A 72,089-nucleotide genomic window follows, 5' to 3' on the forward strand; every position below is an offset into this window, starting at 1 on the left:
GTCAGCAACCTCAGCAGAACCAGCGACAGCAGCAGGGTAACAACAAAGGGTGCTTTCAGTGTGGAGCTGAAGGCCACTTCAAGAAGGATTGTCCCCAACTGAATCAGAACAACAACAACAATCAGGGGAATGGTAACAATGGGAACAACAACAACAATGGTGCTAGGGGACGAGTGTTCGTGATTGGTCAAGGTGAAGCAAGGAATGATCCCAACGTGGTGACGGGTAAGTTCCTTCTCGACGACTTTTATGTTACAGTCTTATTTGATTCGGGTGCCGATACTAGCTATGTGTCACTAGAAGTTAGTAAGATGCTTAAGCGTATTCCTACACCCCTGAGCGACAAGCACACCGTAGAGCTAGCTAATGGTAAGAGTTTGGAAGCCTCGCACGTAGTCAAGGGTTGCCAGCTTACTCTCGCTAACCAGACCTTCTCTATTGATCTTATTCCTATTGTCTTGGGTAGTTTCGACGTTGTCATTGGGATGGATTGGTTATCCCAACACCGAGCAGAGATTCTTTGCAACGAGAAGATCGTTCGTATTCCTGGTTTAGGTAGTGAACCTCTCATGATTCGTGGCGACAAGAGAAGTGCTGTTGAGAACATTATCTCTCTTCTTAAAGCCCAGAAATGCTTACGAAAGGGCCACACTGCGATTTTGGCTTTAGTTACTGATACCACAGAAAAGGGGAAGAAGTTAGAAGATTTTCCCGTTGTACGCGACTATCCTGAGGTATTCCCTGAGGAATTACCTGGTCTTCCGCCCCATCGCCAAGTCGAGTTTCAGATTGATTTAGCTCCTGGAGCCGCGCCTGTAGCCCGTGCACCTTATCGTTTAGCGCCATCAGAGTTGGAAGAACTCTCCACGCAACTACAAGAACTCTTGGATAAGGGTTTTATTCGTCCTAGCTCATCGCCTTGGGGAGCTCCAGTACTATTTGTGAAAAAGAAGGATGGTACCTTCAGAATGTGTATCGACTATCGCGAACTCAACAAGGTGACTGTGAAGAATCGTTATCCTCTACCGCGTATTGACGACTTGTTCGACCAGTTGCAGGGGTCGAGCTACTATTCGAAGATCGATTTGAGATCGGGATATCACCAGCTGAGAGTTCGGGAAGAGGATGTCTCTAAGACGGCTTTTAGGACTCGATATGGGCACTATGAGTTTTTGGTCATGCCGTTTGGGCTGACGAACGCACCGGCAGTTTTTATGGATTTGATGAATCGAGTGTGCAAACCGTACCTGGACAAGTTTGTTATAGTCTTCATCGACGACATCCTGATCTATTCTAAGAGTAAAGAAGAGCACGAACAGCATCTACGACTTATTTTGGAACTCCTTCGGAAGGAACAGCTTTACGCAAAGTTCTCGAAATGCGACTTCTGGCTTCGTGAAGTCCATTTCCTAGGGCATGTGGTGAACAAGGATGGGATTCACGTTGATCCATCCAAAGTGGAATCTATTAAGAACTGGCCTGCGCCTCGCACACCAAAGGAAATTCGCCAATTTTTGGGATTGGCAGGTTACTACAGGAGATTCATTAAGGATTTTTCTAAGATCGCGCAGCCTCTCACCTTACTAACGCAGAAAGGCGTTGTTTATCATTGGGGAAATGCACAAGAGTTAGCTTTTCAGCATCTAAAGGATAGACTTTGTAGTGCACCTATCCTTTCACTGCCAGAAGGCACAGACGATTTTGTGGTTTACTGTGATGCATCAATTCAAGGTCTTGGTTGTGTATTGATGCAACGAGATAAAGTCATAGCTTACGCCTCACGACAACTTAAAGTTCACGAGAAGAACTACACGACACATGATTTAGAGCTGGGAGCTGTTGTTTTCGCACTTAAACTATGGCGGCATTACCTGTACGGAACCAAGTGCGCCATCTACACCGACCACAGAAGTTTAGAACACATATTCAAGCAGAAGGAACTGAATATGCGGCAGCGACGATGGGTCGAGCTGCTGAATGACTACGAGTGCTCTATCAGGTATCACCCGGGCAAGGCCAACGTAGTGGCGGACGCCCTCAGTCGAAAGGACACTACGCCTAAGCGTGTAAGAGCTTTACAACTCACGATCCATTCTAGTCTACCTTCGCAAATACGAGCTGCTCAGATAGAAGCACTGAAACCAGAAAACATTAGAGCTGAAGCTCTACGCGGGTCAAGGCAACGCTTAGAACAGAAGGAAGACGGTGCTTATTATGTAACAGGACGCATTTGGGTCCCGCACTATGGCGATTTACGGGAACTTGTGATGGATGAAGCGCACAAATCTCGCTACTCGGTACACCCTGGTTCGGACAAGATGTACCACGATATTAAAACTACGTATTGGTGGCCTAGCATGAAGGCCCACATAGCAACTTACGTCAGCAAGTGTTTGACTTGTGCGCGAGTCAAGACGGAATATCAGAAACCTTCAGGCCTACTTCAGCAACCAGAGATACCACAATGGAAATGGGAGCAAATTTCCATGGATTTCGTTACTGGCCTACCTAGATCACAGCGCGGAAACGATACTATCTGGGTGATCGTGGATCGACTCACAAAATCCGCACACTTCTTAGCAATCAAGGAAACGGATAAGTTCTCCACTCTAGCGGAGATATACCTCAAGGAAGTTGTTTCGAGGCACGGGGTGCCCACTTCTATCATCTCTGATCGAGATGCACGTTTTACTTCGGAACTGTGGCAGGCAATGCACAAGTCTTTTGGCTCACGTCTTGATATGAGCACAGCGTATCACCCACAGACGGACGGGCAGTCCGAGCGAACTATTCAGACCTTAGAAGACATGCTTCGTGCTTGTGTAATCGACTTTGGCAACAGCTGGGAAAGGCATCTGCCACTCGTGGAATTTTCGTATAATAACAGCTACCACACCAGCATTAAAGCTGCTCCGTTTGAGGCATTGTACGGACGTAAATGCCGGTCACCCCTCTGTTGGGCAGAGGTGGGGGATAGTCAAATCACTGGTCCAGAACATGTGGTAGACACTACTGAGCGGATTGCTCAAATACGACAACGCATGGCGGCCGCTCGTGACCGTCAGAAGGCATACGCCGATAAGGGCAGGAAACCACTTGAGCTCCAGGTTGGGGAGCGGGTATTACTCAAAGTTTCACCCTGGAAGGGTGTGGTTCGTTTTGGTAAACGCGGCAAACTCAACCCACGGTACGTTGGACCTTTCGAAATTCTTGAGAAAATAGGCAAGGTGGCCTACAGACTGAAATTACCAGCAGAACTCGGTGCAGTTCACAACGTTTTCCATGTGTCGAATCTGAAGAAGTGTCTGTCAGATGAGACACACGTAGTTCCTCTGAAGGAACTTACGATCGACGAACAGTTGAAATTCGTCGAAGAACCTGTCGAGATCACGGACCGGGATGTTAAGGTCCTCAAGAGCACTAGAATACCTCTTGTTCGAGTTCGTTGGAACTCACGTCGCGGCCCAGAGTTTACCTGGGAGCGCGAAGATCGGATGAAACAAAAGTATCCCCAACTGTTTGAGAACAGTACAAACGCTACTGAGGCTGAAGCTACGGAATTTCGGGACGAAATTCCAGATCAACGGGGGGTGGATGTGACACCCCAGGATAACCGGGAAAACCATGCAACTTGACTAGCTTCCTCAGTGAGTGCCATCAAATTTCGGGACGAAATTTCTTTCAACTTGGGGATGATGTGACAACTCGAAATTTAGAACCTTTCGTTGTAACTTGCTTGTACGTTTTGTGACTAGTTAAAATGATAACGTGAATCTTTTTATGTGATAAGTGCTTTGTTACGCGTGTATTGTATATATATATATGTGTGTACGTGTTATATGTGAACCGAGAACCCGACACGAAACAACGGACCCGACTCGAGACCAAGAGGTCTCGAGTGAATAGTGACCGAATAGGCCTTTGGGCCGAGAACCTTGTGGCCGGTTGGGCCATTGGGCCGTGAACCCCCACTCGAAACCCACTAAGGGTGCACCATTTGGAACTTGACTATAAATACACCATCCTTAGTTAACTTTGCCATTTTGTTGAAACATTACACCCACACACTCTCCTACTTCTCTCTCTCACCTAAACTCTAGAACACAAACACACTCCACCATTCTTGGATCTTTGGACTTGGATCGGCTCACACACACACCCGGTTGGAAGCCTTTCACACACCCTCGAAACCCATAACCGGTTAGTGTTCTTAATGCTTTGTTAAATGTTAGTGTGTTTATGTTATGTTTGTAAGATGAGATTATGTGACAATATGTTAAGATGAGTTATACATAATGTTTTGAAAAGAAATCGGTTCATGAATGTTTCTTGTTATGAGTTGAACTATACATATTTGATGTTGAAAATGGGTTCATGGTATGACAAGAAGGGTGAATGATGATATTGGTTGCACTTGGATTAGATCCGAAAAGTTTGGGTGTTTATACTATGAAAATCGGCTAATGAATATGTTTGTCAAGTAGGATGCATGCTAGAAAAATTATATCTTGATAGTTGTTCATGATTTTGGGTGAATAAGTGGTTAATATGTCATGAACTTGTTGAATATATGTTTGAATATGTGAAGAACACTTTGAATGATAGTTAAGAATGTGAAAACCCTTGTGATTTTGATCCATCTTTGACTAGTAACCTGATTAGGAAATATGTTAGTGGAATTCTATTGGTTATTTCCGGATTTAGGGCCTGATTACATTGTACTATTTGGCTGACTACATCTGCATCAACACGTGAACTTGATAATGACAGCATACCGACTCGCAATCACCCAGTTGCGACTCGCAACCACAGCGTGATGACTCGAGACCACGCGGTTGCGACTCGCAACCATAACAGGACAAGCCGAAACCACAGGTTACGAGTCCGGTTGCGACTCGAGACCTTAGCATGATGAACCGAGACTACGGTTGCGACACCGGTTGCGACTCGCAACCACCTGAGATCAACACACACAGCATGACTCGAGACCATGCTTGCGAGTCCGGTTGCGACTCGAGACCACACTTTTTGGGCCTTAGTTAATGGGCCAGACTGATGGGCTTCTGTGTTAACTGCTTTTACGTGTTTGGGCCTAAGTAGTTGGGCTGAACCTATGAACCGTATGTGCTACTGTTGACTGTTAACTGTTACTGCTAAACGTGCTTGCCAAACGTGTTGAACATTTGTGCACTACTTGGTTCGAATCTGATTATATGTGATATCCGTGTTAGGACGTTATTGACTACTTGCGACTTGATTGACTTTCTGTGTTTGACTGCCGAGCAAACCAAGGTGAGTTCACACCCTTTACAAAGCATGGGATTCCCTGGGTTGGGAACGGGGTTAAGGAACGTGGTTCCTCGTCTACCTTGGGTAGGACGTCAGTGGTTCAGGAATGTGATTCCTCGTTCGGATGGACGGATAAACGTACTAGACTAAAACTCTATCACGAAGTCCCTCCTTTTTGTATCGACTAATCGCCGGGCCAATGGCGAGCGGGTCATTAGTTAGATAGCGCTATTTAGGTCTGACAAGCCTCACACCGTGCCGCAGAGGACGGGCGTGAACTAATGGATCTGTGGCACGTCAATGATGATAGACATTGATGTTTTCAGGGCACATAAACATGACTACAGTCAGCAATCGATACGGTAACGAGTCTAGTATACACATGGGGTAGCCCCCACGGCTGGAGAGCCAGATGATACACATGGGGTAGCCCCCCACGGCTGGAGAGCCAGATGATACACATGGGGTAGCCCCCACGGCTGGAGAGCCAGATGATACACATGGGGTAGCCCCCACGGCTGGAGAGCCAGATGATGCACATGGGGTAGCCCCCACGGCCGAAATGCCTGATAACTACATGGGGTAGCCCCCACGGCCGGAGTGCCGGAGTAACTGGGAACGAACTGGTCACGTTTTTAAACTATGGGGTAACCCCCACGGCAGGATGCCAGATAAAGTAAACTGTTTTCGAAACAACTAAAACGAACGCCCACCCGTGAACTCACTCAACTAGTTGTTGACTCGTTACTACATGCTTTGCAGGACCATAGGTACTCAGTGGGAGCTTGCATGGAGGAAGATCGTTGTGGGACAGGGATTGCTACAAGACTATGTTAAACTTGAAACTTTTGGAACTTATGTTATAACTTTAAACTTATGCTTCCGCTTGCAACTTAAACTTATTTGTTTTGGAACACCAATCGTGATGGTTAAACTTTTATCACTACTTATATGCTTGTTCAGTAGGATTGGTGGCTGGATCCTGGTCAGTCACGCCTCCAAGCGGTAGTACTCCGCAGGTGGGATTTTGGGGGTGTGACAGTAATCTATTCCCAGCTCATACTGGCCTCAGAGACAATGTCTGTCTAGTGCTGGCTATGTCAGCATGTTTACTGGGTTATCCTTCACTGTGCTTTTGTGCATCAAGTTTGTCACTATAGTTTTGTGTAATAAATGGAGTGACAGTAATACAGTATGATGCATGAACATGTATGTATCAGAAATCAAGAAGCAGTTTAACCACAATTGTAAGCAAGCACAGTAATTAAGCATTAATTAAATATTAATTAATTTGTACGGATACCTGGTTTGGTGAGGGTTGTCACATTAAATGCCAAATATTACCGTTGGAACCGGTTACTAGCCGTTGGAACCGGTTACTAGCCATTGGAACCGGTTATTATAAATTGTTTTCAATTTTCATTTGCTTAACTCACCAATCCTCATCTTCTTCTTGTATCATTTTCTTCTACATCTTGATATACTTTTCTATAATGGCTTCAAAGAACTCTAAAACCACAAATTCTCCACCCGTCAATAATGTTCCTCAAGCTCAAACCGCTCCATATGTTGTTAAAACATTATCACATAGTCGCAATATTGAAGTATGGTGCAATTGGGACTTGGTCGAAATGAGTGACGATTCGCAAAAGGCCCAATGCAAACATTGTGGCCCCTTGTTAAGTAAGGACTCTAATTCCACGTTAACGAAGCGTGCTAAAAAGTGTTGTAAAGCTTCAAAAGATTTGACACCTGGACAAGTTCAACTCTCAAAAGATGGTACGATATTCCGTTATAAACAAAAGATAGCTCGTGATAGGATGGCAAAGTTGGTGATTCAAAAAGCGTTGTCGTTTGGACACCTCGTCATTGCATGCCATTGTCTCTTCGTTTGGTGAATTTATGTGGTAGTAATGGAAGGGAATGGAGAACTTGGGTAGTAATGGAAGTGAAGGGTAGAAGTTGGGGTTTTTATACAAAAAAAAAACGATTTTTAAAGATTTAATCGGTTTCCAACGGTCTTATATCCGTTAGAACCGGTTCCAAACAGTAATTTGCAGCTTTTTTATTTGAAATACCCGACATACCCGGTTCCAAACAGTACCCGGACCTAGTTCCATAATACCCGTAACTGGTTACATCGGTTATACTTTTTTGACTTCTACCCAGGTTCAACCTGGACCTGGTTCTTCAGCGTACCCGGTTCCGCTCACTAGTATCAGTACCCGGGTACGGGCAGTACCCGGTTCCGGGTATTAAAAATACCCGATTATGCCCATCTCTAGGCATAGATATATGAGGCAATTTTTTTGGTCGACATTATGTTAAATACTTTAAATTGGGCCTAAAACATAGATTGGATCACATGTTGGATCTGATTGTTTCTTAAAACCAATAAACCGATGGGCATGGATATATGAGGCAAATTTTTTGGTCGACAAGATACACAACAATTGAAAAGTCGATGTAGGTAATTCTTTTTGTTCGACATATGCGAACAAGTGTGGTATGGTTTCAAGAATTCTCAAACAGTCAGCAGATTCGTACTTGTGTGTTCTATACATCTTATCCGATTAATCATTGGTAGTACCACTAAATAAGTTAATCTGAAAGTCAACACACGATTTGTGTCGAAATCAAGGTTTTTCTTCGTCTCAGTTTTCTTGCAATTGGTTCGAAATTAGTTAGTAATCACTCCCAAATACAACATAAATGTGTGTTTTTGGTACTACTAGAAAACTGCTACTGTTTCCACGTCAATTTCTGTGGGAAATCCGTGGCTAACTGCAGTTACCCACAGATTTCCCACTAAAATGGACTGTAGGAATTCTACTTGTGGGTAATCTTTTTCTTACACATTTCCTAAGGATATTCCTACTCCTTTCCCATATAAATGTTTCGTTGGAATTCTCCTACTTATTTCTCACGGAATTAATTTTCTTAATTTTCTGTAGCATTTCCCACATAATATCTATTTTCTAAAATTTTGTGTTTAAATCAATTATATTTATATTTATTATATTTTAATTTTCTTACACAAGTCCTACGACTTTTTTTTCTCTCTACGCAATTCCAACGGAATGTATTCGTTTTCTCTACACAGTTACTACGGAAATATTTTTTTCCCTATGCAATTCCAACTGAAAGTATTCATTTTTCCTACGCATTTCCTACAATATTAGTTTTTTTCCTACACAATTCTAACGGAATGTATTCCTTTTTACTACGCAATTCCCACGAAATTAGTTTTTTTTCCTACACAGAATGTATTCTTTTTTCTTACACGTTTCCTACCAAACCATTTTTTTCATATACAATTCCAACTAGGGGTGTTCAGAATTCGTTTCGAATTCGAAAAATTCGAAATTCGATTAAATTCGATTCGATTCTCAGGAATTCGTTTCGATTATAAGAATTTGAATTCGATTCAATTCGAGTCAAGTAAATCAAATATGAATCGAATACGAATTTATAATTTCATATTCGATTCGATTCGAAATTCGAATAAAAATTATACAATTTATTTATTATTTTTATATATAAACATATATAACTTTTATTAGGCTATACTATAAATTATTTTCAAAATTTATTCCAAGTATTAAAATTACCCATTACCCATTACCAAACCCACTACATGGCCCATAACTAAAACTTAAGTGTCAAATCTATCAGTAGATTTCTAACCCTAAAAATATTAACTTGTAGTGGTTATTTCCGAATTCTCGTTTTGAATGTTAGACTTATGGTACTTTACTTGGAATGTTTTATAGCTGCTTTAAAACTTATGATTCATTTTAATAGTTATTTACATGTTTTAAAAAAACTGAATCAAATCGAATTTATTCAAATTCGATTCGAATTCAAAATTTTAATCGAATACGAATTGGGTTTTTTATTCGAATACGAATTCGAATCGAATTGGGTTGGTTTTAATCGAATACGAATCGAATTCGAATTCAAGGAAAAATAAAAATTATTCGAATAATTCGATTTGAATAATACGAAAATTCGATATTCGATTCGATGAACACCCCTAATTCCAACTGCATTTTTATTGCCAGCTTATATTTATTTGAGTTAAATATCTGATTGGTCCCTGTGGTTTATAGATATTGCAAACTTAGTAACAATGCTTCAATAATTACGTAGTTGGTCTCGGATGATCCTTGTCACTACACATGTTAAGTTTTCTAGTTAAGTGTGTATGAAATGACTAAATTGCCCGTAAACAATAAAAAAAAATATGAAGATGGGCCTACCACCACCTCCACCTCCACCATCACTTCCAACCAACCTCCACCTCCTCCTCCACCCAACCACCACAAAACCACCCTAACCAATACCACCTAACACCCAAAATAAAAACATGTCCCGATCAGATTATTTTGTATAAAGAGCATTAACATTTTTCTTTTTGACCAATCAAAACTCATACTTCCTCCTTGTTGGCCAAAAATACTGGAGACCACCTTGATAGGAACACAGAGAATTCATCTCTTTAATATCCTCAAATTTAATCATACTAGTTGGGCCTTTTGTGATGGATCAGATCGCATGGGATAGCTTTCTCATTGTTACTAAAAAACCTAAAAACCGATTGTGGGTAATACGCTACAAACTGGTTAGGGTGGAGGTATGATTAATCACTCTAGGGTGATTGAGTGATTTTCTACCCAATAATATTATACCATGTCAACTCTCTATTTTGCACTCAATCAGGGGGTATGTTTAATCACTCTAGGGTGTTTGAGTTATATATTTTTTGATCGGTTCCTCTCTCCTCTCTCTCTCTCCTCCATCACCCTTCTCCACCTTCGGTGACTTTACACCGATTTTTCATCCTCTCTCCTACTCAAACACCCTAACTCAATCATGGAGGTATGCAGGGGCGGTTCTTAGAAGGGTTGTGGCAGGGCCACGACCCGGGCAAGTTTTTCGGCCGTAATGCTAATTTTCCGCATTTTGATGAAAATTTTTTATATATATTGTGTTTGGCCCGGGCTTGCCCGGGCTTTTTTTAGTGCCCGTGTCTTTCGGCCCTGGCACGTTCAATGGGCAAGATCCGCCACTGGGGGTATGGTCACCGATCGGTGACACCCACGTTCAATGGTGCTGTAGTGACGGTAGTTCAGCGGTTGTGTGTTGAGTCTGCGTGTGTGGAGTTGATTTCTTCTCCGCTTACTCCCCCTTCCGTTTCTTTCTAAAATTGTTTATTACTTTTTAAAAAGTAGAACAGATGTATATGTATTTGATTATTATTAGCTAAGATGTAATGTTTATGTTTGTCTACCATGCCTCAATCTGTTTATTCTTTTTATAAAATTATAATATAGATAATATTTATTAAACCCATAATTGTATATTATACGAAGAAACAAATTAGGTGTTTTTATATTTGTTGTAAATTTAAAATGTGTTTACATTCAAAGCTTCAAGAAGTAAAAAGAAAAAATTTACTATTAAAAAAATTCAAATTTAATTTTTATTTTTGTTTTATGTGTTACCAATATTTATAATAAAATATTAATAAAAAATAAGAAAAAATAACGATCCTGCATGATTGGGCTCGAGCTCGCTCAAAAATTTTACGAGCCAAGCTTGACTTTTCAGCTCGAAAAAATAATCCAGCTCAACTTGAGCTGATTCGTTTAAGTTCGACCTCGAGCTCGAACCCAGCTTGGCTAGGCTCGACCCGGCTCGATTACAGCACTAACCAAGTTACATATAATCTATGGATTTAACCAGTTCAATTTTATATAATTACATTTTCTATAATAGATACGACTTGCCCCTTTAAAAAAATTGAATACGTTTGATGTTGACGGATTACATCAAGTTGTATTGGGTGCTATTATATTGTAACGAAGAATTACAAGCCATATATGCCCTAATAGACCGTGTTAAGCCTTGATATATCTTAGTGGCCCATTAAGGGCTTTATTACGTAACATTCGATATTGAAGGGTTATATATCACAGTGTATTGAGTGATATTATGTCGTAACAACCAATTACAAGTCATATATGCCCTAATAGGGCGTGTTAAGTCTTGCTATATCTTAATGGACACTAATAAGTCATACGACCCTATTAGACCGTGCTGGCCCTTGATATATCTTAATGGCCCATTAGAACCTTTATATAACATTCGGTATTGAATGGTCATATCATGTTGTATTGAGTGATAACAATATCATAACGAACATAACAAGTCATACATGCCATAATAGACCGTATTGGGCCTTCATATCTTTTAATGGCCTATTATGAATTTTATTATGTAATATTCGAGTGTTATATCATTTTGTTTCGAGTCATATCAAATCGTTACGGAGAATTACAAGTCAGACATGCCCTAAATTGAAAGATTAATAAATTACGTTAAAAATAACATATGTGTTTATATATAATAAAACTTTGTATGTTAGTATTAATAATTTTTTAATGATTTTTTTTTTATTTTTAAGGATTCCTACACATTTTCTACTGAAGTATCAAATTCATTATTTTCCTACGAATTTTTAACGAATTGTTAAAATCAAACGTATTTCGTAGGAATTGTGTTGGTATTTTCCTACACATTTCCTATGGATATTAATTAAAAAAATTTCCGTAGGAAATCTGTCGGCATTTCCGACTCATTTCCTATGGATGTTAATAAATTTGTTTTAAAATAACATATGAAATGTATTACAAAGAAATTTTTATCCATTCCGTAAGTAATTTGTCGGAATTACCGACACTCTTCCTACGGATAGTAATAAATAAATTCAAAAATAACACATACTTTTATAAATAATAAAACTTTATATTTTAATATCATTAGTTTTATTTATTATGATTTTTTTTTTATAAATTGGAATCCTACGCATTTCCTCCTAATCTATAAAATGAAAACGAATTTCGTGGGAAATTTCTTACACTTTTCTTACAGATACCAATTCCTACAAATTTCTGACAAATTGTTAAAACGAAAACGAATTATGTCGGAAATACGTGGGAAACTTCCAACACGTTTCTTGCGCATAGCAATTTGTGGCTTTTTTGTCACAAAACTAAGACCCTTTCTTGTTTGTAGTAATTTCGTGGGAAAAGTCTCGTCATTTTCGTTTGTAGAAAATGCGTACGAAATTTTGGTAGGAATAGTAGCAGTTTTCTAGTAGTGTGGGTTTGGTGTAGAGAGCAAAAAGAGATTCCGGTTAAAATAAAATTCCAAGATAGGAGCAAGAAGATACATATAATAGGTTTATAAGTCACATACCTTGTTAGTTATTAATTCCATTATATCAGTGGAAGAGACGGGAAATAGGCCACACCCACATAGTTCGGTTCATATTGAGAAAAATCTCTTTCTAAAGCAATTTGAGATTGGTGGTGGGTAAGGATTCATAATGTAAACCACAGCTCAAATAAGTATCACATGTACGAAGATGAGAATTCAAACATTGTTTCATAACTACTAAATCCATTACCATATGTTAAATGAAAAACTTAATTACATTAACCAATACAATACTTTTCCATTATCTTTCGAACACTCTTTTATGTCTTCCCAATAGCCAGGTAAGGTAACCTGATGTATATGAAAGAAAAGAAAGAAAAGTATGCCTTATCAATGTTCTAACAACTATAACACATACACAAATATAAATTGATCTTATAGCATTTCAACAATGTCAAGTTCATGTAACAATTGATCTTATATATTTAGGTAAAGGATCAAATAAAAATAATATTAACGTACGAAACGTACGCATTGAGGGAAAAAGCAAAAAGTGGCGGTGTTATTTTGGTAATTACGAGCAGCTTCAAAATAATTGGGGAAAAAGCAAAAAATGTCTTGTAGAGTAATTTTGAGCATCTGTAGAGTAATTTTGGGAAATGTAGGGTAATTATCAAATTACTCTAGTAGAGTAATTTTGACTTCTGTAGAGTAATTTTGGAAAATGTCTTGTAGAGTAATTTTGTTAGCATTTAGTTATCGGGTTTAGCTTTATGGTTTAGTTTTTAGCTTTTAGTTGGGGTGTGTGTGTGTGTGGGGGGGGGGGATGGTTTAGGTTTTTGGGGGTGCGGGGTGGTGGGGGGGGGGGTTGGTTTTTGGGGGGTGGGGGGTGGTTTAGGTTTTTTTTTTTTTTTGGGGGGGGGGGGGTTAGTGTAATTTTGATAATTACCCTACAATTTTGATAATTACCCTACACGACCAAAATTACTCTACCTGAACATTTACAATGGTTTAGGTTTTTTTAGGTATTTGGGGGTGGGGGTTAGTGTAATTTTGATAATTACCCTACAATTTTGATAATTACCCTACACGACCAAAATTACTCTACCTGAACATTTACAATGGTTTAGGTTTTTTTAGGTATTTGGGGGTGGGGGGTTAGTGTAATTTTGATAATTACCCTACAATTTTGATAATTACCCTACACGACCAAAATTACTCTACCTGAACATTTACAAAATTACTCTACAGAAGCTCAAATTTTGAAGTTGGTGATAATTACCAAAATGACACCGCCACTTTTTTGACTTTTCTTTCACTTCGTACGTTTAATTTATTTTCACGTGAACTTAACTCTATATATTTACCGGGGCGTAAGATCATTTACCCAAATTAAAAAGTAAGTTCGTTTAACAATATCCAAACAAAAATCAAATTCAGTGTAGCAATGTAAAAGTATAGCAAACTCAATAAACTATTTCAGCAAATAATCTCACTGACCAAACATATAACAATAAGCAAAACAAAGATGAAATACATACATACATACATACATTAAATCCAAACAACTTAAATACATATATCAAACTGTAAATCAAAATCATCCCGAATAATAAGCAAAACAAAGATAAAACTAATCTTTATCTTTATCTTTATCTTTAATAAAGGAACAAAGGTTGAGACACATGTCCCTTCCATATTCATTTGAAACACGTGTTAACCTCTCCTTCCATTTACTATCGTGTTCATCATTTACACTATCCACGCCTCCCTTTTACTGAACCGGATTTTTTGTGTTCCATGTGTTCTTCCTAACCCTAATCATTTCCTCAAAATTTCTGCCGGTTCTCTTTCTTCTCTCCTTTGCTCTTAATCAATTGTAAAATGTCTTCTCCTAAATCAAAGATCTACTTTTTTTCTACTCTTCACCTTCATCGCAATCTGACAGCTATTTGGAGGTTCGATTTCTGTTCATTGATTTCGATTTATTTGGGGTAAAATCATTGCAATCTTGTGTTCCACATATACGATATTTTATCTAGGGTTTCCACACAATCCAAAAGCTAACCTGCTGTCGCAGAGCACCTCTTCATCACGTAAGATTCTTTCATCTCAGATCTATTAATCTCATTACAAATGATGATAACTTTGGTGTTGTTGACGAACTTAATCGCATCAGATATGACGAATTTCATATGATTTGCTTTATCGATGATGAATATTATGATGTTTTTGAACTTAATCACATCAGATTTACCGAATGTTATATGATTTGCGCTAGCAGTGATGAGTTTTATGATGTTTATGAGCTTAATCGCATCAGATTTGTGCGTTTTTTAGTTTTACTTAGGTATGATGTTGTATTCTTCACATCTGATTGTTGTGTTGTTAGTTTATATTATTAGGTATGATAATACAGATTGAGTTTTATGTGATTTGCTCAAACGATGATGAATTTGTGACGTTTTTGAACTTAAATCACATCAGATTTGTGTGTTTTTTTAGTTATGATACTACACTCTTCCCATTGAATGTTTGTGTTATTGGTTTATGCTAGCAAAGGTCTCATGCTCCTCTCTCTTTCGTGTTTTACAAAGTTGACCGAGTTTTATTAATTACGACATCACAAATCTCGGCCCACAAACCCATTTTCTTTATTTACCTTATTCGTTATGTGCTTTAGTTAAAACGTTCGATTTTTTTTGTAAGAGTATTGAGCTAAATTGGTAGATATCATGTAAAAGTAGGTGATACCGAACCCGTCGTCACCACTTGCCACCATACAAATATAGTGTGTAAACTTAGGTTGGATTTTTTTTGTAAAACAATATTTTAGCTTTAACCCGTTTTGACTCGAACTAAATTGACATTGTTTTTAAAACGACCTCCTTCTACCTGGGCTCACTTTGCTCATAAACCCACATTGACTTGAACCCGTTTTGACCCGTTAGCGAAACCTAAACTCGGTTATGTGTTCACCTATTGGCTTCTTGTATGAATCTTTTAATGTAGATTTTTTTTTTCGTTTTGAAGACTAACTGTATACAAAATTTTGCGTGTTAACAGTTTCATTGGAGGTTTCAAAGACGGAGATCCGCCACGTGTCTCGGAAATGGAAGGGCAGTCCTGAACACACAAAGGTCTGGATTGAGCCTAACAAACTTCGTAGGGTCGCTGTTGTTTACTACCTCTGCCGTAACGGCCAGCTTGAGCATCCGCATGTTGATGTTTCTTTCTCCTGTTCTGATAGACTGGATCTTCGAGGTAAACTTTTCAATTCTTTTCAGCCGTAATGATAACCGTATACAATTTTTTTGTGACTGATTTTTTTGAAAGTTTGTTGAAATTGTTAGATGTAATAGATTGTATAAATTCTCTCCGAGGAAAATGAATGGCGGCAATGTACTCGTGGTCTTCTAAACAGTTAGTTTATTCAATCTCATTCAGCTTATTACATTTATGAACGTTGCGAATAATTACGATTTCAATAGATTTTTACTTCGTGTTTGTTGTCAAATTCGATTACGTGTATGAACAGATGAATTCGATTATCAAAAAGGATGGTTATAATATTGTATACTTTCAGCCCATGAAATAAAATGGCATCATTTACTTTTCGCAAGATGTTTGAAAACCAACCTCAATGTTGAGAAATACTTTTTTGCTTTAGGCTATGTGACTTGCTGTAACGATGATGCTTTCGGAGTGGACGATCTGTCATGCGGCGCGGCTCAAAGGCTCCGATGCTCATGCTTTCGGAGTGGACGATCGATGTTCCAGATCTATCTAAACCGATGTCGGAGATATCTCCGCTGATTCTCCGCTTGTATGCTTTTCAATTGTTCAATAAATCGTATTTCGTGTTATATATCTAATAGCAACTTGCTATTTAAACTTTTTAATTTACACGTGTATCAACTAATAGCAACTAATTTTGGTTAACTTTTGGGCACTTAGTGAATTAATTTTATTCCCAAGAGACCAAAATAGTCAAATGTAAACTGTAACATCTTTGTTGTGCAGTGTGCGCATAATGATGTTGAGTGTTGATGAATCAGGTTGTAGCAAAGAAGCAAACAATTTCATACCTGAATGATTTACTTGAAAAGGCTGAGAAGCCTGTGTTGGTCGACTTTTATGCAACTTGGCAAAAAAAAAAAAAAAAAAAAAAAAAAAAAAAAAAAAAACTCTATACCCTGTCACACTGTGAAATCAAAGTTATATTTGTTCTGGGTTGAATATGAACGTGTGTACGCGGATGTCTATTTATATTTCCTGAACAACTTACTAAATTGAAACTTGTGTTCATAAAATAAAATAGAAAATGGAAAATGTAACTGACAAGTGTCAAAACATTGTTATTTTAAATTAGTTGGTTACATGTTATTTTGATTTTTAAAAAATCATACATCATATTTATTAATATGTTTTAAATCTATTTTTTTTAACCCGTGTGTAACACGGGATATAAGCTAGTACTTAAATATAAAACCCAAACAACAGAATGTCGTCAGATGCAAGCATACTGTAGGACTTCCTTCATGTGCTCAACCTCATGAACAGGTGCACCTTGGTTGTTCTTGAGTCACTCAGTTGTCTCAGCTATTGGCATTCTCCATTTTCTTCAAACTCTGGCCAAAAGTCTTTTTCTTGATTTTGAGTGCTTTAACCCTATTGTCCATCTCGCAGTGGCGGACTTATAGTGTTAATAGGGGTAGCACGGGCTACCCCTCAACCCCATCTCCGTATTGTAAAAATACCCCTTAACTCCATTTCCGTAGTGTAAAAATACCCCTCAACTATGTTTCTGTTATATAAAGGATACCCCTGATCCTAAAAAAAAAATTAGGATACCCCTAACTTTTTGGGCTAGTTCCGCCACTGCCATCTCGTATATGAAACCGTCTAATTCATTGTATGCATCGGCCCTCTTCTTAAATTCTTTGTCCTTATGTTTGTACATCTCAGCATCTTTTACCATCTTTTCAATGTCTTTCTTGGAGAGTCTTCTGTTTTCATAGGTAATTTCGAACTTGTTCTTCTCACCGGTGGATAATATCTTAGCGGTAACTGTGAGGATGCCGTTGTCATCAATTTTGAAGCTTATTTTGATATCTTGTTCTCCTTTCGGAGCATATGGTATTCCATAAATATTGAAATGTCCCAATAAATGGTTACTAGTAGATGTGGAACTTTCACCTTGAAGCACCTTGATCTACATGGAAGATTGATTATCCTCAGATGTGGAAAATAATTTGGACTTCTTTGTAGGTATTGGAGTGTTCCTTGAGATCACAACATTTTTCCACCTTCTACCTCTATCCCAAGTGACAAAGGAGTGACGTCATATAACACCACATTTGGAACACTTTGACTACTTAGAGTTAAGTTTGTAGCCATAATTGCATCAGATAAACATTTCTTCACAGCCAATGGTTACGAGTGAGACATCAAAAGTACCACCACCAAGATCAAAGATGAGCACCTTCATCTCCTTTGTAATACTAGTGTTTTTATCTAGACCATAGGCAATCGCAGCTGTTGTAGGCTCGTTGATGATGCGGATGATGTTTAATCCTGCAATGGTACCTGCATCCTTTGTTGCCTGACGTTGTGAATCATCAAAATATGCAGGGACAGTCAGCACAGCATCTTTCACAACATTTCCTACGTATGCCTCGGCGGTTTCTTTCATCTTGCCTAGAATCATCGACGAAATTTCTTCGGCTGAAAATTCCTTTTCTCGACCTTTGTAAGAGACAGCAATTTGTGGTGTATCATCAGGACCTTCTATGACTTTAGAAGGCCACAATTTAATGTCACCTTGCACTTTTGAGTCACTGAATCTCCTTCCAATCAACCTTTTTGCATCTGAAAATAATCACCGAGAAACATTATATCAACGAAAATTTTAATTAGGTTCCCTACTATAACTGGGTGCATGCTAATAGTCCAAGTGATATGCAAATTAGCCTTTAAAAAATATATACAAATTAATCTACACCAAATGAATGGTGAATCCCCTGTATAATTTGAAGTTTGAGGTATGGGGATGAGGATGGAGATGACCAACACTCAACATATGAGTAAAAATAATTAAAATGTTATAACTACTAAAATACAGGTCTATCTTTTCAGTTTTTAAATCTAGAGTTTGATTCCTTTTTAATATTCGTAACTTGTTAAATGTAGTTAAAAATAATTATCTTTGAACTTGAATAGAAAATTGGGTATGAAACCGAATGAAGATAAGATAGCTAACACTTTCAAGCCTAAAGAACAATAATAACGAAATCCAGGTGGAGTATAAAATATGTATAAAGAACTAAAGCTCACTAAAAAACAAATAACTTGTATTTTGTTGATCTCAATCTACAAAATTCAAAATACATATAAACCTAGCTAGAAATCTTTTAGGAGCCAATTTTTTTAAATAAAAATCTATGCAAAATTTGTGACTGATTTGCAATAGGAAATTAAACAAGCGCCTAAAATGCGGTCGCAACTTGGTCACAGACACTACTAGAAAACTGCTACTATTCCCACGTCAATTTCCGTGGGAAATCCGTGGGTAACTGCGTTTACCCACGGATTTCCCACGAAAATGAACTGTGGGAATTTTGCTCGTGGGTAATTTTTTTCTGACGCATTTCCTACGGATTTTCCTACTCATTTCCCACACAAATGTTTTGTTAGAATTCTCCTACTTATTTCTCACGTAATTAATTTTCTTAACTTTCCGACGTATTTCCCACGGAATATTTATTTTTTTAACATTTTGTGTTTAAATCAATTATATTTATTTTTATTATATATATTTTAATTTTCTTACACAATTCCTACGAATTTTTTTTTCTTCTTACACAATTCCAACGGAATGTATTCGTTTTTCCTACATAGTTCCTAACGAAAATATTTTTTTCCTACACAATTCCAACGAAATGTGTTATTGATTCCTACACAATTTCTACAAAATTAGTTTTTTTTCCTACACAATTCCAACAGAATGTATTATTTTTCCCACACATTTCCTACGAATTTTTCTTTGTTACCTACACATTCTAACGGAATATGACGAAACCTATTTATTCTTGGCAAATTGGATTCAAATAATCTCAGCTTTCTCAATTTGGCCGATAATAATCCCAACCCAGTTATTGGCCGATAACAATCCGAACTGGTCCACTTTGGCCGATAATAGCCCGCCGTTAAAAATAGCTTAACGGAGTTAAGCTTTTTTCTGAATTACAAACTGATATTTTATAGATTTTGATCAGAACGAGGATACAAGTCGATTATGTAAAACATACCTCGAAACGATGTTTCAAACGGCTTGATTTTTATTAATGATAAGTTTAAACACCCGAATTGAAGCACCGTTTTCGTAGTTTGGGGCAGTATTTCTAGGTAGATTTTACATCAATTAACTCGTATCCTCGTTCTAATCAAAAGCCCTAAAACATCAGTTTGTTATTCGGAAAAAAACTTAACTCCGTTAAGCTATATTTAACGCAAACTATTATCGGCCAAAAGTGGACCAGTTCGGATTATTATCAGCCAATAACTGAGTTGGGATTATTATTGGCCAAATTGAGAAAGTTGAGATTATTTAAATTCAATTTACCTTTATTCTTTTTCCTACATATTTCCTACGGATACGTTTAAAAACGCTAGTACAGAATTGATCAAATGATGCGGGTAAATTGGCTATAAGATGCGGTTCTAGACCCGCATCTTATGGCGTAACATCTTATAGCTATAAGCCAAAAGATGCGGGTCCAAAAGATGCAATTCTAGACCCGCATCTTTTGACAAAAAAAAATTATCTAAAAATGAAAATAAAATATGCAAAAATCAGAATTAAAATAAAACCAATATAAGATACGCCAAGAATATAAATTACAAAGATTTCAAACTAAAACAAAATTACAAAAGTTTCAAAGTAACACAAATACATATATCTCTAATTATAAAAGTGATATATACAATAACTTCTGAAACTGGTGTCTCGACATCTTCAATTCATACTTACAACCGGAACCGTAGACATTGCCTAACAAAACAAAACATTACATTAATAAAATGAAGCTTAAAATGTATATGTAAAAATGTATAAAATGCAATCTCTGAATTCCAATGTTAAAAACTTAAAATGCAATCTGTGAATTCAAATGTTAAAATACAATCTATAGAAAGTAACACACAAAGACCCTACAGACTACTGAAAGTAATTCTTTATATACAAAAGAAAATCAAAATGAATTAAGAATCTAATGAGGAAGAAAGACAGAAATTCTATCAACTTTACCATTTCAAACTTGAGCATTTACCCATAAGCACCTCCGCTGCCGGAAACAATATCGAACCGCCACCAAAAACCACCTAAAGTGTCGGGATGAGATTAGATGTAACAGATTTATGAAAAACAAGGCGTTATCCCGATTCGGCAAGTTTCAAAACTCAACAGGATTATAACTTACAGATCTGATGAAGTTGTCGCGCCACCACCAAGCTCACCCCGCCACGTGACCACCAGGATTGCGCATCATCGGAAAAACGGGGCGCACCATCCCTCCGACTCCCCTAGGATCCCCGCCACTTCTCGAAGCCACCACCGCCGTCATCACACTTCCTACGGAATTAATTTAGACACTAGTACAAAATAAGTTTTTTGGTGCTGTATTTTATGCTTTATTTTATGTTGTACCATAGAGCACCAACAAATATACCACCAAATAATGGGATTTGTTGGTGCTCTTCAATAATAGCACCATTAAATCTCCAAACACACCACCAAAAAATCAATGATGAAATACATGTCCCACCACCATTAAATCTTCAAACACACCACCAAAAAATCAATGATAAAAAACAAGTCACTGCACCATTAAATCTTTAAACACGCCACCAAAAAATTAAATATAGAACTAACACGTATCAAATAATAACAAATCTACATATCACCAAAAAACAAATCTCCATAGCACCAAAAAATAAGACAAGAAAAAAAATATAAATTTTTAATATTTTTTGCAAAATTCCAGAATTTTTGGTAATATTTCCCAATATAATTCCAATTACATACAAATGCACATGCTCACGACAAAAGTTAACTAGTATTAAACAACCCAACAACAGGTTCAAGTATACGGAATTACAAAAGTATGAAACACAAACTAATGCTTACAAGATCAAAACATCTTTTTAATAAATCCCGACATTAAATCTACCACTAAATTCTCAATTTGAGATTCTTCAAAATACCCTTCTTCATTCCAAAGCTAAAAACAAATAAATACAAAAGTTAGATTTCAAATATATATAATTTAATGCAATAAACAAAGTTTATAAATATTTACGAGAACTCACTCGGTTAACCAAATCATGTTGTATAGAGTCGATAAACTCTTTCATATGTTTGATTACCATATACCCACATTCACAACTGCCTTTCTGTTGTTTGCACTGCATCATATTCACAATGAATTACTTTGACTAGACTATTTTAAACAAATAAAGTATTCACATACCTGTGCCATGCGCCACTTAAAATTAATCTCAAAAACTTCTTCAGTGATCTTGACGAGCTTGTAATTTTTATGGGTCTTCCTTTCGTTATAGAATCAACAATATTGCCGAATTTGAAATCTGGGCAAACAATTATAAGCGACCAATGTTTACTACAAAAATAAAAATTATAGAACATATTAAGTATGTACTGTATGCGTGTGTGTATCTATGGTGTGGACTTTATATTACCCGACTAAGTATGATGCAAGATAGAACACTTTTTTAGAATGAAGCTCACATATTTCTTTTACGTTTTTTTTTAACGTCTTCAAGAAATGTTTTACACCGTGATCCAGTGATTTTTTGTGGATTGAAAAAAGCACATCTTGAATTGAGCGACTCAAAGAAATGCCTAAAAATTGTGACAAAGTTAGTAAATTTAATTCTATCTAAACATGTTATGGTACCATATAATAACAATAATAGCAACTTACATGACAAACCAATGTAATATTGTGACATCAAGCCGACCCTCCAAAAGCATGTTTAACAATTCGGAATACAAGATTGTTACATACAAGAAATGCCTAAAAAATGTGACAAAGTAAGTAAATTCAATTCATCAGTAATAGTCCATTGTAACTAGAGTGTACAAAACAATAAGTTAAACAAAATAATTAATTAGCAAGTATCTCATATTTTTCATAATCTATAAAAAATATATATAATACTTTTGCTTCCAACCATAGCTCATCAAACCAATTTACATGAACTTCCACGATTCTGTATTGTATTGTATTGTGTATGATAGTGATTCCTTACCAGTCGTGATGATCTATGAATGTGGTGTTTTTATAATGAAAGTTTCTTGACAGCCAGAGTTGTACTCCACAGAAGCTATACATGTTCAATTGTAAAGAAGTGAACTCCATGTTACCAAAAGTAATTTGGGGATATAATCAAACTTTAAAGCTAAAACAGTAAACAAATAAGAATTAATATAGGAATATACCAATATATTAAATATAATTAATGTTTATTTTAATGAGTTAATAAACTCATTAAAACCAAACATGACATACAGCCCCCAAAAACATCATTAGAACCTTTAAAACTTAAATTAACATGAAACTTAACAAACCAGAACTTCTTACCGAAGATTGTAGGTCCAATTTTCCACCAAAACAAGTAGTTTAAACCCTTTATCTTGCAGTAAACAGGAACCAAACGCATCAGCCCCTTAACTTATTTACCTTCAATAATAGATACCAAAATCACTCACAATCTTGGTAAACATTAAACATAATGAATTAACAAATCGTTTACCATCGATGACGGGTCGATTCATCCACCAAAACAACCCAAATCAAAAGCTTGCAACCTTCATATCATAGCAGCCCCGAACCGGTTCAAAACAGCTTACAACTGCCATACACCTAAGTTTTGCAATATCCCAATTTTGGCGTCAAATAGTTAACTAAGAAATCAAGAAAAATAATTAAATAAATAAACTGCATTTGCATAATCAATAAATATTAGCTAAAAAAGACCTTGAGTGATGAATAAGAGAATCCACCAGCAACTAGCAATCCATGATGGGATATTGATGAACCTTCTAATCTAAAGCAAGCAGACAAAGATCAAAGACTTATGAGCTCAAAGCAGACCTAAAATATAAGGCTGGAGGGTGTGGGGGCACCACCCCCGCCAACTCATCATCTATAGCGCCCCGGAGAGCTATACCTCCACACCCTCGGATTTTAAGAGGGGCGCTATAGGAGGGGTTCCATCATGGTAAAGATGGAGAAGGGGCGCTATAGGAGGGGCCCGCTTGATTTAAACAAATGAAATCTTTTTTTTTTTAATTTTCTTTAATAGGGGGCTCCATCCACACCATGCAAATTAAAGGAGCTCCATGGTTGAGGTGGATCCTAGGTGGCGCTAACGTGGCCTGATAAAGCCCCTAGGGGGCTCCAACCACACCCTCCAGCCTTAGTGCAAAATGAAATTTTGCAAGAGGGCACATAAATAATTATTATGGCTGTAAAGAAAGTGTAGAAACAAACTGGTGGAAGTGTTGATTTGCTCAATTGTACACAATTACAAAGGTCTTCAAGTATGGAATTGTACAAACTCTTGTTCATAACAAAAAATGACCATTAAAAGCTTAAACAAAACTGCTTAAAATCGGAAACAAAATGTTGATAACATATCTGTAGACAAGAATGATAACATGGCTGAATCTAAAAGACATACCTTATTTTGTTAGGTTTTCCTTCTTTAAACTTCACTTCTGCAGACATGAATGAGAAAAAAAAATATCAATACTATTATCAATAATAGATTAAACGTAAACATTTAAAGATCTAATTCAATATTAATCAAGAAAACAAGTTAACTATACTAGTAATAAACGAATATAGTACTATTTATCAACGCCTGCGAGAGAGGTGTTCATGACAGGGCAAAAAGCGAACAGATCTGATCTTCTATCGAACATACAAAATCCCTAATTCAGTCATCACTAATACCGGCACATAAGCTCTAATACTCTTCACATATCAAAAACTAAACCCTAGATATAAAAATAAAACAAACTAATGAGAAGCATTGGTTAGAAATCAAACCAGTTCGTATGCATTTTGCTCAGAGACGGGAGGAGAAGAAGAGGAAGACGGAAATGGCACCGGTGAGGAGAACATTTGTGGCGACTTGGAGAGCGGACTTGTCATCATAGGTGGAGATGAAAGAGAGCGGAGAGAAAGGGATCTCGACTTGACGTCTTCAGGGAATGGATGGAGAGGGTGGAATGTTTTGAGATAATGGAGATTGGGGGAAGTTAAATGGCATTTGGGGGGAAAGGATGAATATTGGGGAAAGAGGGCGGGATCATCCAAATTTTTTCAAGGAAAGAAGAAAGTTATACTACAAGACCATATGTAGTGATAAACAAACATAATGCCCTCATCATGGGGCATTATCCGACACGTGGCATCCTAGTCATTGTTGGGCAGTATAGCAAAAGTGGCATAGTGGGGCATTATGCCAATAACCCCCATTCAATTATTTCACAATTATTTTTTTAATTTAAAACATAAAAAACTTCATTAATTTAAAATAAAAATTACACTACTTGAAATAAAAAAAAAACTGAAAAAAAAACCGAAAAAAAAATAAAGTTAAAAAAAAAGAACATGATCTAGAGTCCATATTTTTCTCTAATTTTTTGGCGACGCATTTGCGCAAGGATCAACGTATCGCCTTGTAGGTAGTCGATAGGTTTGGACAAAAACTCAATGTCCTTTTCCATTTGTCTCGCCTCTTGCATCTCGTTAAACTTTTTGGTTTCGGCCACTCGTTCTTTCATAATCTCATAACGTTGGTGGCCGAGGTCGCGAATGTCTTGGAGACGACGGTTCATCTCCTCGAAATTTTCCTTTAACTCGAGATCGGAATATGACTCGACCGTTTTTTTCCCGGTTCCCTTTCTTCTACCGGTGGGTCGGGTCAACTCTTCTTGAATTCCCTCATCAACGTCCACCGCCTCATTTAAATCAACATTGCGGGCATCCGATGTCGGAGTTGACGGGTCAACGGAGGATGATGTTTTTGACCTTTTAGCTCGACGTCTACTACTAGACGTCACTGGATTAACTAGCGCCCACTTTGGACTTTTTCGTAGTAGCTCCCAACACTTATAGTACGTGAAAGGGCATTTCGTCCTCTCGAACTCCTCCAAAGTCCTCGTTAAAACCCCGACGTCACTTTCACCGCTCGGGCGAGTATTGTAGTTACGTTGGTAAACTTCTTGGAACGCGTGAGACTTGTTATTGATGTCGGTCCATTTGCTAGAAATGGAATCTTTGTCCCGATGTTCGCCTTGACCCCACGTGCTAAAAAAGAGTGCACAAACCCTATCCCAAAAAACGGGACCCATTTGAAAGTTTGCTACAAATTAAAAAAAAGTAAAAAAATAAGTTGTATGTTAAAAATAAAAGTAAAAAATAAGTAAAAAAATAATAATAAAAGAGTTACCCGTTTCTTCGTCCTCCGAAACGTCGAGCCACGCCCGAGTCAACGTGAATTCCTCCTCCTTCGTCCATTTAATGATAGTTTTTGTACGTCGGGGTTCGTCCTTATCCTTTTTCTTATGCGACCTTCTGCCGCGTTTTGATTTATCTTGCACCGGTTCGGGTTGCGTCTCCGGCACGACATCGACATCGGGTTCGGATTCGGGTTGTTGTTGTGACGGTTGCGACCCGCCGGCTTGACCATAGCCGAAGGTGGGAGGTACAAACGGAGTGGCGCCAGTCAAGTAAGCCGCGTACGGTAAAAAGCTCGGGTCCATGTCTTGAAGGTTATACGGGTTTTGCGGTTGGGTTGTGTTCGGGTTCGTGGTTCTTACGGGGACACCAAAAGGGGGTCGGAATGGATGCATGATTGTATAAAAAAGTAGGAGAAAGTGGGTGTTTTTTTATAAAAAAAAAAATAGAAGAAAGTAGGAGAAAGTGGGTGTTTTTTTATAAAAAAATATGATAAAGTGGGTTGATATATATAGTGGGGTAAAATTTTAAATTAAAAAAAAATTAACTATTTTGACCGTTTGCCAACGGTCTAATTTGGACCCCAAGAATTTTTCAGCGTTTTAATTAAAACGCCAATTAAAACGCCACATTCGTTTTTTTTTTAAATAACGCCCGGTCACACCCTGTGTAATGGGGGGCGGGGCGTTATAAGGCGTTTTTTTTGAAAAATTTTTATAAATCACGCCCCACTACGGGCAGTCTAAGAGTATTCACATCCATTCTATCAACTTTTCACCCTAAATTACACTAAAAAACACTACATCTTCTCTCTTCTTTTTAATTAAATAATATTTTTATACCTTTATCATTATCTTTTCTTCTTATCCACTCACAATCACTTTCAAAATATAATTAAAAAATTATAGGGGTGAACAGTGTCCCCTCAAATATACAGATGAACAGTAGCATTTTCTCTCTCCTCCACTCACAACTACTTTTTATACTCTTTATATTATAAAAACTCCACTCACATATTTTAGTGGGTTAGATGTGAATGCTCGCATTAGACCATGCGTACTGGTTAACCCCTCACATTTGGGCGTTTTGCGTCATGAGACAGTACAATCAGTAATGAGGCATTATGGGACGTTTTCTAAAATGAGTGTAGTGAGGATGTGGGCATTGTTGGGCATTATGTTAAAAGGGGTGTAAAAATTAAATAAAATAAAAAAACTAACAAAAAATACTATTTGACAACAAAAAGTAGATTAAGCATCATTGGTCAAATAATTTCTTCTCCGGCGTTATTTTAAGAACGCCTCATTCAAAAAATTGCAAATCAACGCCCAACGGGGTGGAGGAATTGGCGTGGTGGGGCTTATAAAAAAGTTCCAAAAACGAACGACTACGGGTGGTCTTACATCCCTTCCCCTGTTTTTATGTGAATATTATGAAAAGTTGTTATAAGGGGTTATGAGTGAAGGAGAGAGAAGATGTTACTGTTCATCTGTAAATTTGGGGGGACACTGCTCACCCCTATAAAATTTTTAATATTTTTTAAAAGTAGTTGTGAGTGGATAGGTAAAAAATGTAATGATAAATGTAGAAAAAAATCTTATTTAATTGAAGGAGAAAGAAAAATGTAGTGATTTTTAGTATAATTATAGAGATGAAGATAGGGGAAAGGATGTGAATGCTTTAAGAGCTATATTAATTGTTAATATATTTTTTTTTGTACGGCAAATTTGGATCACTGACGGACCACTGGAATATCATCGTGCCACCCGCGGAACCACCCGATCATATCCATCTCCACTAGGCATAATGTCTATACACCAATTCAGGAGGAAACCCAATAAATGTGGGAAAACACCCTTGTGGGAATCGAACCCAGGTTGCTATTAGTCCCAAAGCTTTATCCCACCCCCAAGATGTCACTAGGATATAAAGTCATGGGCATTAATTGTTAATATTAATTATTTTATTTTTATTTGTATCAAAATATTATATTAATATTATAACTAGGGGAGTGGTAAACCCATACGTTACGTCGGGACGTATCGCAATAGGGATGAACTAGGTACCGGTATTCAATACTGTCAAATATGGGTACCAGAATCGAAAATACTCCGTACTGTACCAAACAGGTACCGATCCGAAAGTATCGTTACAGAAAACGTCAAAAGTGGGTACCGAATAGGGGTTGAAAATAATTCGGTATCCGTACCCAGTACCAAATGCTCATCCTTATATCGCACACCATAACAATAGATAAATAAATTCATAATATAAAAAATGATATCACCATTAGTAACCATTTAAATTGCCATCGGGTTCATTTGAATCTGAATGGTTATTATCGGCATCAAGGTATGTATCGTTGTTCTCTCTGTTATCATTAATGCGTGAGTTGATCGACGACGTGCTATGATCAAGTAGTGACTCTCCATGTATTGACCAACAAGTGTATTTAGGCATAAAACCATTTTTCACCAAATGAAACTCTGTGACTGTGATATCATTAAAGCTCATAAAATTATTACAAACTTGACAAGGACAATAAATCATCCCACTTCCTTTATTTACCCGATTAGATTCGACAGCCTTACGAAAACTTTTAACACCCACTATATATATTGATGAATCATGCGAAATTTCGTACATCCAATAAGCATGCGCCATCTAAAAATTAAAATAAACAAACAAATGATATAAACTTATGTAAACCAACGCTTTAAGATGGTGGATCCTAACCCACTTTTTGAATATTCTATCTCATATGTATACATCTTAACGGGTTGACTATATAAGAAAAAATGGGTAGCATTTCCCCTTAACTTTCTAAGTATGCGTATACTCATGACATATCATACATACAAATGTCCACATATACAACTTTATTTTGTATAGTTTGGTGTTTTGGTGCTATTTAAAAGTTTAAACCTAAAAAAATCAACTTTATTTTGTATTTACGCCTAAAAAATCAATTTTATTGTGTATTTTGGTGCTATTAGCAACCTTAGCATCAAATAATTAATTTTTTGGTGGTGTATAACTTGTAAGCCTCAAATAATTAATTTTTTGGTGGTGTATAACTTGTAAGCATTTAATAGTGGTGTGTAATCTATTTTTAAATGGTGTGTTTTGTTATTTGGTGCTTTCTATTATAAGATAGCACCAAAAACATGAAATTTACACCACCAAAAAATTGGTTTTGTACTAGTGAGAATTCCTACTAATGATTAAAATGAAAACGAATTTCGTAGGAATTGCGTCAGTATTTTCCCACACATTTCCTACGGATATATATAAATGTATTTTAAAAATAACATGTATATGCATTACAAAAAAAAAAATTATCCATTCCGTGAGTAATCTGTCGGAATTTCCAACACACATCCTACGGAATCAATTTAGAAATAATATATATTTATATTTTAATATCATTAATTTTGTTTATTATGAACATTTTTTTTATGATAAATTGGATAAAAATGAATTCCGTCGGAATTCCGTCAAAAAATTTCCGACACATTTCTTACGCATACCGATTACTACGAATTTCCGACTAATAGTTAAAATGAAAACGAATTCCGTCGGAAATCCGTGGGAAATTTCTTGCACTTTTCCTACGCATAACAATTTGTGGCTTTTTTGTTGCTTTTTTTGTCACAAAACCAAGACCCTTTCTTGTTCGTCGGAATTCCGTGGAAAAAGTGTCGGTGTTTTCGTTCGTAGGAAATGTGTAGAAAATTATGATAGGAATAGTAGCAGTTTTCTAGTAGTGAGAACAGGTATTAATATGATGTGCATAAGACAGTTTTGGTCGGGTTTGTGCTCAAACCGAACAAAAAAACTGAAATTCCGGTTTTAGGGTTTTTGAAAACCGTTAAGTATTGGTTTTTAAAATTTTCACATTGTATTTGGTTTGGTTTCAGTCCATTTGGAGTTGAAACTTTTGGGCCTAAATGTTACTTTTTATGAGTCGATAATTAATTTACTATTACACATTTGGGCCTAAACTTTTTGGACTGTACCATTTGTAATTTGTAAATAACATTAAAATTAAAAATAAAAGTTATAATCTCTAAATTCAATAACAAACTTTAACAAGCAAAAGGCTTTTTTGGTTATTCGGTTATTCCATCGTGTTCGGTTATTTTTTGGTTTTGAGAGTATACAAAACAAAGGAACTTGTAAATTTTGGTTTTTAGAAAATACAAAACTTAACCGTTAATTTTTTTGTATTGTTTGGTTAATTCGGTTCGGTTTTCTCCATTAATTTGGTTTAAGTTCGGTTAATCTGTCTTCTAGCGTACCCCTACGAGCATAAAAAAAATAAAAACAAGACTCGGTCACGACCTGGTCGCTAGTTTTGCCATCATAAGAACATTTGCTAAGTTGACGAACGTTGAAAAGGGCTATTTGCGACTAGAAATGCGATTGCAAATACCGAGATTTCTAGCGGTGTATAACTTTCTTTTGGTTAAGTAATTGGCTTCAAAAGATTAGTTTGTAACAAGATAAAAAAAATCTTGGACTAATTTAAATCTAGTTCACTTTTGAAATCGTCACAAGGTTGTTCATTAAGAAAAGCAATAGCTACAAGATTTAAAATTAAGCAAGCAAGCTAACCAAATATTGTGTTGGCAGGGTTCGTGGTCTCCTGGTTCTTGGCGCCATCACCGATGAGCCGTTGATCATCAACAAAAGCAACAGAAGATGGTGTTGTTCTGTTGCCTTGTTCATTAGGTATTTCAACACGGTCGTGCTTCCAAACTCCGATACAGGAATACATTGTTCCGAGGTCAATGCCTATTGCCCAAGATTGGTTAACTCTTCCCTCCATTATACTCGAAATAGTTAAATGATGTGAAGTTTATGTTCATTTATCCTCTACTTATACTATAAGTTTTCTTCTAGCGGGTTCTTGAGCAAACAATATATTATTGATAGGAAAAATATATTGAGATGCATCAAGGAGTTTAAGTCGACTACAAGTCGTCTCATCCAATTGTGTTGGTTAATTTGACCGATATATGGCGGTTCATTTTCTTGTGTGGTATGACAAAGACACTATTTTTTTAAAAGGCACGATAAAGACATATATGAAAATAAGAATTTGAGATTTGAGAGGTAACGAGTAAACATGGATGATACGCAAGCAACTTAATAATATTTAATACGGCCGTTCAAAAAAAAATAATATTTAATACGAGGCGTGTCACATATGCATGCCTGCATGAGAGTACAAAATACCAAGTTTTATAAGAAGGATAAATTTCATAGAAATTGTCATATGAATCCGATTAAAACTTTATAACTTTATATATACCCTTACAAATATTATAATTTTTATACATATACACACACTTTCACTATATAGAGTTGGTTAACGTACGATTTATGTTAACGTACGATGCGTACAAGATTGCCTTACAATATACGAATTTTTCTTTACAGCGTGTGATTCTGTTTGCTTCAACATGCTATCTTTTTAACATACACAGCATGCGATTTTGTTTTTGTACACCATACGACTGTTTTTTTATAACATGCAATTGTAGTTTATAACATGCGAACTTCAAATCTCGTACGCTCGTACAATAAGGCATATTGTACAATACACTTTCACTATATATGGAGAGGTCAAATGAGAAGAAATTTTTTGTAGAAGAAAAAATAAGAAATTTCAACCAATAGGAATGCTTCATTTGACTTCATATAATATTTGTATTTAATGTTACTATAAAGGTATGTTAGTAAATTTACATATATCATTAATTTGTAGTCCTTCTCTTTAATAACAAATCATATTAAATTTATAACTTATTTTTAAAATATATATTTTCTCAAAAAATAAAAATAAAGATTCATTAATAGTGTAGAATAAATTACGAGTTGTATAGGATAAATTATGAGGTGTGTAAGATAAATTACGAGTTGTGTAAGATAAATTTCAACATGTTTAGGATAAATTTCGAGATGTATATAGGATAACTTTTGACGTGTGAAGGAAAAAAAATTTAGTGTGGATGATGATATTGTTTATGACTAATTAATCAGTGAAACTTAATAATAAATGAGATAAGAGAAAAATCATTTAATGTTTTACAATTGTACCACTTGTTCTTTTTCTTCTCAAGTAAAACTCATATATATATATATATATATATAGGGGATGGTTATCTTGTGAACAAAGATTCTTGTGAGAACTCTAGAAACAATTTTCATCCATAGATCACATCAACCAAGGGTTAAGATTAAATGTGTAACATTCTCAAAAATTCTAAATTTAAAATAAAGTTATTACACGAATAGGTCATGGGTAAGTTGACCAATAAAAATATATAAAGTATTTTGGCAAACATAGGAACCGTTTAATAAAAATACATTATATTTGAACCTACTCCATGAAACTTGGTTCAAAAGGTAGATAAAATTATTCGCGTTCTAAAGGCATATTCATTGTTTTATAAAACGACATATCTTAAAAGTTATAAGTGCCAAATAAGTAAAGCAACTGAATTAATATATGTTAATAAAATAATACTTACCATTTCATTGTTATATATATCAATTTCTATCGCCTATTTGCCCCAGGCAACTTCTTGAGTTTTGGCTTTTCCCCACAACAGTTTCGATTCTTTCATTTCCCCCTTAGCACATATCAATTGTATTACCTACATACTACATATACAATTACAAGGTAGGGGAATAGTGTTAGCCAGCTTGTCTGACACTCCCCTATTGTACCAACCTATTTTTTATTTAATTTTATTTCCAATAAAAAATTACGCTTTCATTCTTCATTTAAAATTATGTTTTTGCCCCCAGCTCAAAATAAATTCTCAAAATAAATTTATAATTTTGCCACTAGCTCAAAGTTACGCTTCTGCTCCCGGTTCAAAAACTCATTTTTAATTTTGTTCCCAATTTAAAATTACGGTTTCGCCCTCCGTTTAAAATTACGTTTTTGCCCCCAATACAAAATAAAATGTTGTTTTTTCCTCTAGCTCAAAATTACGTTTGCCTGATACTTCCCTATTAAACCAACCTATTTTTATGTTTTTATTTAATTTTATTTCCAATAAAAAATTACGCTTTCATTCTTCATTTAAAATTATGTTTTTGCCCCCAGCTCAAAATAAATTCTCAAAATAAATTTATAATTTTGCCACTAGCTCAAAGTTACGCTTTTGCTCCCGGTTCAAAAACTCATTTTTTATTTTGTTCCCAGTTTAAAATTACGGTTTCGCCCTCCGTTTAAAATTACGTTTTTGCCCCCAGTTCAAAATAAAATGTTGTTTTTTCCTCTAGCTCAAAATTACGTTTGCCTGACACTTCCCTATTAGACCAACCTATTTTTATTTTAGTTTTCTTCCCAGTTTAAAATTACACATTCGTCTTTCGTTTAAAATTACGTTTTCCGCAGCTCAAAATAAAATTATAATTTTGCCCCTATCTCAAAATTACGCTTTTGCCCTCGGTTCAAAAACTCATTTTTAATTTTGTTCCCAGTTTAAAATTACGTTTCGCCCTCCGTTTAAAATTACGTTCTTGTCCCCAGCTCAAAATAAAATGTTGTTTTCTCCTCTAGCTCAAAATTATGATTCTACCATCAGCTCAAAATTATGTTTTTTCCCACAGTTCAAAATAAAAGTATGTTTTCCCCCTAGCTTAAAATTATGATTTTGCTCTCAGTTTAAAATTATGATTTCGCCTCCAGTTCAAAATATAATTACGATTTTACTCTCTGTGCAGACATACATGTTATGAGAGAGAAATGTTCAGCCTATTGCCCCGCAACGCGGGCGTGGCAAAAACTACTTTACATAAAGTAGGCATACAATTGAAATAAAATAGTATAATAATAATCAAAATAAAAACAAAACTTAATATGTACAGTTGAAGTAAAATAATAAAATAATCAAAGTATTTGAATTAAAAAAAGTGGACGTGTGTGCATGAGATGTGGACGTGTGTGCATGATGTGTACACTCACACAGGAGATGTGGACGTGTGTGCATGATGTCTACACTTTCCTTACACTCTAAGGAGTGTGAAGTTGATATAAATAGAAGCCTACACTTACACTTTCAAATGCTCAACTTCTTTTGTCTGTCTGTCGCATCTCTCTCTCTAAAAATATTAGTTATTATTTATTTAATAAATAATAAAACCCTACCCCGTTTTAAGTATTTTAACCCTTAATCATTGATACTCTGTCCGACTGACGTAGGGCCCCGTAACGTATGGATATATCAACCCTCCAAAAATAATTCTGGCACCCCTAATATATTTAGAATACCCCTATATGTCCCTAAAAACACCCCATACATGAAAACGGGCCCCGAATACCTTAAATAGTATTAAAAATAAATAAAAATCAAAATTTTAAGTTAAGGCGGGCCGCGTAAGCCACACCTTAACCTTACGCGGGCCGCGAGAGGGTGAAAGGTGGCTGAACCCTGGGCCGCCACGTGGCCCAATACACGGCAAGCCTACTCGATGACCCAGCCAAGCTATCGCGTTGACCAGCATTGACGCGGGCCGCGTAGCCCCTTGGCTACTCTTACGCGGGCCGCGAGAAAACCCAGATCAGGCCCTATATAAGGAGGGCATCAGCCTTCAGTATGTTTCGTCCAAATCTTTCTTTCTTTCTCTCAAAATTAAATAGTGGGCATTATACTCGAGTATAATACCCCCCTAATTAGCGAAACTCTGCCTCGTTGTAAGTATCATAACCTCTGGATACGTATTAGATACTCTGCCCGATTGATCTAGGGTTCCGTAACGGCTGTCGTGGTTCTGCCCGACGTAGTCGTTGGAATGCCGCCTCGGGGAGGGTATTACTAATGTTAAAATGGGTTATTATACTAACACGTGTGCATTGTTTATTTAACTAGATTATAACCTGGAAGTCACAAAGGAAAGACCTATAATAGCAATGTGAGTAATCCTCTTTTTGTTAAATGTTTTTACAAAACCTTAAATACTTTTCCATGCGAATAACAGTTATTGAGTATTTGTAAGAACACAATTATAGTGGGTATATTGGGGTTTTGTATACAAAATTTGTTACCACCTGGTCAAGGAGTAACATTTCCACAAGTTGAGTATGACAGTACCACTATGTTAATTGTTATATCTTGGAAACAAATGTAATTGCGGATGCGCCCTCAAAACTGTACACTGTGACTTTTTACTTAAACTTAATTAAACTGGGATTCACTCATCAGTATTTACTGCTGATAAAATGTTTTAAACACGTGTTTCAGGTAACTTAGTGTGAAGCCAATAAAAGCCAGCTGAAGAGCACTGAAGGCTTAGAAAAGTGGCAATAAAAGTTACCTAATTAAAAATGAGAATTGTTTTCAATAATTGGGATCATTCTCTATAGATGTATCAAAATGAAAATCGGGTTTAGTCACACTTATAAATGTATTATCAAAGAAACCTGGGTTTATCCCATTTATTTAATGTAAATATTTTTGGTGTTTAACTCTGATAAAAATATTTCCTAACTACGGTCTTGATGAAATTTCCGCGGCCAAATTGATAAACACCGATACCACTGAAACTGGCTCACGGACGCCTGTTCCTGGTTTGTTAGGGGACGGCGGTTGTGACAGAAGGTGGTATCAGAGCTATGCCACTGGTTTAAGCCCTCTAGGTGTTCTTCCAATACCTAAACCCTTAACCATTTATGTTAGGAAATTAATATCTTATGTGTTACCCTGTGAACATAAAAATCTTAATGTGTTTATTATGATTTTTATGCATTTAACGAATCTTAAATTCCCAATAGGTGTTACCCATATTTGTATTTTATACTTATGCTATAATATATATATATATATATATATAAATGATATATATATTAATAATATCATGTCTTAGCAAAATTCGTGATATTTTATGTATCTATTATATCCATATGTATATGTGGAAACATAATGAATTTCATAGTAGTAATACAACGTTAATATTAATATTTTAATATTAATATAAAATAAATGTAATTCAGATATAATATCACTAAAATATCATAATATAAAATATTATTCACTAAAAGAAAAATATTTTACTTAATTAAAAGATGTGTATTTAGCAAAGTTTTGATAACACATATATTTTGTTAAAATATAATATTTCAGTATTACTTAAATACAATAATTTGAAATACTTTGTAAATCACTTTATAATTATTTATCGTATTATTAAATATTAAATTTGATAAATTACGTAATATTTAGAAATTATGTGCAAATTCAATATTTATGATAATTAATACATTAGAAAATTTTTGTATACATATGTTCTCTAAAGAAAAATCTTTAAAATATGATGTTGTTATCATCATTATTTATATTATTCTGAATTAAACTAATAATGGTAATAATATTTTTGAAAAAAAAAACATAAATAAATAAAATATTTCTTGAATAAAGTTATATTAAAAAGAATTTTATAAAATGTAATCCTTAAATTTAATAATGAACATATTTCGACGATTTTAAAATTTAAACACATGTACGTAAACCACAGAAAATGCAAGTGTAACGTACAATAGGGCTTACCGTACGAGCGTAAGCGACGTGAATTCGCATATTATAAAAAAGGTGCGTGTATGCAATTTGCAAAATCACATGTTGTACGTATGCAATGAAATCGCAGGGACATAGTAGTGTATGGAACTTTTGAAAAATCACATGTTGTACGTATGCAATGAAATCACATGGACATAGTATTTTCGCATGGGGGTGTGTAGATGATCAATTCGAATGGAGTAAACACGAGATCGCACGTTGGAAAAGCCTCGCGTACGCTCGTACGATAAGCCCAATTGTATGTTAACTGGCCTATATATGTGTGTGTGTGTGTATAGGGTGAGGTTCGAGAGTGAACACTAGTGTATATGTGAACTGAGTGAACAAATCCTTACCATTGATTTACATTATAAAATCGTAAAATATACTAGTGTATTTTCATCATCAATCCTGACCATTGATTTATACTTGTGTATTGATAATCAAGGGCTAGGATTACTTTACTAGTGTTCCCAATCAAGGGGGTTGTACACTAATGAACCTAACCCTATATATATATATATATATATATATATATATATATATATATTGGGCTCGGTTCAAATGAGAACCACCACGAGTTGTGAGAACCGTGAGAACTTTTTCTTCCCGCGCGAGTTGGGCCAAATTTTTTTTGCACAAATGTAGATGAAAATATTATAAACACATCTGTAAGAAAAAATGTAAAAAAAAAAATTGTCGAGTCGGTAGTTTTGACTGATCCAAGTTTTTTTACGCACTGGTGTAAATTTTGTACGAAGATAAATATATTTTTTACGCCTCATGTAAATGTGGGTATACGACATTTTTTTTATTTATATTGCTGAAACAAGTGATTATTTTATGACTTTTGAGAAAAAAAATTTGGAAAAATCTTTTGGATAGCCTAGGTATCACAGTTCTCACAACTTAAGGTGATTCTCATTTTAACTCATCCTTTATATATATGACCCAATCTAACTACTATAATAAAAGAAATCAACTTTTGAACACGTGTCATTCATTAAAGGTATCCTCAAATCTATATTTATTTTATATTAACTAAATAAATAATAAATTAATATTAAATCCTATCAAACTTTAATAAAATATTATCCTCATATCTAAATTGTTAATTTAGTATATTTTTAAAACAAATACCTTTCTTATCTACTTATCTTATATTAAATATATAAATAATAAATTAATATTAAATGTTATCCTAATTTATTAAAAATATAACTTTTTTATTATTTGGTATACAAAATTATATTTATTCAACTTGTGTAAAACGCGAGGTTTTTAAGGATATAATTTTTTTTACAATTTTGTAGATTTTTCAACCCGACTATACATGAGTTTTTTAAAGATACGACGTTTTTAGTATTTAATATACAAAATTACATTAATTTAGGATATAATTTTTTTTGTTATTTGGTAGATTTTTCAACCCGACTATACACGGGTTTCTTAAAGATACGACGTTTTTAGTATTTAATATACAAAATTACATTTATTTAATCTGTGTAATACACATGGTTTTTAAGATAAAACTCTTTTTTAGATCTATTCAACACGTGTAATATACGGGGTTTTTAAGGATATAATTTTTTATTATTTGGTAGATTTATTCAACCCGATTATACACGAGTTTTTTAAAGATACGACATATTTAGTATTTAGTATACAAAATTACATTTATTTAATCTGTGTAATACACATGGTTTTTAAAGATATAACTTTTTTATTATTTGATATACAAAATTACATTTATTTAACCCGTACAATATACAAAGTTCATAAAGATATAACTTTTTATTATTTAATATATAAAATTACATTTATTCAACCCGTATAATACGCGGGGTTCTAACCTAGTTTTTTTTTATATAACAATCAGACTCTATTATGTTGGCCCAGGCCCTTAAAGTATCACAACAAACACACGATATTAAATTCTTTGTTAGGCTCTTTTGTTTTATTAAAACCAAAGAAACCAAACCACGTACACTTTACAATGACCCTTAAACCTTATTATAATACCAAGTACAACCCTTGCTAACCAAGTTAACTTAACCTACAAGACTTCTAATCTAATAAGGTAATCACTCTCCTAATTTAATCCTTACCAAGCAAAAGCAAATCAAACCAAATCTTCTAGTCACCATTGGGGTTGGTGGCCTAACGAGAGAAGCAAAATATCTAAGAGGACTTAAGAAAAAACCAAATCAATCTACTAGCCAATTTAAAAATATTTTCTGGTTCAATTCAACACATTAGCCCTTTTAACATGCACGGTTTAACAATGTAACCCGTTCACAATCAAGAATAATGGTTGCTGGGTAAAAACCGGGAGGATCATCACCCCCAAAATGTGCCTAGTAAAATTTTTAAAACCGATTACTATTACCCCAAGATGAAGTCATGATGTCATGTGAAATTATAAAAGTTTATAATTATTATTCTTCAATACAGATCGGCTCTAATCAATGAATTGTTTTTTTTAAATGTAAATTTCATTAGAAAAAGGCAACCTCAAACCGAGACGCTGAACAACCACAACTTACATAATTACAAATTTACATTAATTTTGTCAAGAGATCTCTTTGAATTTCAACCTATTCTTAAACCAAAGGTAACCTACTGCCTTTATTTCGCTAATAATTTCTTCGATCTTTACCTCTTTGTTGTTAAATCGTGCCTCATTCCTGGCCCTCCAAATACTCCAGCAACCGATCCTAAGAATCCCTTTAAACACCTCCTAATCAGCATCTTTTAAGCCAACATAATCGTGTATCTCTAAAATATCCTTGAAAGCAAAGAAAAACAGATTAGTGATCTTGCACCACATACTTATATGAGCCTAAACCACAGAAGCAACAAAGCACGTAGTAAAGATGTGGTGAACCGAATCTTCACCATCTCTACACAAGTAAGTAGAATCTTCTATATGAACGTTCCTTTTCTTCAAGGCTTTCACAATTGCAATATGGCTCATATCCGCTCTTCATATAAAAATATTACATCTAGCCGGTAGCTATTTACATCCCTCCGCTTAAGAATAGGTTGAAATTCAAAGAGAGTTTTGCAAAATTGGAGTGAATCTACCACTACTAATCTAAGTTGCTTATCCCCTGTATAGCCATTGAATGTTAACTTCAAGACATGAAACTAGCTTGAGAAGGTTGTTTTTCATGTTTGTGTTACCTAAACTATATTATACTAGATAATTAGATATAAAAGGATCATGAAAAGGTAAATTTACATAATTGTAAAAGTTTGAGTAATTAAACCTTTTGAAACATACAGTAAAACTTAAAACATATTGTTGAATTTTAAATCAATTTTCACTCATAATTTTTAAACGATGATAACTTTTTATACGTTAATATTTAAAAAAATTAGTAAGATATTACGCGCATTGCAGTGAACATTCGATCGGTGTCGGATTGGTTTGTTACAGTATTGGTACAATACCAATACAAGTACTCGTTATAGCAACTTAAAGAGAGATACCAAAGAAAATATTGGCATGTGTTTTACATCGACTTAAATCATAAAACGAATACCGGTACCGGATCGTATCAGATAATATATTAAACTATAAAATTAAACTATAGAGTAAACTGCCAAAATGGTCCCTGAGGTTTGGTAACTTTTATCAGTTTAGTCCAAAACTTAAACATTTTGAATCTGGGTCCCTGTGGTTTCATTTTTGTTGCCATTTTCATCCAAAAGCAAAATCTAGTCAGATTTTTCAGTTAATATCCATATCCGGCTTTTTTTTGTCTTTTTTCTCCCTTTTCATGAAGTGCAAAATGGTCAGATTTTTTAATTTGTTATAATAAAACGTTAAAAAACCATTTTGCCCTTCATTAAAAGGAAAGAAAAAGACAAAAAAAAAAAAAAAACTGGATGTTAACTGAAAAATTTGACTAGATTTTGATTTTGAATGAAAATGACAACAAATTAAAACTATAAGGACCCAGATTCAAAAGTTTTTGATTTTAGACTAAATTAGCAAAAATGAACAAATTTCAGATACCATTTTTACAGTTTACAACTATTATGATCTAATTCTTATCTGTAAACTACACGCTTACAAAAGAAATAGTTGATTAAATGAATAAAATATCTAATATAGTTTGTAAATTATAATGCTAGAATTTAAGTGTGTATTATTTTTTATATGATTAATTAACTAGCTTATAACCCCGTGTATTACACGGGTTAAATGACAAAAAAAAAATGTAAATTATAAACCTGTATATAATCCTTATTAATGAAATGACTTATTTTAAAAGAAAAGAACAATTATATTTTCGCTATTCAAAATAATTTTCTAAGTTTTTACTTCTCTTTTGAGATACTACAATCCATTTTATTATGTCTTCAAAATAAGTAACAATAAAAAATAAAAAAAAATAATGATCATAAAATTGTAAGTATTTTTAAAAATAATTATAAGTTATGAGGTTATGGTAAATGAATTGTAGTTAAATTCTATTATGTATATTAATGATATAATAAATACTTTGATATAAATATTACTTTTAGATATATAGATCATGAGACAAGATACGAATATCATCATTATATAGAAAAGATTACATATTAAATAAATCATACTAAAAATAAAGTATACGTTTAAGAAAGTAGGACTAAAGTTTTTTAAACTATAAATTTGAGCGTCTACAACAACTTTTATAATTAGTAGTTGACGTTTAAATATTCAAATTAAGATTTTTATAATATTATATAATGTCTTTATTTAGCATGATGATAATGTCTTTAGTTGCGTAATATGATTGAAATTAAGTTTAACTAGGATTAAGACCCGCCCGCGTTGCGGCGCGGGTACATCGTAAACATTGAATGGATTAGTCCAAACGTTATATGATGCATTAACCATATGAAACCACGTATTTCGACGTACCCAGTTGAACTCAATGTAACTTGTATAAGCATTGTGATTGGATCAAACGTAAAGTAAATCAAATTCATATCGAACAATCATAACGTATTATGTGTGACCCAACTCATACATAAAAAACGTAACAGGTATAAAGGAAAATTTGACACATGTAATCGAAAGGGATTAATTAGAGTTTTCGGATAAAATTAAAGGGAAAAAAAGAAACCATACTTTGACTCTACTCGGTTCGAAACAAACTTTACGAAACATACATAAATAAACACATAAACATATTATATTTGACCTGAATCATTTCCCAAAAAAGTTTACGTCGAAACATAGAACTTAAAATTATACCGAAACGTACATAAAAATATGCACGTAAAAATGGTTTATTTAAACGAAAACGTATTATATTTGACCTTGAGTTGTTTACAAAAAAAGTTTAGGTCGAAATGTATAACAAATCATATTTATACCTACCCGTACATAAAATATGCATGTAAAAAAATAGTTTTTAAGTAAAGAAAGTATAAGGGTAAACCAAAACAAAATATTAGTAAAAAATTTAATAGGTTAAAAACGTTTGTAAAACCATGTCAAGTAGCACCAATGCCACACCGGCATCGACTCCCAACATCGGAAAAAACTCGTAAAAATAAAATAGATAAAATGGAAAAAATTACACCGAACGAAAAGCAGACTTCAAATCGTTGAACCACGCACACCGGTTACAGTGTGTTAATGCGAAGTAATTAAACAGAAACGTAAAACGTAGAAAATAATAACTTAGTCGATCAAGGACCCGCCCGTTACGGCGAACTTGTCAAAAGGGGAAAATGGACACGTTGCGACGGGCCTATGAAATTCGAAAAAATAGAGCAAAAAACGTTGAACCTCACATGCACGCTACGACGTGTTAACTCGCAAAATTTAGAACGAAACGTAAAACGAAAAACTTGCGAAAGATACAAAGTATGAGGGACCAAAATTGTATATAATAAAGTGTTGGGTTAAATTACAAAAGATGAAAAATTTTGTGTTAAAAGTAAAAAAAATTAAAAAGGGTAAAAATACAAAATATGAAAATACTTGGGTTAAAAGTGAAAAATCAAAAAAAAATTTTGAAACTCACCCTAAGCTAGGAGTACAACTCCTAATGCACAAAATAGTTGCAAATTTATATTGTATAAATATTTAAAACTCAATGTTATTAGGAAGTTGGACCATTTTTTAAGATGAAAACATATCGATAGTAACATAAATTTAAAATTGGAAGAAAATATTGAACATGTGTATTAGACGGCTTAAGTAAATATAATGTTATATACTTAATAGCAAAAAAATATGTCTTTTAAAAACCATTTAGTGTTCGTTTTAAAGATAATTTGGTACTTTATTTAGATAATCCTTTTGTAATTTTGGTCTTCTAAGTTATATACTATAAGTACTTGTACATGTGATTTGATACTTTATTAGTAATTATTGTTTATATCCGAATAATATATTTTATCTTAACAAATATATATGGTTAGGGTAAAATGAAAATTTCGACAAGTTGTGAGAACTTAGAGAACTTGGCCTTACAAAAGGTTTTCTGAGGGTGTGAATGAGCGGTTAGAAACTCAGGACGTTAAACTTTTTGATTTTGGATTCAAATGGTTAAAACCACTAAAACATAGGGACTTAAAAAGTAATTTACTATTAATTAAATTTGAAATTATACGTTTGATCTCTAAATATATTAAATAATATTATACTTATTATATTATTTGATACATTTATATTTGTTATAGATAATTATTAATTAAATTTGAATGTATACGTTTATCTCTAACTATATTAATTAATATTATATTATATTTTCTGTATAAAAATTAATATGTAATACTATTATTAAAAGGGAGGACGTATAGAGAGTAGAGAGTGACACGTGTATAAAAAGATTTTTATTTATTAGTATAGGAAGATATATATAATATCGGCAATTTGACAACACATGTTTAAGTGGGAAATAACAATAGAATCAATGGATTAGAAGACAAAAAGAATTGATTTTGCATTCTTGTCCAATGATTTATATTCTGAAGTTAACGGGCTTGCCCAAGAAAACAGCCGAATAATTGTTTTTCACCATAAAACCTAACATCTAACCTACATCCAGAAAAACGCCAAAATCAGTGTAGAACGATAGTGATTTTTGAGTTGTTCTTTTATATTATTTATAATTTATAATATAATATAATATAATTATAATTATAATTACACCATAAAAACAGACATTTTTTATTTAAATTTGAGAATGGTATTGTTTTTTTATTTAAAAAATATACATATTATGTAAAAACGACCATAACTTTTTATATGTTCCCCGTCGCATCGCACGGACATCCCAGGTGTAAGAACATCATGTACAAATTGACACTAAGATAAAACACCATGTGTAAATTGGGGTCTAAGTGTGAAACACCAAATATAATAATAAGCATGCAATGTCGAATTTTAACGCTTATCGGTAATAATTATGTAATAATAAACATGCAATGTCAAATTTCGGCGTTCTTGAATTCGATAATGTTGCAAATGGGGTTTCCTAACCGATGGCGGAAATGGATTATGGTCATCGTTACGTCCGCACGACAATCGGTTTTGGTTAATGACTCGCCTACACACGAGTTTGAATGTTGACGAGGACTTAGACAAGGTGATCCGCTTTTGCCTTTTCTATTCGTGATAGCCATGGAAGCATTGTCAGGTTTTATGAAGAAGACTTGTTCCCTTGGGCTTTACAAAGGTATAAAATGTACCGAGGGGGGTCTGTTACTTTCACACCTCCTTTATGCCGACGATGTTGTGTTCTTGGGTGAGTGGTCGCACTCAAACGGGCTAGCCTTGAGAAAGTTGTTAAGATGTTTTTACTTGGTTTCAGGGCTGAAAATAAACCTCACAAAAAGTAATATGTTTGGGGTAGGTACGAATAATGTTAAACTTCACTTGATGGCAAATTTACTTCATTGTAGAACGGGCACTTTCCCGTTTAAGTACCTAGGTCTCCTTGTGGGCGCAAACATGAACCTTGTAAGGAATTGGAAACTGGTGGTGGGTCTTTTTAGATCAAGACTCTCCATTTAGAAAGCAAGGAATTTATCATATGGTGGAAGGGTAACATTGGTGAAATCGGTACTCAATTCTTTACCCACATTTTTTTTTCAATAAGGAAATTTCGTCCCGAAATTAGGCTGAAGCCGTAACAAACAACTGCGGGTACTTCGCCTTCATGTCACTTTCGAGTTCCCAAATGAACTCTGCGCCTCGTTTACCTTCCCATCGGACTTTCACAATGGGTATGCGCGAGCGTCTGAGCTACTTGGTTTGGCGGTCCATGATCTCGACAGGCTTCTCCACGAAGTGTAGTGTTTCGTTTACTTGGAGATCCTCAAGTGGTACGTACAAATCATTCTCAGCCAGACACTTTCTGAGGTTTGACACATGGAAAGTCGGGTGGACGTTGCTAAGTTCCTCCGGTAGTTCGAGTCTGTAGGCCAATTTTCCGATCCTTTCCAGAATCTTAAAGGGTCCAACGTATCGAGGCGCGAGTTTCCCTTTCTTGCCGAATCTGACCACACCCTTCCAAGGTGATACCTTTAGGAGTACATGGTCGCCAACGCCAAATTCAAAGGGCTTGCGTCGTCTATCGGCGTAAATTTTTTGACGACTCCGAGCTTTCAGCAGATTGTCTCGAATCTGGAGGATTTTATCATTCATTTCTTGCAATAGTGTAAGGCCCGTCTTTGCATCTAATAAAAATGACGACCAAAACCACTAGGAACATAAACTTTTTAAAAGCGTCCAACTTTTCGCAATTTAAGGCAACATTACTAATATCATTTATGCACCATTTTAAAGAAAATTTGGGCATGACCCGTCCATAAGACAAGCATATCCCTGTTTTAACCATCATCAAAACAATTAAGTCTACAACCCGTTCGACTAGACACGACTAAAAACCATAACATCAAGTGTTAAAAAGTGCAACGACTAACAAGGTTATACAAAACGAGCATTTTGACCCAAAACATTAATACGAAATAACGGAAGCGCTTGATGGTCATAATGTGTGCATGAGCTCGCTCCAAATTGCCAAGTCGCCTAAAGTGAGGATTTACCTAAATTCAACATAAACAAATAATTTAGTATTTCATCACTAACACATCTAAACGATAAACTGATTCATCACTTCGCGGTATTACATCATTCAAATACTTTACTAACCGTTAAACGCTTCATTACATGCTTGCCTCAAAGTAGAAACTAAGCATGCTTTTCTTAACATACCCGCTATGAACGGATACTAGTAACATTACATAACTTCCATTCGATTCGTTCATGACGAACAACATATTCTTTACATTCATACATCATACTCCAATCCGAGAAAGGCGGATCGAGTAAACTTTCATACATTACATACTTAACTTCCCATACCCGGTTCAACTAAAAGAACCTGATATGGTGCATTATCTTTCATAACTTCTTCATTCCTCACAATCCGTTATGACGGATCTTACTTTTACTTTCAAAAAATTATAGAATTCAAATCTCACAATTTTAACATAACAACACAATTCGATTGAGATTATTATGCATATAATATCATAATAGAAATAGGGTGTACATTAACGTACCTCGATCTTGTGAACTTTCCGATTTCCTAGTATTGGAACCTTCTTCCTTCACGCCTATAACAACACATTCATTCATTATTCTTCCAATTTATACACATTTTTCTTCTAAGCATTTCATCAAACACTTGGTGGTCATCAATTTACACACATCAATTACAAGCATACAAATCATGAATTTTTACTAGTTCACCTATAACTCATAAAAATCAATCCAGGTTCATACCTTTCTTTTATTTCACATAATTTTTCTAAGATTCAGGCATTACAACATAATCATATTTCAGGGTTTCACATAACTAAAATCACTTAAATCATCCTATTCGTATCACAAGTTCATAAAGTGGGTTTTACTAAAAATCATTCAATTAACCTAAAATCAACATGATTCTTGTTCTAGAAAGTAATCCTAACTCAGATTTTTCACATTCAGGCACAAGAATTCGAGATTGGGGTTGAACCCCTCATCCTACAAATCATGATTCAAGAAAATTAAACTTACCACTTCGGAAATTGAGGTTAGCTACTCGAGTTTAGGGGATCATGCATTGAATTTTTCCTTTGATTCAATTTAAATTGCTTGATTTCTTGATGCTAGGGTTTCAACCCTTGTCTTGCTCTTCTGTTCGATCGACCAGAACCCACGCACAGAGTGTTTGTGGGTTTTTAACTCTTTTTAATTTAATTAACTTAAATTTTGATATGTTACAACTTTAGTCCCTCAAGTTCCTTTACTTATTTAGTTTTAAACTTCACCCCATTATTATTTATAATTTAACTTATGTCTAATAAACATTTTTGGGGTGTTACATAGGAGCGGGAAGTAGAGCTTGATGAGCAGTAGCTGGAGTTGGTGCTTGTCGAGGACCTGTACGGCAGTTGGCGGTGAAGTAGCCGTACATGTTGCAATGCACACAAAATCTTCAGGCGATACCCACTGGGTGATGATAGGTACATGTCGGGCAAGCAGGGTGAGGACCAGTGTAAGCACGCTTTGCAGGCGGTGCTTGAGTAACTGGTGCTGCAGCTGATCGGTGTTGAGGTTGCTACTGAGCTGGGACAGCTTGGAGCGGGGCAACGGTAGTGACAACACAGTTCTTGTTGCTGGAGTTGCTGTTGTTCTTCCTCTTGCGACGAGAGGCTTTTGAAGACTGAGGGGCGGTGGCGGTTTCGGCGGTTGTAGCTTGATGCAGGTTCTTTGAAGCTTTACCCCAAAACCCAACTTTGAATCGCTTGTCGTTGATCTCGGCGGCAAGCAGGTAAGTTTCCTCGATTGTTGTTAGCTTTGAAGCATGCACAAAATCTGCAACACAATCCGGCAGAGCTCGGATATACTTCTTGATCATCATATCAGCAGTCTTGACTTGATCAGGACAGATTATGCTGAGCTGCTTGAAGCGAGCAGTTAAAGCAGCATTGTCACCATCCTTCTGCTTTATGTGCCAAAATCCGTCCTCCAACTTTTGGCGCTCATGGGGAGGGCAAAACTCTTCCAACATGACGTTCTTCAACTCATCTCGTGTCAGACCATAAGCTGCATCATTTCCGCGTTTGTTTCTCTCGGCTGTCCACCAGTCTAAAGCGCGGGACTGGAAGACGCCGGTAGCATTCAGAGTGCAGAGATTGTCAGGATAGCCACTCTGGCGCAGGGTGACCTCGATCGAATCAAACCATTGGAACAAAGTCGTTGGGCCATCTTCACCAGTGAATTCTTTCGGTCCGCAAGCTTTAAACTGCTTGAAGCTGAAAGCAGCTTTAGGGGTTTCAGTCCTGGACTCTTCAGACGATTTGCTCACATTCTCGTATAGTTCAGTCACGATCTGAGGAACAACCTTCGCCATTTGCTTAGCGACGAGAGCAGCAAGGCGTTTGTCTTTCTGGTTTTGGCAGGCAGTTCGGGAGTGACGGGATCCAGATGACGACATTGTCTGCAATAGATATCGCCATAGGATTTAGACACAATATAATCTTATCTCACCGTACACGCCTACTGCTACTAAAGCTCAGGAACACAATTACGTACATAAACACATAGGCACATGAACACAGATTCATATAAGCACGTATGGCACATAGGACACATAAAAGCACATAGAAGCACATAGAGGCAGTCAGAATACAGAAACCTATCATTCAAAGTTCGCGCTTGTTCGAGGATAGCGATTGCGATTTGCGAGTACACAGCGAGTAGTATAGCATGCGATTATCCACAGTAGCAACTATTTGTTAGCGTGTTGAGATAGATGTGCAGTGCGAGTCGTGGGTGTCGGTAAGCGAAGAGCAAAAAGCGAATAAAACACCAAAAATCGAAAACACATAAGCAGGTAAATTCGCATAAAAACGCATAAAATCTACATAAAATGGCAAATTATCAGAGTCGGCAGTTGCGGCTCAGAATCGAAACACATAAAATCAGCAATTGCGAGGTTGAAATCGAATAATAGAGTGTCCTAGGTTTGATGGACGTTGACTACCCAAAGTGATTCGACTATTCACAAGGATGTACTCAAAAGTCCTTATTGACCTAATAGACTATGCTCTATCACCGACATGCGGTGAATGGCACCCATCTTTTCGGCTATTCAAGCACTCGAGTCATTGGAATCCATCGAGACTTTGGTGAGAGTTTTTGTAAAACCAAAAATAGAGATCGGAACAAGTGGTCATGGTTTGGGTTTCACCCCAACTTAACAACTTCGTTCCTGTTTTGATAAAATAAGGAAGAATTATGCGTCAAAGTATGGATTTCACTCCTGATTCAACGCAAATTCTCATGTTTATAGATAAAATGCGGGTCGAACAAGCAACTTAGTCGAGAATTTGCGGTTTTCACACCTAATGTCGACCTCATCGCTCGTTCATTTTCGAAAATTAGAGTGCAGTGATAGTGTAGTGTAAGCGAGAATAGTGAGATATAGCAAGTAAGCTCGTACAAAACCCCTGCAGGGTGTGCACAAGTCGGTCTGTTGGTACCTAACTATAGACTAGGTCATTTCTAAGACATTGACCCGGACTAGGTCGATTCTTGCCTAATTCCCTATAGTTATGGCTCTGATACCAATCTGTCACACCGCAACCGATGGCGGAAACATCGGGGCGTGACACTGAGCGAAACAGATTGTCCATGAGAATCCATAACAACTATTAATTACCAGATACTTAAACGTCATGTCCCATACCAAAACATATCAAATAAAACAGTTATTACAACTAATTGTCTCATAAATAAATTCTGATCCGACAACTCAGATTTTCAACATAGACAATTCGTTTATTTGTTTCTAGACCTTTCCTAGCCTCGATTTCACCGCAAGCCAAGCATTTTAACATCTTAAGCACCTGCCACATACGTTAAAGTAAAAGTCAATACACATAGTGTAAGGGTGAGCATACAAGTTTAATAGATATAATAGAGTTCGAAATCGTTTATGCATAACCAGCACGTACGATGCGTGAAATGAAGCACGTAAGTTAACATGATCCTATCAATGCCAATGACTGCGGGTTGACTGCGCAAGGCAGTTCATAATACATATTCACCACTGCGAACCATGTGATTAATTGTCCTTAACAACCCCTGAGTGAACAGGTGTCGAGTCCAAACTATAGTACTATCGTTGCTAAGGCAGGTAGACAGCAATCCATGTGTAAACATAACAAACAAGCGTTCATTAAGTCACGTATAACATGCAGTAACGGTTAGCGTTAAAGTATTGCTTAGTGTGTTCGATGTAATTTAGAATAAGTAATGTATGTAACACCCAAAAGTGTGTAAAGCAAAAAGGGTTCGAGTATACTCACAGCGATGATGGATTAAAGGGAGCGCTAGAGTGAGTTTTAGCCTGATCAGAATGATAGCATAAACGATAAGCGGCGCGTAAAACGGTACAAGTGAAACGGTACAAAAGGAACGAATCATTCGACCCAATTCCTAACCGTTTTATACCAAAATCCAGAGAATTTATCATCAAATTTTTCATCTCTTTTTTGTTTTTTTTTTCTTTTTTTTCTTTTGAGCTTTTAGACTATGCGTACCTTATCCCAGAGGAATTCTCAATCAGAGTCACCATCCCCAAGAGAGATTACATAGGCATCAGTATTTTTTTCATTTTTCTTTAACAATCCCAGAGGCATTCTAAGTCAGAGTCACTATCCCCAACAGAGATTACATAGGCCTTGTCATTTTTTTCAGTCTAGCTCTTTTATTTTTATTTATTTTTTTTCTTTGATAAAAAATTCTAATAATTTTAGCTTATAACAACATTCCTTATATTATTTTTGGCGGTTTCGGCTTCCCTACTTTTCCGAGATGAGAACCCACTAGTAAACTAACAATTAAGTATTTTAATATCAAAGGAACCTAGAAACCGGATCAGACCTACTCACACATCCCAAGTTAGACATAAGCTCAACTTTTTATTCTCATATTATTATTATTTGAAACCCAAACAAACCTGACTTTTCTATCATTTTCCGTTTTATTATGCAAACATCTAAAACAACAACATTTTCTATTTTTCAACTTTTTTTATATCTAAATTTTTTTTAATTTTTTTGTATTTTTCAAATTTTTATGACTCAAGACTCTACTAACTAGACACTAAACTCTAGTTTCCCATCCGGGCAAACTTAAACTCTACATTGCCCTCAATGTAGGATGGAAACCGACTCAAAAACTAAAAATAAATAAGAACTAAAAAGACTAAGAGCAAATTGGAAAGCACTTAGCTGGTTTAATAACACATAAGCTTCAGAACTCTCATCCAATCCAGCTCGATCGTATAGCATTCCATTCGCGATCGGCTTTGACTCTGACTAGTACACTTGGTAAATGCCTGATATTCGAAAAGCAGCTCCAAACAACACCCGAATGGAGATTGAGTACGGGTGGTACATATTCAAACCTGCACAAACAAAAACAAGCAAAACCAAAGCAGTACCGACTCTAAAAAAAACGACTCAGAACTACTAAATTAGACTCATGGTACAAAATAAACGACTTAAAATACAAACTCTACAAACCTCCCCACACTTGAATTTAATCAGGAGGTTTCTCCTCTATCCAACCTCGGTCCAACCCATTTAATTCCACTCTTTTACCACTTTTCCATAAAAAATCGTTTGTGAAATTGAAAAACAATCAAGAAAACTCAAATGGGTCAACCCACCAATATTTAAACTTACATGGACAAAACTTGATTCGTGGCATGTAATGAGGAGAATGGTTTTCTGTACACTTTAATGTTCCATTATGCTTCCTTTTGTATCATCTCTGCACCCTTAGACTATGTTGATCCAAGTTTTTCTGTGCCTTTTCCCGTGATTTTATATATGATGGCGATCCAACATCTAAATCTTTCATGGGCCAGCTATCAAACTCTTCAGCCACTTCCTCTTTTACGTTCGGTGTACATTTGATCTCCATGGTCGGCGTCTCTACAAGTAATGTCTCCAGATAGGCGAGATCACCAACCGGGTCAAATTCTTCATCTTCAAGAGTTGGCAAACCTACCAACTCATCGCCAAACTCCTCTTCCCAAGATGGTACATGCTCTTCATTCTCATCCTCCATCTTGTCAAGCGGCTCTTCTTCAACTTCTTCACTCTGGGCTGCGGTGTAGTCGAGCACCTCTAACTCTGCCTCTTCTACTACCCCCTCATCATCACTCCAAAAGCTATCATCGATATTCCATGGTGTGGGACACCAATGGCTGGAATTAACGACTTGGTGAACCGGAGGTGGGACTTCAACGTCCATTATCGTCTCCGGTTCTTGAGTGTGATCCTCATCTTCTTCATATAGGGGCTTAAAATGTGAAACCTGCACGACATCATCCTCACAAGACAAGGGTAAATCTGATTCATGAGAATTATAATAATTAAAAGTAGAATCATAATATTTACCTGGCAGTGGACTCTCGATGCACATTACTCCCCCCAGATCTAAAACTGTATAATCCATCTCACCACCGGCCGTTTGATATCCTAGATGTTTTCCATTCACATCATACATGTAACGGCCTTGGCTTTTCAAGCTTTGTGAATTTAAACTATCAAGTACAGCTTGAATCCCCCTATCTCTTTCTTCCTTAACAACCTTAACCCAGTCACGGAAGTCCTCTGTTGTTTGCTTTGGTTGCCAATTCCAAGAATGATATGACTGTGGCTGCACAAGAGGGTTAACATCGAAATCTATGGAACACGCCGAATCGTTTGGACAATATTTGGTGTAATGGGGCCCTCCACAAATAAAACACATGATAAAAAATATATATAAAAAACTAATAAAAAATTAACTAATAAAAATATATTTACAAAAACGACTAGACACACTACTACTAGACAGAAACCTTAAGACTCAAACTACAAATAAGACCAATTAAACAAATAAGATCAGTCAAAGCTAATAACGCAATCACCTAAGTGTCTCCGGCAACGGCACCAAAAACTTGATGTGGTAAATTTGGTCTATAAAAACTACCAACCTAATCTAGACACTCTAGTTTTAAATTTATAAACTAAGACTCTCTAAATGCTAGACCACTGACAGGCAAGTGTACCTATCGTACGTAGTAAAGCCTAATGAAGTCCGAGTATCAAACCCACGAGACACTAGCGACGCTAAACTAGACTTTGACTCAACTAATACTTAACCGGTTTTAATTGTTTTGGATTTGAAGTTTTAACTAATTAAACTAAAGCGAGTAAACAAGATAACAGGGCAAGCAAACAAGATGGTGAAGTGACGGGAAACAGACAATGATGAGAAAGAACTACCCAGGCTTCGAATCCCTATTACCAACCCATGACCTCTAGTCCTGACCAATGGCTAAAGCTCCGAATCTACCCAGAAAACTTCCCGCTAAGGATGATTAATCAAAATAGAAGATGGAACAGAGTGATGAAGTGCTAAATTGGAAACGACTCGAGTTATCAACACCGAATCCCATGACTGTCAGATTAAAAACAATTATGGTGCTAAAATCCTCCGGTCATCAAGCTACCTGCTAAATAATTGAAAACCTAGGAAACCCTAAATGCGAATAAGTAGCTGGATCTGAGCTATCGGTCACCCAAACTACCAAACAACGCCTAGCTAATAACCTAGCAATCCTGACTCGTCCCTAGAGTTGCTAGAAAAGGATGCACACTATACTCAGCTGATTTTAATTAACTTAGTTAAACTTGAATTATCTCTAATCTCATGCTCTATGTTGAAAACCTAATAGATTAACGAACCTAGAATGATCTAAATAGTTCCAGACCAGACTAACAAGATCATCTAACCAAACAACCAATCACAACCAAGACAAGCACACTGATGGAGTGTGTGAAACCCGAGCGTTAACGTGCTTATCTTGTGTGATTTAATGCGGTTTATGCGATTATATATTTCGAATGTGATAACTACGAGTGTTTGTGGTTTCCCAGGTAAATCGCGTAATTCGGTGAAGTTATGACGTTTAGTGATGAAGTGGAACAACCGGGAACGATAATCAAGTGAAATACATTAACCGGGAGTCATTTGGGTCGAAGAGATAGGGATAATATGCATGAAACACAAAGGAATAAAGTCTAGGGGGCTTGTGGATAATTAAGTGATAGTTGAAATCAAGCCTTTAGTGGAGTCACAACAACTAACGTAGCGTACGGTATACATTGTGTCATCTACGGCCAAGAATCGAAAAATGAACAGAAGTTTTATACCGTAACCTACGGTTGAAAGCATAGGCTACGGTTGGAAACATGACGGCGGCACATAACACTTGGGCCAAGATAAAAGGATCCACGCTTGGACTTTTGGGCGGTTGGACTTTTGTGAAGAAGACAAAACACAACAATCATCATCATTAGTTACGTGATTTTACACAAAGAAGTGGACTCTTGGAGAATTGTTATTGGGCCGATAACAAGAATAAAATCATTAGGCTTGATTGGGCGGCAATTATTAGAATAATAATTATCAACGCACATGGGATATGAATTAGAGTAGCACATGATTGGTTTGTTTTGGGCGGCACATGTAAAGAAGCAAACATAAACATCACTTTGATAGTGGGCCGCCACTTTGATTGGTAAGAATCACGTGGGCTTGGAAGGTTTTACTAGTATTATCATCATACAATCACCATCTATCATCGATCTTGACGGAGAGAAGGGACACACGAAGGAGAGAAGACTGGAAGATCATTCGATCCACATGAACGGCTAGTGTTCTAGTGGTTTCCTCCGGATGGAGGGTTTTTGTAAGTCAGACAAAACTATGTGTTTGTTATTATCGTTTTGATTAGGTGATCTAAGCATTCGATGCTTTTCACCTTTGATTTGATTTGATTTATTGGTTGTAAACAATTGCAGTTATTTAAACCTTAATTTCTAAGCATTCAGTTCCCGAGAGTTCTAGTAATTGGGATATATTTGACATGGGGTTAGGGTTTGTAACTTGTAATTGATAATCATTCGATAACCTCCCGTTATGTATTGACCGGAGTACTTAGTCGTTGGTTATCACAATTAATTAATCGAGTTTAATACCTATGTCTATGTAGGTTACGGTTAAACACATAGTGGAAACTAACTGTAAAACCTGAAATCTGGAGGAACCATCTTTTCTCTCATTGATTTAAAACACAGTTCTTAATTCGTAACTTAGTTAATCCACAAATCAAACCAACAAATGAGTTTTACTTTTCACTAGTAGTTAATCAAAACTAAGCATTACACACTTTCCACAATCCTCCTCTGGTTCGATATCCGACTTACTCTATCTACATAGTTTATTTCGGTTTTTGCATGTCCTTAACGACAGACATCAAAATGGCGCCGTTGCCGGGGAGGCGTGCGCAAAGTGTTTAGTGTTAAGTTTTAGTTTAAAAAAATAAAAATAAATAAAAATCCAAAAATAGTGTCTGTTTTGTTTTGTTTTGTTCAGATTTATGCGTGGTGCTTGTGTTTTTGTGTTTGTGCAGGATGACAGATCTTACGATATTATGCACCTCTCTTAGATGCATTTTGTGCAGGGAACCACTTCACCCGTGTATCGGTTGCCACGAGGCCCGATTTAGACGGGAAAGAGCGAAATTGGCAGAACCACCGATGCCTTGCTATGATAATCCTTCCCCTCCACCATATTTTTATGATTATGATACAACGGTGGAGGATGGTTATTACTCTGGTGGATGGGATCGGGACGAGGATACTTATTATGAGCCAAGGACGGATGGACAATGTTTCTGTTGCGGTCGTTATCATACTTCTTATGATGAGGATGTGTGCGCGGTGTACTTGGAAAATACAGAGTATTGGAATAAAAAAATGATGGATGCATACATCTCAACACCGTATCAGGGATACCGACAGTATCATCCCGAGGAATATCCTGAGCCCGAGGGTGTGTATGCTTATCAGACCGAGGAGGAGAAAAAGCTTGCTATGTTGGAAGCGAGTTTGTCCAAACTCGAACAGTATTTATTAGCACCCAACCTTTCCGATGAAGATCGAATCAGCTGCCTAGTTTCCAAGTGTCAGAAGTTAAAAATGAAGATAGAAATAGAAGAGCGACTCTCACCATTACCTGTTGACATTAGAGATTATTCTCACATGGAGGAGGAGGTTGTGGAGGATAATACCACACCAATGAATCCTTTATCTGATGAAGAGTCACTGGTGGATCAGAAGGGGTGTGAGGATGAGGAGGCAGAGCAGTCTGATGAGATGAATGTGTGTACCGAACCTCTCCCCATATCAATCATTCAAATTAATAAGTGTGGGGAAGAGGGTTCGAGGAAGAAGATAAGAAGGGTGAATCTACAAGACATCAGTGTATATCTCGTGAAGTGGATCAGCGAAACCCGCATGTGCTTTCTAAACATGCCAATTATACTGACAAGCTTATAGAGATGGCATGCAAATTTCCGGGCATTCGTTGGAAATGTTTTGGGTAAGTGTGCATTGAGACCACCGTAACGCATAGCAGGTACGGTCTGGCTGAAGACCTTTAAACTTAGCGCTCTCGGGAGGCAGCCCGAGGATGTAGAGTATTGTACTTTGTTTTGGTTTCGTTTGGTGTGTTTGTGTTTTGACAGGTTTCTACGTTCCATTTTCACGGATGCAATGAATCAAGTGTGGGGATGTTTGGCAACATCCCCCGGTGAGATCTCAAAGAATCTATGAGGGGCGTATGTTCCGGTTAGATCGCAGCAGCTACACCACTACAAACACTCACTTGTTTTCTGATCAGGTGCATGTGTTTATCTATCTTGTGTTTTATTTGTTTTCGTGTATTTGGTGGTGTGAAATTTTTGTGTTGGGAGTGGTTTCTTTATGTTGAGTCGTCTAGGTATTAGCCGTTCATGGTTTGCGGGTGGTATCTCTCGAGTTTAGATTATAAATTGCACCATACATTGGGGACAATGTATCCCAAGTGTGGGGATGCGGTAACTCGAGAGAGGGTTGGTAGGATTGTTGATCTTAAATGCGAAATTGGTTGAATTTGCTGAAAATTGAAAAAAAATTGAAAATTTTTGTTCTCAAGTATGCTTGAACTACATGAAAACCAACATTTTCAATCGCTAGAGGGTTTCTTGCTGGATATTAAACTAACTTAGATCCCTAGTCATGGTTGCCCCTTTTAAGTTTCATGAGAGTATATCTGACAGTTGTTTTAGAGAAGAATTAAAAAGAGATGTCTAACTAGGGGTAACATGCTTTAGGAATTACACATGCTACGTGTCGGTAACCTATATTCCTTTTATTCGGTGAGATATTTGAGCCTACTAGAATGATAGTTGAATTGCAATAAATGTTCAATTGTTGAGTGTAGGCCATATGTTGCTTTGTATTAGAACTTGTGTGGTTTGATACGTGCTGAGACTGTGCTTTAGCGTTTACACATAAATGATAAAGGCATTAGGATCCATTCATTGTTCTATATGTTGATTGTTGATTCCACCCACCTTAGTTAACCATGTTGAGCCTTTTACCCTTCGTTTGTTACACCTTGTTTAACCCGTTTGATTACCAACCATGAGTGGCAATTGTGTGTTAGATGTTTGTTGAGAAAAAAAAAAGAAAAAAAAAGAGAAAAGAAAGAAAAAGAAAAAGAAAAAGAAAAATCATTATTATATTCGTGTTATATAAGTGGGTCGAAAATAACCCAAAGTGTTAGTAGTTATTGTGAATAAAGTTGTCATGGTTTGGTATATTCGTTGTATTCGCCATATAAATACAAAAAGCCAAAAATATTTCCTTACCTTTGCCTTAACCCAAAACCCGAAAGTCCTTTTGATATGTGTTACGTTATTTGATACAGTGGAGGTGTGATTGCTATACAAGCTTATGATTGCAAGGTAGCATAGTTGGTTTTGAGCGAACTATATACTAGCACATTACACGCTAGTCTTGATTAAACCGAGAGGAGTGATTATTGTGAGGGGCGTGTGGCATGTGTGTAGTATCATAAGCATGTTAGTTTTAGTTAGGCAAGTCTTAAATTGTTTTAAATGCATATCATTTCCTTGTCAGATTGTCAATCTCGATTGTGTCAGTCTATGGGACGGGTATGACTTGGGACCTTAAATTGTTAATTCAGTGAGGGATTCAACTGTGATTTGTTAATAAGGTGAGTATTGTTTGTAATGGTTGCTTGAGGACAATCAATGATAAGTGTGGGGATGTGATGGAGTGTGTGAAACCCGAGCGTTAACGTGCTTATCTTGTGTGATTTAATGCGGTTTATGCGATTATATATTTCGAATGTGATAACTACGAGTGTTTGTGGTTTCCCAGGTAAATCGCGTAATTCGGTGAAGTTATGACGTTTAGTGATGAAGTGGAACAACCGGGAACGATAATCAAGTGAAATACATTAACCAGGAGTCGTTTGGGTCGAAGAGATAGGGATAATATGCATGAAACACAAAGGAATAAAGTCTAGGGGGCTTGTGGATAATTAAGTGATAGTTGAAATCAAGCCTTTAGTGGAGTCACAACAACTAATGTAGCGTACGGTATACATTGTGTCATCTACGGCCAAGAATCGAAAAATGAACAGAAGTTTTATACCGTAACCTACGGTTGAAAGCATAGGCTACGGTTGGAAACATGACGGCGACACATAACACTTGGGCCAAGATAAAAGGATCCACGCTTGGACTTTTGGGCGGTTGGACTTTTGTGAAGAAGACAAAATACAACAATCATCATCATCAGTTACGTGATTTTACACAAAGAAGTGGACTCTTGGAGAATTGTTATTGGGCCGATAACAAGAATAAAATCATTGGGCTTGATTGGGCGGCAATTATTAGAATAATAATTATCAACGCACATGGGATATGAATTAGAGTAGCACATGATTGGTTTCTTTTGGGCGGCACATGTAAAGAAGCAAACATAAACATCACTTTGATAGTGGGCCGCCACTTTGATTGGTAAGAATCACGTGGGCTTGGAAGGTTTTACTAGTATTATCATCATACAATCACCATCTATCATCGATCTTGACGGAGAGAAGGGACACACGAAGGAGAGAAGACTGGAAGATCATTCGATCCACATGAACGGCTAGTGTTCTAGTGGTTTCCTCCGGATGGAGGGTTTTTGTAAGTTAGACAAAACTATGTGTTTGTTATTATCGTTTTGATTAGGTGATCTAAGCATTCGATGCTTTTCACCTTTGATTTGATTTGATTTATTGGTTGTAAACAATTGCAGTTATTTAAACCTTAATTTCTAAGCATTCAGTTCCCGAGAGTTCTAGTAATTGGGATATATTTGACATGGGGTTAGGGTTTGTAACTTGTAATTGATAATCATTCGATAACCTCCCGTTATGTATTGACCGGAGTACTTAGTCGTTGGTTATCACAATTAATTAATCGAGTTTAATACCTATGTCTATGTAGGTTACGATTAAACACATAGTGGAAACTAACTGTAAAACCTGAAATCTGGAGGAACCATCTTTTCTCTCATTGATTTAAAACACAGTTCTTAATTCGTAATTTAGTTAATCCACAAATCAAACCAACAAATGAGTTTTACTTTTCACTAGTAGTTAATCAAAACTAAGCATTACACACTTTCCACAATCCTCCTCTGGTTCGATATCCGACTTACTCTATCTACATAGTTTATTTCGGTTTTTGCATGTCCTTAACGACAGACATCACACACAAATTCATAAACAATCACAAAACAGGAATATGTAAATCATCTCAATTTAATCATTAGTCAAAACCGAATAATCAAAACACCAAGTCATAGTTCATTTAGGCCTAGGTAGCATGAAAAGTTTAGCCAAGAATCATATTCAAGAACATAAAGCAAGTCTCAAATAATAAATAATTCATAGTTATGAGTTCGAATAACATAAAGTATCTCAAACTAATAAGTTAATTATTTACAAACTCGGGATTAAATCTTGATCGCGACTTGAACTCTCGAACCAATATCCTCTCTTCGTCGCCTCCTGTCACTTCTACCGTCCCTCTTTTCTCTTTTTTCAAATTGTCGTATGCCCCCTTGCCGTCTGTTGTCTGACCTCCTTTTTCATTTGGGCCTTGCTCACAATACTTCGTTCCTAACCTTGATCACATTGGGCCAAGTTATACACCTCTCACCAGCCCAATACAATTAAAAGAAAAGTGGACGATGGCACATTAGTAATTTTGGGCATTCATGAACAGATTGCGTATAGAATTCTGCCTCCCAAGAACCTCTAGGTAGTGTTTGGTATGCAGGAATGAGAGGTGGAATGGAATGAATGATTACGAGGGAATGAAGAAAAGGGTGTTTGGTTGGTCAATGGAATGGAATCACCCATTCCAAAAGGCATTCCATTCCCTCAAAATCATTCCTTCCACGCCCCATGTTTTTTTTTTCCATTCCATCCCCTTGTGCACCATTCATCAACAACACCACAACCCCAGTGGCGGATCTTGCCCATTGAACGTGCCAGAGCCGAAAGACACAGGCACTAAAAAAAGCCCGGGCAAGCCCCGGCCAAACATAGTATATATAAAAAAAATCGATCGAAATGCGGAAAATTAGCACTACGGCCGAAAAACTTGCCCGGGCCGTGGCCCTGCCAGTGGAACACTAAGAACCGCCCCTGCACAACCCACCGCGTTCACCACAACCCACCACCACCACCAACCACCACCGACACCATCGCCGCCACCCGCCACCACCTCACCCCGACAGCCACCGCCGCCGCCGCTACGCACTCGCCACCGTTATCACCCACAGCTGCGACCAACCGCCAACGTCACTCGCCGCCGCCGCCCACCACCACCATCATCGATGCCGCTACCACCGCCACCACCAACCGCCTCCGCTGCCGCCACCAACTGCCACCTCTGCTGCCACCCACCACCAACGCCGCCACCACCACTCGGCGCAACCGCCGCACCGCCACCACCACCACCCATCGCCGCCGCCGACAACCACCACCTCCACCTATAACCACCCACAATCACTACCACCGACGACGACCACCACTCACCGCTGATTTTATTACTCTGTTTTTCTTGCCTACTGAACAATACACAATAATAAATCATTCCATTCACACATGGTAACCAAACAAGACATGGAATAGTAATGATCCATTGCATTCCCTCGTACATTCCATTACCTCGTCCATTCCATTCCTTCGTCCATTCCATTACCCCATACTAAACAGACCCCTAGTTTCTTTTCTTTACTTGTGACCTCATTCCTCATTTTATTAATTCATTCACCAACTTCCGCTCACAAACTCTTTCCATCGTTGTAAAAGAAAAACATAGAAAACAAATGAATTAATTAACACTTTAACATTTTAATGCCAATAGTAATTGTGTCATAATTGTTTCATAAATATTTTCTTTTTGTTTCTTTTTTCTTCTCGTAGTTTTTTTTTTTGGAAGGTGACTTTCTATATATTCATCATAGGTCACCGAGAGCTTGTCAAAGACAATCTCTCGTCAGCCCCGCCCCTAGGAACGCGATGTTCGATCGGGCCCCGGCCCCCACACAAACTGACCTCCGCTCGGAAACCATACTGCCCCCACATGAGAGACTCGCTGGGGTAACAGCTGGGTAAAACCGGGTTGCCCTCCATCCCGAACCATGCCTCGGTAGGTAACGAGCCATCATTTTCTTCTCGTAGTCTAAATACCATTTACTCATTAGAGTTAATCAACAAATTATTAACTTGATATTCTTGTAAACTTTTCACATTTAAACTTTCTTTTATAAAAATTACTTGTTTCAGCTCATTTTCTCTTAAAATTATCAAATCTAAAATGTGAACCAAATACGAGTGGGTTTTAATAAAAAAACAATCATAAAGTCACTTAAAAGTGTAGGAATAATGATATAAAATATGTTTATTTTAGACCACATCAATGTCACATGGGAAAAATGTATCATTCCAGAAGGTAAAAAAACCCGTGGGATGCAGGTGGGTGTTCACTATAAAGCGTAATCCAGATGGAACCATTGAAAAATATAAAGCACGGTTGGTAGCTAAGGGATATACACAAATATACAGAATTGATTATTCCGAAACTTTTTCCCCGGTTGCTAAAATCAACACAGTTTGATGTTAAAATGCTTTCCTACATGGGGAGCTTGAAGAAGAAGTATATATGGAAGCACCACTTGGATTCACCGAAGATTTTAACCAGGAGAAGCTTCTCGTCTGAAGAAATCCCTATATGGTCTAAAACAATCCCCTCGAGCCTGGTTTGGTAGATTTACCCTAGCTATGAAGAGATACGGATTCGAACAGAGCAACTCAGATCCTACTTTGTTCCTTAAATGAAGAGACAAACTCATAACCTGCCTAATTATCTATGTTGATGATACGATAGTTACATGAAATGATGAGGAAGAAATGAAAAGGTTGAAGGCGAATCTATTTTCAGAATTTGAGTTGAAGGGCTTGGGAAGACTCAAGTACTTCTTTGGAATTAAAGTATTAAGGTCAAACAGAGGGATTTTCATTTGCCAGAAAAAATATATTCTCGACTTGTTAGCAGAGACAGGGATGATTGACTGCAAACCATCAGACACCCCTATGATTATGAATCAAAAACTCGTTATGGAGGAAGGAGCAAAGTTGACTGACAGATGTAGATACCAACGGATTGTGGGAAAATTGATATATCTGTCACACACTCGACCAGACATAGCCTATGCAGTGGGGGTTGTAAGTCAATTCATGCATCAACCCCAGGAACCTCATATGGAAGCAGTAATAAGAATCATTAGGTATCTCAAGGGAACGGCAAGTCACGGTATTCTATTCAAATCAAATGGTCATTTAGACACTCAAGTCTATACCGATTCAGATTGGGCAGGAGATAAACGTGACCAAAGGTCAACCTCTGGATACTTTACCCTAGTGGGAGGAAACCTTGTCACTTGGAAAAGCAAGAAACGGAAAGTGGTGGCTCTTTCTAGTGCAGAGGCAGAATTCAGAGGAATAGCACGAGGCCTGACTGAAATCTTGTGGGTTAAAAGGCTTCTTACCGAAATTGGTTTTCCCCCCAATAAACCCATCCAAATTTTATGTAACAACAAAGCTGCCATTCAAATTTCAGAGAATCCGGTACAACACGACCGAACAAAACACATAGAGGTCGATCGAAATTTCATTAAAGAAAAACTAGAAAAAGGGGTTATTGTATTGCCATCCATTCGGTCTGAAGATCAGCTAGCTGGCATCTTAACGAAAACCGTCAATGGAAGTATCTTTAGAAAAAATGCTTGGGCAAGTTAAACGTTGGAGATCCCACCGTTCAACTTGAGGGGGAGTGTTAAAAAATAAAATATTGTGACAGAATTATCAGCTCCAAAAATAGAAGATTGACCCGGTTGTCTCTCCTCAATCATAGCCAATCAACAGTTAATGTTTTCCTTTGTTATGTTTCTTTGAGGCCTATAAATTGAGCCTTTTTTCTTTGTAATTGATCATCAAGAAAAACCAATATTATCAAACAGTTCCTCTTCTGTCTTTGTACCATTGAACACATTCTGTTGGAATAAAGTCACGTGCATAGAGTCATTGCAGTTTAATAATGTTTTTATTTTGTTTAACGTTATGGTTATTGGGGTTTACCTAGACTAGCGCTGGTTACCTAGTCTTTTGCTAGTCTCCTTATTTTCAGTATTTCGTTAGTTTGTTTACGTTGTAATCTTGGCTATATATAGCTTGCTTGAATGAAGAATAAGATATCAGTTTTCAATACAAATACAAGTGTTTAACTTAACACATTCCCCTCCATTTCTATTTAAATTCACCCTCGATATTGATTTTTTAGGTTTGAAGAAACTTCTTTAAAACTCACCAATTTTTCGTAGAAATTCAAAACGTCTGGTCTGATTGAATTCATGTCTCCCTTAATTACACCCGGCTTGTATCTTTCGCAGATGACCAAAACATCTTTTTCATGAGGAAAGAACTCTGCCATGTTATCGAATAAACGATTAGCTCCACCTTTTTGTACACACGGGTGAAAAATGAAACTTTTGAACTAAACTGCCAAAATGGCCCAAACCACAGGGACTAAGATGGCATTTAACTAAAAACAATAAGGAAAAGTAACTTGGTATAGTAATGTCCTATAAGATTCCACGTAGGTGTACTGGCTTCTTGAAAGATAAAAAATATAAATAATATTATATTTTTTAACGGCCAACGAATCCTCGAAACAGGTTTACTGGCGAAATTCACCACATCGGGATATACTCACCTCAAAACCGGGGAAAACTCTCACCTAGGGCTGAAGCCCGTGAACACTCACCCGAAAGCACGACAGTGCGGTGAGGTAAAACTCGTTCAGTTCAAGGATCGAACAAGCGATCTGCACCTATTCGCCTAGTTTCCCATCATCACCAGGTGCCGCAGAAAATAATGCGGTGGGCAGGAATCGAACTCTGATCCCTTAGAACACCAAGTCTCTCCCTTACCACTCCACCACCAGTTCATTGGAATAAATAATATTATATTAAGTATTGTTTTCAAAAGGCACCATCAGTCACCTTCTTCTTCATTATTTTGTTAAAGTTGCAACGATAATCATCCCCGCTTGAAAAATCTTCAACAATCGCATGTTCACTCCTGTTTTCTTCTTTTAATTATTTTGTGTTCTACGTTTAAATGTTTTAGAGGTTTAAACTCTGAAACTCGGCCCAATAATCGAGGCCTCCAACGCAAAGACAGTTTCGGGCATAGCTAAGCTGGATTTCGGGCGGGCTGGGAAGAAAGTGTTGGAGACGGTCATAGTTTGTATGCAAAAAACTGCTTGTGTCCTTCTTTAGACTATCTCCAATGCCAACGGCGCCCCTAGGCGCCCTTAGCTGCCTAATCAGATGACACATCATATCCTTAAAATCCTTAAAAACCACCAATTTCATCTCCAACCATACAAACATCCTTACATATCCTTACATTTTCCACATCATCGCCCTTTTTTTATATTTAAGTTTACCCATTTTTTAAAGTTCACTTACTTAAATTATTAAAATATATTCAAATAAATTAAATGATTAGATAATTAAGATAAGTAATTTAAGTGAAATAAAAAAAACATAAAAAAATAGAAATTGCATTACCTATAAACAAAAGTAAACTAGATTTAAAAACAAACATTTTAAAAGTAAACGTAAACTACTCTCGATTAATCCATGTTATTCTTTGCCTTAATCCTAGCACACTCAGTATCATGTCGTGCCTTTTGAACCGGGTCCATGTGAGCAGTCGGGATGCAAAGTATTTTTTTTCTCTTTAAATTCCAAGTAGTCTGTCATATGAATTCTCCAATCACCAATCGCTTGTTGCTCAAGAGACAGAGTTTCGTTTAACCGGTCAAGTAGTTCTTCTTTCTTTTCTTGGTAAGAAGATCCTGCCTTGGCATTCCTCTTAACCTTATCCTTTGCCTTTGCCTTTGCTTTGTCCTTTCTGGTTGGCCTTTGTGTTGGTTCAACCTCGACATGAACAACATTTTCATCATCAACACCATACACATGGACATCATCATCTAGTGAGATGCCATAATCCTCCATCGACAACGAGGTATCAGTGTTAAGGTCGAAGGCCGTGGTATGAGCATCAGAAGGAGTACCAACCGAGGTGTATTCATCGGTGCTCGCTATCTTTGTGCGTTTGGGCGGCTGAGCACCGTATACCTTGATTGGTCCGGACAATTTTTTATGGTCTTTCACAACCCTCCAAACATGCTCATATTGAAATTGTTGTCCGGTGGCGTTATTCTTTCTATCAGCAACATATTCTTCTCTAACTGCCCACAACAACATTTCGTCCGACATACCACTCTTTGTATTGTTTTTTTTGTTGCGTATGTACAGGTCATTGAACCTGTTCACCTTGCTTTTAAACATGTGCCAATGTGACCTCAAGTTATGAGTGGTCCTCTCTTGGGAAACTTGACGGCTTTTCAAGAAAATTTCTAAAACTCGTCCCCAAAATACACCCACCCTTTGACTATTTTCGAAGACCGGGTCTTCAGAAACGTGCACGAAGGCCTTGGCAAGCAGAACCTCTTCTTTCAAGGTTCATTTGATGCGTCTCACTTCAGAAGATGATTCCAAAATTTTTCGTGTTTTTTTTTTGTTTTTGTTTTTTATTGTTTTCTTTTGGGTGGATGGAGTAGCCTCAACACTAAAGATTTGAGGCTCCACAAATGATGTTTCGGTGCTTGAAATAGCAGGACTCTGGCGTTGTTGTTGCTGCATTTGTTGTTGTAACTGCCGAAACATCATTTGTTGTTGGAACTGCTGAAACATCACTGGCTTAGTTGGTAATGGTTGGCTTAGTTGCTTTGTGAAGAAATTTGGTGATAGTTGGTAAGTTTTGGTTTTTATCAGCACTAACTTGATTCAACAACTCGGTAAAGTTTAGGTTTTGGTTTGGATTCATTTTTTTTAAATAGAGATAGGTGAAGAAATTTGGTGATAGTTGGTGAATGTTATGCGTTCTTTAGGTGATTTAAAGAAAGAAATGAGGTAGAATTTGGTGATTTGGGATAGAATTTTGATGATAGATGATAAAATTATATGCTTTCTGTGCGTATACAACATATGTTTTTTTTGGGTTTGAATAAAATGTTAGAATTGTCGTTCAAGAATAAAAGGAGTTTTTTCCCATAATAGTGTTGGTGGAAAATATTTACCAAAATAGTGTTGTTAGAAAAGTATTTACCAAAATAGTATTATGAAGATTTTTTTTTGTTTCTCACTCCTATTCTAATTGGATAAATCTATTCATTAAATAACTATTTATCTAATCATCTTTTTTAGAATCTAAAAAGAAAATTACTTTTTTTTTCTTAAACCTACTTTGAAACAAAAACATATTTTATAGGTCGAAAATCTGTATTTGATTAAAAAAAAAAAGAAGCTCGATTGTGGTTTTTATAACTTTAGTTACCCCTCATATTCATGTTTAAGTTATTCATTAAAGTTACCCCCTTATATTCGTTTAAGTTATTCAACGTGTAAAGAAAAGAGTACAATATAACTTTTTATAACTAAATAACATTACTTAAAGATATTTTCAACAAATCTTATAATTATTTTATATATTGTTATATTGAATAAAACATAATATATTAAATAAACTTGTAAAACTGTTTAAGTTTAACCGTTAAATAAAAAAAACCTTTTTTATTATTATTATTATTTTTTTTTTTACAAAAACAAAGTTAGTAGATTTAATTACAACATATTTTTAGTCAACGGAATAGGTGACTAAAAATCCCTCTTTTATCAAATACAGTTTTTTAAAATATGTTTTTGTTTCAAAGTATGTTTTATAAAAAAAGTTGTTTTTTATATTCTTAAAAAAATGATTAGATAAATAGTTATTTAATGAATGGATTTATCCAATTAGAATAGGAGTGAGAAACAAAAAAATCTTCATACCACTATTTTGGTAAATACTTTTCTAACAACACTATTTTGGTAAATAGTTTTTCCACCAACACTATTATAGGAAAAAAAACTCGAATAAAAGGTTGATTTCAACATTAAATGAAGTGTAATTAAATGAAAACTACTACAAAGCTACTGAAATTAAAACAAAACTACTGCAAAACTATTGAAATTATTTAATAATTGGTTGGTGGTAGTAATTCAATTGATTAAAAGCTTTAAGTTGGTGGAGTTATTTAATTCACATCTCTTTTAACATCTAGCCACTAATAATAAAATATAAATTAATGTTGAATAAGAATATTAAATTACATTTAATGCACAATAAACCATGCAAACATGAGCTCTTATAGAAGAGTTAATGCACAATTACATTTAGTATTCTCTGCAATCACTTTGAATATTTGTTTGTCTCATACTAACTAAGGAAAGTACACTAATATATAAGACAAACTCTCTGCAACAACAATAAAACAAAACCAACAGAACAGAGGTATCATTTTCAAATGAGTTGACTTTACACAAAAACACAAAAACAAAAGGAGTAGAGAGATAGTATAAATAGAGAGAACGTTATATTTCATTATCATCTTCTCCCTCATTCGTATTACTCCTCTCACTTGCAAAAAATGACAAAACAAACAGGAGAGCCTTACCTTTCACTCGAGATCACCGAAAGTGAACGTGGAGAAGTTTCTCAAACAGGTGAACAACTTGTTGAGGGAGACAACTCGGTTGTTCCTGTTCCTCTCGTTGTCGGCACCGGCGCAAAAGGCATATGTATGGCTTGGTGTGAGTAGATAACCCGCATTATGAAGAACCTATGAAGAGTTATGAGGCTGGCTGCTTAAGCACCTTCAACCGGGCCGAATTCGTTTGTTATCACGCTACCGGAATCAGGTACCGTAACCGTAAGTTTAACCATGGAGCCTTCCTTCAAGTCGTCTTACAAAGAGGAAGTGAAAGCTCTGAAGATTGCTTGGGGAGCCACGCTAGTATTACTTAACGTTGTTCGTTTGGAAAAGAAATTGGCCCCGTTGATCTACACAAGCGTGGGATTGTTGTGGTTATCAATTGTTTGTTGGCTGGTGGTGGATCAAGTCTACAAGCACGCCAAAGAGGGTTGGTTGTACACCATTCCACAACCAACCCTTTTTGGGATCCTCTTTGGCGTGCTTGTAGACTTCAACCACCACCAACCAACAACAAACAACAAACGATGGATAACCACAACAATCCCATGCTCATGTAGATCAACGAGGCCAATTTCTTCTCCAAACGAACAATGTTAAGTAATACTAGCGTGGTTCCCCAAGCAATCTTCAGAGCTTTCACTTCCTCTTTGTAAGACGACTTGTAGGAAGGCTCCACGGTTAAACATACGGTTACGGTACCCGATTCCGATAGCGTGATAACAAACGACTCCGGCCCGGTTGGAGGTGATAAAGCAACCGGCCTCCTAACTCTTTGTCGGTTCATCAGGCGGGTTATCTTCTCACACCGAGCCATGCATTTGCTTTTTGCGCTGGTGCCGGCAGGAGGAACAGGAACAACAACCGAATGGTCTCCCTCAATAGGTTGTTCGTGTTCATTCGATTCATTTGCAGCCCTAGTTAATAACCATGAAATCTGGAAAAAAAAAAAAAAACTAGTGTTAGAAGTTAGGTATCATAAAAGGTTGAGTTGTTCCTATTCAATACACTTCTTCTATCCACGATAATAGATGATCAAATATTGTTTCATGTTTTGTCCTGCGGTACTTAAGTGTTGAACCATTGCTAGCACTTTTTTCTACTTGTTGACATCTATTACCCTTTAATTTAAAAGTTTCTATAGGCGGTTTTGAATACTAACTATGTCGTATTTTCATAAAGGTTATCAGAGTAATACTTGTTAGAAAAGTTTATCTTGATTTAGGATAACGACATTCTTGTTTCTTACATGATAAAGATTGAAGGCCTGGACCATGTGAAAAACTTCGTTTGAGGTTATCACTTTAGTCTATTCTAACAAGATCAGGGCCGGCTTTGGGCCCAGTAAACTCGTGCCGACGTCCGAGGCCTAAAATTTCAAAGGGCCCGAAAAATCTTTATAAGCTTTTATATATTTATTAAATTATATATTTAGCATATTCATCTGTTAATTATGCGAAAAAATATTTGTGGTGTAGTGACAAAAACCATCTCAAAATAATATAAAAGTCTCAAGTTCGAGTCTTTGGTTTATCACTAAATTTTTATTTTTGTAATTCATTTACCCTTAACCATTATTTTGGGCCCAAGTCTTTTCGTCACCCGAGGCCTAATTTTTTTCAAAAGTTTTTGAGGACGGCTCTGAACAAGGTTTTTATGTTTGTGTGATTGTTTCGTATCGAATAAATATGTGTGTTCTCGTGTGAACATATCAACCTTACATGCTTATTTTGTTATAGGTTGTGTTTTTATATAATGTTTTAGTTATATTCGTCATCTAATCTTTGAGCACCAACAACAAACATTCAGAGCGAAAAATCAAAGCAACAAACATTCAAAGCGAAAATACAAAACAAAAAAGGACCGACGAAAATCAAAGATTGCAGCAACCAGGGCCGGCCCTGGGGTGTGCGGGGAGGACCACCGGCCAGGGCCCGTGATTTGGAAGGGCACATCTTATGTTTACAGGGTATCTGTTGTAGTCGCCATTTAACTGTTTGACTCTCCTAAAATTCGTTTAAATGAATAAAAAGGTGAAGAAAGAACGATTTGGGAAAAAAAATCGACAATCGGCAACTGCAATACGAAGTGCTGGACTGTAGGTCACCGGTGGTTAGTTTTTCAGATAGGAAAGAAGAAGAAGACATACACAACTTACACGTGTTTTGTTTTTGTTGGTTTGGGCCTTTTCTAAAAGTTTGACCCATTAATGTGTTTAGTTTATTATTTTATATGTTATCTACTGGATTTGTTGAAACATTACTAAAGGTTATAAGAAATTGAAATTTAATTTAGCTTCTACTTTATTATTTATTTGATTTAGTTAGATTTCTTATTATTGTACTCTACCATTTTATTTGATTGTTATTATTTGATTTGATATTTTGTTATATTTAAAAATGTAAAAATATATGATTTGAAAACAGTTTAATCACCTAGAGATGTGTATTAGTGAACATACAAATGAAAAGTATCGTCTTCATTTAAAATATGTTCCAACTCTTATGAAAATAACACAAAACGGGTTTGGTTTGGTTTGTATTGTATATATTTCGTTATATATATTTTGTTGGCTTAGTGGGCACATTTTTTTGAACTCGGACAGAGCACTTGAATTCTTAGGGCCGGCCCTGGCAGCAACCCTCACATTGTCTTGTGTTCTTCGGGAGTGTTTGGTGTTAAGTTTTTAAAGAGATTTTTAGATTATTGAGTTTTGATATCGTAAACAATCAGTTTTGAATGTTTGGGTAAAAAAATTAAAAAACTTGATTATTTGCGTTTAGAAAGTTACAAAACGCAGTTTTCTAAAAGCAGCTCCCCCCTACTGCAACAAAACACAATTTTTCAAAAATTGATTATTTGCGTTTAGAAAAGGATTTTCAGTTGTTTATTTTTTTAAATATATATTTGCCAAACACTCAAATAGTTGATTATCTGATTATTGTGATATCAAGCAACATAATCAAATCCAAACACTATCTTTCAACATCTCTGATTCTGTATTCAAAACGCATAATCTATTTTCAAAACTCAACCCCAAACACCCTCTTCATGTTTTCTTGATTTTTTTTTGTTCAAAAATATTTCATGATTTATTAAAAGCTTTTTCGTATCAATCTTATCAACAGAAAATAATCAACCAATGCGAAATAATCTTTGAAATGTCGCATGATTATATTAAGGGTTCTTAACTTTTTGTTTAGCGCTTTAAAAAGATGTAACATGTGGGTGAGACTCAACGCAAGGTTGATCAATTCATTTAAGGTTTAGGGAAATTCAAGCAATGTCTAAAAGATTTGAGATAGTCTTCGACAAGACAATGAATGGCAAGAAGGTGCTAACGGAGGACGAAATGATTGAGGCGGCACTTCGCCAGTATCAAAGACACTACATGACCTGGAAATTTGAACACATTTCGGTGTGATGACTTTTGAGAAACTATGCCCGATATGATAACTATTTTAATTAAATACCTTTTAGTTTTATTATGTAATTTGCATTTTGTTTAAGTAGTTTTATTTTAGTTACGTACTCTTTAAATTTAGTAATTTATTTTTGTTTTATTAATTATGTAATACAAATTAGGGGTAATTTTGTAGAATACTAATAAAGTTTTGTGTACACTCCAATAAAGATACTCGATTTTTTTTTTTGTCTCATTAAAATCACTCAACTTTTATATGATGTTTCAATTTTGCGCATTTAGTAGTTTACTAAGTTACCTTGATGACATGTCAGGTAATATTTTATTTTTTAATTTTTAATGCTTGCTTGAATTAAAAATAGTGACATGGCTTTTTAATTAAGAATAGAAATATAGTTTTTTTTTTTTTTGTTTCTTTAGTCGTAAAACGTAACCAGGGGTGGATCTAGGCTATTTTTGTGAGTTCCAGAAACCTATTCGGTTTAGAAAAAATAAGAAAAATTAGTGAAAACCTCGTATGATTTCGAAAAAAAAATAGTAAGAATTAGTGAGAATCTACCAAATGAAACTCAGTAAAAAAAATTTTTAGATCCGCCACTAAACATAACAATTTTTCACTAAATCTATTTTCTTAACTGATCAAACGATCAAACCTGCAAACCCTTTTCGTTTTCATCTGTTCATAATTCGTAAACACATTTTCCATTCATCAAATCACTAGAAAACATATTTTATTCATTAAGCCCATTTTTCATTTATCAAATCCGAGACCCAGTTCTCGTTTTTATTCATTAAACACCCAACTCCATTTTGT

The 72,089-nt window shown here is 36.0% G+C and overlaps 2 protein-coding genes, 3 long non-coding RNA genes and 1 pseudogene across 10 annotated transcripts in view; 1 reads left to right on the forward strand and 5 right to left on the reverse strand.

Moving 5' to 3' along the window:
• Positions 1-14,258: 14,258 nt before the first annotated feature.
• Positions 14,259-16,645, forward strand: LOC110908123. Of its 2 annotated transcripts, none has more exons than XR_002574184.2 (4): positions 14,259-14,609; positions 15,580-15,777; positions 15,850-15,936; positions 16,184-16,645. It is a non-coding gene; the product is annotated as an uncharacterized LOC110908123 (long non-coding RNA). The 2 variants fall into 2 exon arrangements; XR_002574183.2 differs by having other exon boundaries at positions 14,265-14,609; positions 15,867-15,936.
• Positions 16,646-16,648: 3 nt separating this feature from the next.
• Positions 16,649-17,913, reverse strand: LOC110906444 (annotated as a pseudogene).
• LOC110908124 (heat shock cognate 70 kDa protein-like) lies at positions 17,908-30,933 on the reverse strand. Its single transcript, XM_022153031.2, has 2 exons — positions 30,684-30,933; positions 17,908-18,384 (listed from the first exon to the last, which is right to left on the reverse strand). Exons 1-2 carry the CDS (start codon positions 30,895-30,897, stop codon positions 17,921-17,923), a joined length of 678 nt encoding a protein of 225 aa, XP_022008723.1. The 5' UTR covers positions 30,898-30,933; the 3' UTR covers positions 17,908-17,920.
• LOC110908125 lies at positions 21,611-23,633 on the reverse strand. Of its 3 annotated transcripts, none has more exons than XR_002574185.2 (7): positions 23,574-23,633; positions 23,350-23,459; positions 23,178-23,276; positions 22,846-22,920; positions 22,044-22,161; positions 21,883-21,978; positions 21,611-21,794 (listed from the first exon to the last, which is right to left on the reverse strand). It is a non-coding gene; the product is annotated as an uncharacterized LOC110908125 (long non-coding RNA). The 3 variants fall into 3 exon arrangements; XR_002574187.2 differs by having other exon boundaries at positions 23,178-23,262; positions 23,574-23,613; XR_002574188.2 differs by lacking the exons at positions 22,846-22,920; positions 23,178-23,276; positions 23,350-23,459; positions 23,574-23,633 and adding an exon at positions 22,273-22,422 and having other exon boundaries at positions 22,044-22,193.
• Positions 30,934-45,434: 14,501 nt separating the features above from the next.
• On the reverse strand, positions 45,435-46,769 carry LOC110905307. Its single transcript, XR_002573015.1, has 3 exons — positions 46,719-46,769; positions 46,220-46,273; positions 45,435-45,700 (listed from the first exon to the last, which is right to left on the reverse strand). It is a non-coding gene; the product is annotated as an uncharacterized LOC110905307 (long non-coding RNA).
• A 12,727-nt stretch (positions 46,770-59,496) lies between these two features.
• LOC110908126 overlaps positions 59,497-72,089 on the reverse strand; it is a 13,302-nt gene continuing 709 nt past the window's right edge. Inside the window, exons 2-3 of one of the 3 annotated variants that reach the window (XR_004889816.1) lie at positions 67,816-68,788; positions 59,497-59,798 (exon numbers count right to left, since the gene is read on the reverse strand). Coding sequence is in view for 1 of the 3 variants with exons in the window: in XM_022153032.2 (XP_022008724.1) it covers positions 68,345-68,788 (444 nt within the window). In the remaining 2 variants the exon portion in view is untranslated. Of the gene's footprint in view, positions 59,799-67,419; positions 68,789-72,089 lie in introns of those variants that run through there. The other 2 variants (XR_002574189.2, XM_022153032.2) reach the window with 2 other exon arrangements.

This window comes from Helianthus annuus, chromosome 3 (genome assembly GCF_002127325.2).
Source record: "Helianthus annuus cultivar XRQ/B chromosome 3, HanXRQr2.0-SUNRISE, whole genome shotgun sequence".
Taxonomy (NCBI): Eukaryota; Viridiplantae; Streptophyta; class Magnoliopsida; order Asterales; family Asteraceae; genus Helianthus; species Helianthus annuus.

Excerpts from the sequence above, each read along its gene's own strand:
- LOC110908124 (XM_022153031.2), bottom strand. The coding sequence starts at position 30,897 with ATGGAGGGAAGAGTTAACCAATCTTGGGCAATAGGCATTGACCTCGGA. Across the intron at positions 18,385-30,683 it reads CCCTGCCAACACAATATTTG|ATGCAAAAAGGTTGATTGGA; the intron begins GTTAGCTTGCTT and ends GATTATTTTCAG.